The 72,089-nt window shown below is 41.4% G+C and overlaps 1 protein-coding gene across 1 annotated transcript; it reads right to left on the bottom strand.

Moving 5' to 3' along the window:
- Positions 1-37,354: 37,354 nt before the first annotated feature.
- LOC150022635 (thymosin beta-4) lies at positions 37,355-37,882 on the bottom strand. The gene has a single exon (XM_090268859.1). It carries the CDS (start codon positions 37,816-37,818, stop codon positions 37,684-37,686), a length of 135 nt encoding a protein of 44 aa, XP_090124985.1. The 5' UTR covers positions 37,819-37,882; the 3' UTR covers positions 37,355-37,683.
- Positions 37,883-72,089: the final 34,207 nt, after the last annotated feature.

Raw genomic sequence — 72,089 nt, 5'->3', positions numbered from 1 at the left:
GCTGAGAGTATGACAAGAGTGGGGCTTCAGCTCTCGAGATAATTTGCCAAACGATTATGGCTTGCCCTGTCTTCATTGCACTGTCTTGGTTCTGGTTCCTGAATACTTAACTCTCCTTAAGAAATCTTATTTTCCCTAATTGTGATACAGGAAATGTTTTTTCCAAGAAAACAGTAGTACAAGTAAAGAAAAAATGATACATTATTGTTTAAAAATGTCCATTTCCTTCATAGGAAACTCCATGGCTCCCCACAACCACAACTCACACCCTAAGACTTGGATCTGAGCACAATAACAATGGTCCACAGTATGTTTGTCAAATGCTGGTTTATCCTCTCTAAACTAACACCAGTCCTGGGCCCAGTTGAAGTATTCCCTTGGCACTTTCTTCTCATGGTCTTTTCTCCTGCATGAAGTGAAGTCAGAAGACATTTCTGTCCCTACTGTAATACTTGGCCTTGAACAAAATATCTACATTTCACACACACACACACACACACACACAATGAACAGAAACTTTTGGATATTGAACATTGGGTAAATAAATATCTGGACAAAGACATTATTTAATGATACATCAGCATCAGCATTGTGACACCTCACTGGCTTAGCAGGTAGAAATTCTGTCATAGGAAGTAGTTGCCCACCTAGTGTCTGAAAAATTAAGGCTTACAAAATGTGGTCTTGCTGAAACAAATGAGGGAAGCCTATCATCAAATTCTGTTTTCCACTCTAAAATACAGATACTGCTTAAAATCCCCCAAATTGTAGCTTTCTAATTTTAAATTTTTTATATACAGACTCCACCAAGCCCTCTTAATTCATAATTTGCCCAAGGAGACCTCAAAATTGACTATAATACAAGATAGGCAGAGTACAGATACAGCACTTTAAACAGTTAGGGAAAGCCAGCCAACATACAGCTTTAGGGTTAGAAAGATTCGGAATTACTGTATTCTTGGAGTTGAGTTGAAGGCATTTAGAATGCCTTTCATCTTCCTTTTTACACAAGCAGAGGGAATTCCATCAGCATAGGTATGCATTGGTTTCTAGCCAGAGGAAGTGGGAATAAAGGTATGGAATTATAATTTTGTCCATTCAAAAGTGAGAGCAAAATCCAGCAGTGCTCATTCATTGGTGATTATAGTTGTTCACATTCACATGCATCTGGATGTCTATAGGCACATATATTTGCACTCTGGTTTCTACTGAAGTACAGGCTAGGACAATCTATTTACCCCATCTGAGGAGCAGAAGAGAAAGGCTAGGCATGGGAAAGGATATGGAATTGTGACAGAAGCCCATGGTCCCATAATCTCAGCATGCCCAAATGGTATACAAGGAAAACCATGAAGCAGCATTGGTATAACTGTCACACAGCTTCTCAGGTAGTCAATCAGCATTAGGCTTTGGACTCCAACCTTGGTGAGATGGGTCCAAGCCATCAGAAATACCAAAAGGCTATCAAGCTAGAACAGTTACAATGACTTCAAAAAATTGGGGAATTGAAGAGCTGTAAGACTTATTACAGAGGATTTGGAAGACTTACAGGTTTTACAAAGTCACTTGTTTCTCCTCCTTTCACTTTCTCCCCCACAGTTTCTTTTGGGTGAGATCATGAGCCATCATTAGGGTATATTGCATTATAAACCCCAGTATGCCAGGGGGAAGGACAGAAAGATCTTGGTGGTTCCCCAGAGTGGGGTTGATAGTAAAATACATTCAGCCCTATTCTCTCTAACTAGTAATGTACCACACTTTTTACCCAGGTACGATGAAACTGTATAGAGTCAAACAAGGAATAAAATGAGATTTTCATGAAGTCTAAACAGTGAATTATCAAAGAGCAGAGGAAACAGCAGGGTGTAAAAGGGAAGGAAAAAGAAAATGTTGTCACATGATAGCTTATTCATCATCTGGAACCCAGAGCAATGAGAAGATGCTGGCAGGCTGACATGAGGCTTTCTTATGTGCTATGGTGATATCAAAGATGGCATCATAGTTATAGCATCAGTAGTAACTTCTCAACAAACTATGCTAAGAGAGTTGGTCAACATGGAGGTGGAGAGATTTGCTTCTCTGCTGACCCAGTCTTCATAGCACAGATGCTTCCTGGACCATGTAGCCAATTAGTCCCATTTAGTCCCACTGAGTGTATGATGGAGAGGTAGGAACCTACTTGGAAATTGAAGGATTAATGCCTTAGGCCTTCCCATTACTGCTGGATGGCTGACCATGGAGTTGAGAAATTACAGCTCCTAAACTTTCGATTGGTTAAGCCATAAGCATTCAGAAAGGATCATATAAAGACCATCTTCAGTTGATGCCAAGAGGTTAAGTTCAAAGATAAGTCCATCCAACTCTAGGATACTGTCAAGACAGAACACATCTCAAATAGGTACAGTATTAATGAGGAAAGATAGAGGCCAAGGAAAATACTCAGACATATACACCACTCATATGCGTGGGTGAAGCCAGATAATTCTTACTGTTTAAAAAGCAGGCATTATGAAAAAGAATTGGGTTAGGAAAAAATAGAAGAAATGGAGGAAGAAGGGTCTGTTGTACTGGGACCTATAATGTCTTGCTTAATGTCTATCAGGATAAAGGGATAGAAAACTGAATTCTGGTGCAGGAGAAAACAGTTAATTTGCCATAATCAACTCTCAACTCTTATAGCTGACAGCCATTTCTCATTGGCCAGCCCTCATGCATTCCATTGGTGGTGAGGTATTCATCAGCATCCTTGAATGGATAACTTTGGGTAGACTGGAAACCATTCTTACTTTTCCAGTTGGACAATGTCAATTAACTCATACCTTTTTTCATCAGATTTTGAACACTTCATCAATACTGCTTCCAGCGAATACCCACACTCTCAGTAAAGAGAGCTTTTCTTCTAACTCTGAGTGATTAGGAAGAAAGAAAGAAAGAAAGAAAGAAAGAAAGAAAGAAAGAAGAAAGAAAGAAAGAAAGAAAGAAAGAAAGAAAGAAAGAAAGAAAGAAAGAAAGAAAGAAAGAAAGAAAGAAAGAAAGAAAGAAAGAAAGAAAGAAAGAAAGAAAGAAAGAAAGAAAGAAAGAAAGAAAGAAAGAAAGAAAGAAAAGAAAGAAAGAAAAGAAAGAAAAAGAAGAAAGAAAGAGAGAGAGAAAGAGAAAGAGAGAGAGAGAGAGAAAGAGAAAGAAAGGAAGGAAGGAAGGAAGGAAGGAAGGAAGGAAGGAAGGAAGGAAGGAAGGAAGAAAAGAAGAAAGAAAGAGAGAGAGAAAGAGAAAGAGAGAGAGAGAGAGAGAGAGAGAGGAGAGAGAGAGAGAGAGAGAGAGAGAGAGAGAAAGGAAGGAAGGAAGGAAGGAAGGAAGAAAGAAAAAGAAAGAAAGAGAAAGAAAGAAAGAAAAATAAAGAAAGAAAGGAAGAAAGGAAGAAAGAAAGAAGAAAGAAAGAAAGAAAGAGAAAGAAAGAAAGAAAAAATAAAGAAAGAAAGGAAGAAAGGAAGAAAGAAAGAAAGAAAGAAAGAAAGAAAGAAAGAAAGAAAGAAAGAAAGAAAGAAAGAAAAGAAGAAAGAAGAGAGAGAAAGAGAAAGAGAGAGAGAGAGAAAGAGAGAAAGAGAGAAAGAGAAAGAAAGGAAGGAAGGAAGGAAGGAAGGAAGGAAGGAAGGAAGGAAGAAAGAAAAGAAGAAAGAAAGAGAGAGAGAGAGAGAGAAAGAGAGAGAGAGAGAGGAGAGAGAGAGAGAGAGAGGAGAGAGAGAGAGAGAGAGAGAGAGAGAGAAAGGAAGGAAGGAAGGAAGGAAGGAAGAAAGGAAGAAAGAAAAAGAAAGAAAGAGAAAGAAAGAAAGAAAAAGAAAGAAAGAAAGGAAGAAAGGAAGAAAGGAAGAAAGAAGAAGAGAAAGAAAAGAAAGAAAGAAGAAGAAAGAAAGAAAGAAAGAAAGGAAAGAAAGAAAGAAGAAAGAAAAAGAGAAAAGGTTTTGATGGTGGCACATTCCTCTCTGGGAGAAGTGCCACAGCAGGCCTGTGGGTGAATGAGGTTAAGGGGAGAACAGGTGTTAAGGTTGGGAAGAAAGCTCTACAGGATCATCCACCCTCAGCAATGCAGGCAGGTCACGCTATGTTTTATGAACTCTGAAATTATTCCATAAAACCTGTACTGCTGATGGGCCAGTCCCTGCTCAGCAAATTATGAAGAGAAAGGCAAGGGAACATATAAATAACTACTGAGAGATTATCATATGCCTCACAGTGGTCTATGTGCTTCATGTGCAATATCTCACCAATCCCCCCAATGACCCTCTAAGGTAGGGGTGATTAGGACCCATACTTTATGGATGAAGTAGTTGTCTCAAAGGAGTTAACTCACACAAATAGTAAGTGATAGAACTAAAATTTGACCACAGGCAGCCCCTAAATGACTATTAAAAAGTAAGAAATTGGGACATTTAGGGACCTCTCAATTCCATTTGGTGCTCAGTTAGAAATAGCCTCCAGGTCTAGGCATATGGTGGTCCAATAGCAGGAAGTTCCTTTCCTCACCTGACAGTTCTCCCTCTACCACAGAAAGATCTGAGTCACTGGAATCCATGCCTTCAGGAGCTAGGCAAGAAATGTTAGTGAAAGAGGTAGGCAGGAAGGCCATGACCTGGAGAGAGCAGGCCATCTGAAGGTGTTCATGATCAAATAAACAAAGAAACAAACACTGGGGAAAACCAAGATTTCAGCCACTGGTGTCAGCTGTGGGACTCAGATCAGATTCATCCTTTGGAGAAAGCACTCAGCACAGGACCTAGAGCTATGTGATCAAATCCTGAGCAGGCAGAGAACATGGGATGGAGGCTGTTATGATGGCCTGTTATCTGAGGCCAAAGAGGCCTCAGAAAAATAGAAGGAAAAGGGGGAGATTGAAAGAAAAGGAGTAAAGCAGGGCAATAAAGGAGATCATGCTGCATCCCAATTTCTAATCATTCTGGGTTGCAGTTTGGGGCAGGTTTTGGATTTTAATCTTTTTTTTTTTCCCTGTGATTTCTAGTTTATTTTCCCACCATTCAGGTATACAGCAGGTCTTATGTTTGTTGCTTCAAGAGAATTAGTTGGCAGGATCGCCATGCTGTTGTTTCCAGAAGCTAGACCCATTGAAGAGACTAGGGTTTGAGGACAGAAGGAGAAGGCCATCAGGAGATATATATAGAGAGAGAGAGGGAGGAAGGGATTTACTGGCCTGCAGTGGGATTCTTTAGGGCAGGATGGTGGGGTAAGAGTGTGTTCTGGGGCCGCTCCCTGGTAGTGTGCAAAGGGATGGGAGATCTTGGAGAAACAGCCAACAGTTGTATTGGATGACATCTCCTCAGCCTGACATTCAGAGCCTCACCAGAAGTTTCCTCCATGGCTCAGCAGGAAAGTAGTAGAAAGAAGAGGTTGAAAGGAGCATGGGGATCCAAGAGTGGACATCTTTGTCACGAGAAAGTGGCCAGCCCACTGAGTCTAACGGCTTCCTACTCGTCATGAAGATGGTCCTGTATAAGACCCCGTACTCGAGTAGGGGTTGGGAGTAAAAAATAAAACTGAGTTTTTGACACTCCAGAATAGGAATTGAAATTAATTTAATATATGAGAAATAGAGATGCAATATTTTTCCACAGTTGAGTCCATGGACTGAGGTTTGAGCCCACAATAGGGAATAAGGAAACCAGGTTTGAAGTCAATGAAAAACTTTCATTTGCGACCACACTTGATCACCAGGAGCAAAGTATACTTGGTTATTGCAGAAAAGACATGCTATATCATAAGCAGAACACATCAAACACCACAGAAACTACTCATCACCATCATGTGTCTGCCCCTCGCTACCTGCCTACACTGGTCAGGCCACAGGTGGCCCCTCACCTCCAGCTGGCCCTCAGGACCATGGACACTGCCTCACCTTCTCCTGTAGGGTTGAGCACAAGGCTCTTTTTGCAACTAAAGCCATGTTTTGCCATAAGGGAGCAACAAAAGAAACTTCATCTTGCCTCATTTGAAAACTCCTGCAATTAGGGATTGCAATTAGAGAATCTGGAAGGATATTTAGGAGGTGTAAAATATAGATATAAGCCCTATGCCTCTGGCTGGTACATGTTGGACACATTTTATAGATCCTGACTTTCTTTGCTGAGTACCCAAGTCTGGAATGAATTTAAGAAGTCACAGATTCCTCTCCCAACCTCTGCTATGTAGCCTAATGAAGACAAATAGAGTCTGCTGTCCTCCAGGAAGGTGAAGATAGAATTCTGAGTACTCACTCATAGGCAACATCAAATTTTATTAGTTGTAAATTTATTCACTCCCTTGGAATCACATAATTGAACCATTCATTATTTGGAGAAATTAAATATGGAACTTATTTCTATGAAAGAAAGGGTGACAGTAATGAGAGTTCCTCTATAGGAAATCCAAATTTGTCAGAGAATGCAAAGAAGACAGCCTTCATGGCAGGTTTTTTGAGTTTTGACCTATTCTATTTTCATCGGAAACCTCCTTTGGTTGATATTCACAGTAGGTCCCACCATGGGTCTTGCAGAAAATTAAGGAGGATAAAGCAAGTCTGTCTCAGACTCCTTCCATAGAGAGTGGCTAGGAAGTTGATGGGTGATTTCACAGATGGGGTAGCCCCTCAGCTGGCCCCAAGGAACTAAGTTCTAGCATAAATTTGTCATTAGGAAATATATTCTACAGGCAAGAAGTTCATTTTCAAAATCTCAATTTCTCATTGAATCATGTTCTATTGGCACCATTATAGTAAACATTACTGTTTTTATCTTTTTTTTATTTTTATTTTTTATTGTTTTTCTGTTACAATTGTCCCACTTTTTCCCTCATTGCTACCCCTCACCCAACTGGCTGGTTTGGCTCAGTGGATTGAGCGTCGGCCTGCGAGCTAAGTGTCGCTGGTTCGATCTTCCAGTCAGGGCACATCAGAGAAGGAAACTCTGACTCCAAAAAACCTCCGCTGCCTTGCGGCATACCTCTTCAGGGGAAAGGCTAAGGGAGTAAACCCCGACAGAAAATCCGGAGCCGGAGTCCCTAAGGCGGTTTGACGTTGTAGTCAACACCGGCAACTCCTGCGGCGCACCTGAAGCCAAGCTGTATTGACTCCGTCTTTCCCTTGGACCCTTCAGCTGCGAAGAGAGGGGGGGTCTGCTGCATGGGCAACAGCAGACCTTCCATATCACCCTGCCCAGGCTCTGTAGCTTCAGCTTCACTGGAGAGGACACTCCAGCGTCATCACAAGATGTCGATTCAACACGGGAGGAGACAGATACCGTGTCACTCCCGAGTCGGACTGCACAGCCATTCTCGGCGATGCAGATAGACTCTTAAGAAGCTACACCATCGTCTCTCGAGACGGACGGCTGCCGACCGACCCCTCACCCAGCCCACTTCTTCTCCCATGGTCCATCCCAACCCTGTTGTCCATGTTCATGGGTTATTTATATTAGTTCCTTTGCTAAACCCTTCCTAAGCCTTTAATGGTCAACACTAATCTGGGTTCACATGAGAGCAAAGTAAGACATCATTCCATGGTATATGGTTGAGTAAAAGGAATGCTGAATTGACCATCCAATGGCCTGGTTTCTGGAGTTCACTCTACCATGAAGCTAACCGCTATATTGCAAAGAGAGAGGCCCTAACTTAGATACTCCCTGTATTTCCATTCACTGCTAATGTTTGTTGATTCCATGATTGCACATAGAACATCAATCTTGATGTGACCAAGGCTGGCCTCTTGTTTTAAGGGGTACCACATCCTCCCTAAGGTCCTGCTCAGACCAAGAGAAACTGGAACCCAACAAAAGAGGCCCACAGCCAGACAGCAGTCCACTCAGAACAACACAGGACATGGCTGATTACATTTGCAGAATACATTTTTCTAGGCCCATGTTTTCTGTGAGAAGGGTTAAATTTTCCTAGTGGGGTGAAAGATTCTTAATTTTCATAGCACACCCTTAATGAAACATGATCTGTATCCAGCACCAAACCATCATAAGGCCCAAACCAGAAGAGGCCTAGCAGTGAAAATGGAAGAAAATTATATGAACAAAAATATGTATGTCTTACTACTACTTATGTCTGTCATATGGATTCAGTAGATTGTCAAAACTTATAATATGTGCTCAAAAGAACAAATACCACAAGATCCAAAATCCATGATTTTTCTCAACCACTGAGCGCCAGCTGTAAACCAAGACACCCTGGGTCAGTATTACGACTCTTCATAGTGGTCAGTTACTCCCAGGTTGTATTGGGGGTTGGACCAAAAGTCTGAGTATGGTAAGTGGGTAGCTGGTTGGTTTGTTTGGCTTGCATTCAGATTTAATGCCATGGACTCCTCCCCCTAAAATATGCATGTTATTGTGATCAGACTTAGCAAGTCTAATTTTCAATTTCTTGTTGTAGTGAGAAAGATTCTGATTTAGACCATGAGCTTTATGAGGTCAGGAGTTGTGTGTTAGATATTCTTTTACATCCAAGTAGTATAGTTGTTACCACATAAGTTCTCAGTAACTTATTTTTTTTTCATCTTCTCATAATTTATTTTATGGCTTTTCCATAGGCAGGGCCCTGTATTTCTTCTAATTTATAACTGCACTTTGTAAATAAAATGGAATCACAAAATATTGATTAAAATATTCTAAATTATACAAATATATTTTGATCATTTTCAGTATATCGAAGTAATAACTATGAAAGTTAATTTTTTTGTGAACTGAAAAAGTTAATAAAGCATCCAAATTTGAGAAGTTGAGGCAGCAGAAGTGGAAGACAATGTTGCATTATTCAAAAATTAGAATAGTCCTGGCCCAATGGCTCAGTTGGTTAGACCATCATCCCACACACCAAAAGGTTATGTGTTCAATTCCCAGTCATGGCATATACCTAGGTTGAGGGTTCAATCCCTAGTTGGGGCTCTGGGGGAGGCAACTGATCAATATTTTTCTCTTACATTGATGTTTCTTCTCTCTCCCCCCCTCTCAAAACAATAAACATATCCTCAGTGAGGATTAAAAAATTATTAGGACAAAGATAATAAAATAAAATAAAATAAAAATAATAATACAGATAACCAAATAATGATATACAGAAAGAAAGGGAACAGATATGTTTTATCTTCCAAATTGGTACTCAATAGATATTTGTAAGTGAAATTAAATATGATAACAGATTTTCACTTGCTGATTCTTTGCATGCAATAAGTGACAGGGACTATTAGACAAGTGCTCAATAACTTATTAAGTGAATTCATGAATATTGTTGTCATATATGCTATCCTCTCCTTGCCCTTACACACACTCTGCTCTATCTAGCTTGAGCCTGGGTCTGATATGTATTCAGAACAAAGGATAGATATGGCAACCTCACCCATGTTCACACAATGAGGCTGCTGTGGTACAATGTCTTGTCCACCCCAGGAATGGAGCTTTATCATTCATGAAGGGAGAAAAGACTTTGTAAAACTCATCTCATTTTTCTCTTTAGCAAGACTTAGGCTCAGGAAATCTTCTCAATGGGAGACAATCTCAGCCCTGAAAGGTTAAGTCGGGGCCTAGAGAAAAGAGTACGGGACCTATGGCAGACCCTGTTCCATGGAGAAGGGTCAAAGAGAAGTGAGAGGTTTCAAGTTCTCTGACATAGTTTAGATACTGGTCACAGTGGGAGAGAATTTTGCTGGACAGTCCCCAGGGTGGCCTCTGTGAGAAACCCAACATGATGGGAGGCAACTGAACAAAGGACTAGGTGCCAGATAGCTGAGAAATAACTTATATTACAGCAAGGGGGTTCCAGCACTCTGAAGAAGATCATTGCTGCGAAACATACCCAAACCTCATCATCCAAAGGGCCTACACAACAGTGGACAGACTTTCAAAATAAGTTAGCCATAGGTCCCAGCTTGCCGAAGAGAGTTCCAATTTATGCTCACTGTCTTCCTTTCTTATCCTATTTAGCATTTGGTTGGGATTTCTCATCTTCTGACAAAGTATCAACATGAATAAGCACTTTAAAATGAGCTATAAGGGGCTTGCTTGGTTAGATTTCATTTTGGACTTGCAGCTTCCCTTCATGGTCTTGTATAGTAGTGTATGGAACACATTTTAATTAATACATGATTACATTTGAAAAACCAGCCACAATTCATTTTTATTTTCCAATCTTTCTATCTATAATGTAATGGGTACTTGAAGAAAAAAAAAAGAGAGAGCATTTGAGGTGCTTCATGGCAAAATAAAATGCTTGAAAATGAGCACCATGGGATAGGTAACTTCTTCAGTTTCCAGGTATAGTGGGAGAAGAATTCAATGGTGGCATTTATGCCAGTTGCTTGGTGTATGTGGTTTGTATCATGTACTATAGGCTGCTGACAGGTCAGTGGGTGGTGGGGGTCAGTAAGACATGTGGGAAATTATGGGTTATGCAAACCTGAGACATTGGGAGGAAACAGAGTCTGAGCTGTCCTGCTGGGACCTAGAGAGAGTACTGAATGTTCTTGCTACAATAGTTTGTTTCATCTCTTATATAACATATACACAACATTTTTTTTTTTATTATTTCATAATGCTTTTGATTTCACAAGAAATCCTCTGGTAGCAGTAAAGTAAAAGTAAGAATAAATTTAATGAAAAAATTAGGTATTGGATTTCCATTTCTCAAAAAAGTTGACAGTGAACATGAAACTTAGACAAAGTGTCTGTCAACATTGACCATACATCATGAGGGCTGTAGTGATATTGCTACTCACATGAAAACTAGAAAACACAAATTGGCTAAAGAATCACTTCTCAAAAGTTAGTGGTTATTTTTAGGAAAAATTTGCCTCAAGATGGCAATTTAACATGTACTTTTCATTTAGATGACATGACTGTTCTAAATTCTTTTTGCTTATTTTTGATTCCAGTTTTTCTTGTGTATGTAGGAAAAAAAATGGTAAGCTGGTGCACGTTGGCTTCATTAGCAGAGGATAGACTTGGCAAATGGTTAAATGAGAAGAATTTTATATAAATCTTATGGATACTTACAACAGAAAATCAGTTAATTCTAGTTATTGTTCTTTTTTGTTTTTGCCTCCAATTGATGGAATCAAATGAAAGCTTTTTAAAGTGCATTCTGTTGAAAATGAAATGCCTGACATGACTGTAAATGCCATTGTAAATTCAGTTAAAAAGTGCAATATTAAAGATAATATTGATTTGTGTAATTATGATATGAATACAAGTTATATGTGGAGAGTGTCATGCTAAAAACTATGTTATTACTAAATTAAGGAATTAGTGGAGTATAAATATATTTGAAATTTGTTGTGATACACAGATAATTTATAATTTTTTTCAAGCCAACTTCAATTTTTAACATTTAAAATAACAGCTGTCATCAGGAATAGCTTCTGGTGTCAGAAATTAAGAAAATGCTAGAAAACCTAATGATGCAGGTATGTGAACGGAACCAACAGAGTGAGCCCCCAATGTCCAGAAGTGGAACGGTTTGAATAACAATGTAAATAACATCATATTGAGTTATACCTCAAAGTGAAAAATAGTCGTGAATCCATACTGATATAAATAAATGATTGGATAAATACATAAGTGGGACAGAGGAGTCAAGTATTTCTTACAGAATTCCAAATAACTTATTTATTTACTCTTTGCTATAAGAGGAGGTTCATGTCCCTGTTCCTGCCCTTGAGTATAAGCGGCACTTAGTAACTGTCTTCCAAAGAATTGACTATAAAAGGGGAGGGTGGGCAATAAAGGTAACTTGACAGTAGAGAACCCTGACAAACACTAAATTAATCAAGTGATCGGGTTAACATCACCACTGATAAGTCATGTTGATAGCATATGCCCCTGATACGATGTGTTGAGAAGGATACTTGACCTCTGTGTTCTTCCCCTCCCAAAACCCACAAACAGGCTAACCACGAGAAGTACCCCAGACACACTCCAACTGAGAGACATTCTACAAAACACCTTGCCAGCACTCCCCCAAACTCTCCAGGTCATGAAGAGCAAGGAAAGACTGAGAGATTATAGACCAGAGGAGATGAAGGAGGAGTGACAAAGAAATGTAATGTGGAATTCTGAACAGGGTCCTGGACTAGAAAGAGAACACTCATAGAAAAACTAGCAAAATCTGAATAACACGTGGAGTTCTAATGAACAAACTGAACCAACAAGCAAAAGAAAGACAGACTCAAAACTAGAGAGCAGGATGACGGCTTTGGGGAGGAGGGAGGTGAGGTGGTGAAGGGATTGAGCAAAAAGGAAAAAGGACTCCTGGACATAGGACAACAGAGTGATGATTGTGGCAGGGGGAGGGGATAAGGGGGCTAAATGGTAATGGAAAAAATACAATTTAAAAGTGTTTTTAAAAAGAAAAGCAAGTAAAATCTGAACAAAATGTAAAGTTCAGTTAATAGTGTTGAGTTTTCAAGTGACTAATGTACCATGCTAACGTAAGATATTACCAACGAGGTAAACTGAGTGAGGGGTGTGCAGGAACTCGGTACTCTCTTGGCATCTTTCCACAAATCTAAAATTATCCTAAAATTAAAAGGTTATTAAACAAAGTAGCTGTGGTGGAAAATTTTTAGAAATGTTTTAATACAGAAAAATTCCACTAAAAATTTATGTGACAAAGCTGATAAGTAAACCAAAATAATAATTTAGCATGGCAGAACACACTGCTCCTCCTGAGACAAATTTTAGAATTATTTGATCTGTTAACAAATTACTTAGTAAATCAACCTTAGGGTCATTAGGATAAGGGTATTTAACTTTTTCATTAGCAAGCTCTTTAGATTTTGTTTGTATTTGACTCAAAGTTCCTTGAATATTAGCATTTCAAGTTTTCACTGAATTTTGGTTGTTGACAGCAAAGACTACAAACAGGAAGATGTTGAAATGTATTTGTTCGAGAGAGAGAGAGAGAGAAGAGAAAAAGGAGTCAGAGGAAGAGGAGAAGAGATTTTGTATGTGATGAAATAGTTGGGACATACTTATACTAAAAATATGTGCCTTGTTGATGTAAAATTTAAATTTAGATGGGATTCCTGCACTTTTATCTGCCTAATCTGACAACTCCAATAGTGGAGAGAAGACTAGCTTCCAGCCCAGCCTCATTTAATCAACAAACTTCCGTTGGCCTGGTTCTGTGTTAGGTGCTGGGAAATAAAAACATTAAAAGACACGAACTTATTGCTGAGAGACTCCACTCCCTAATAACTTACTGTGTGGTTTTGGAGAAGTCACTTAACTCCTCTGAAATCCACATCTTCATCTGGAACACGAAATAATTGCAGTCCTGGGCTAACTTGTACATAAATAGAGCTTTGAGTGTAAAGGAATTTTGGAAAAGTCTGAGTTGTTAGACAATCTTGTTATAATTACTTCACTATGCATCCTTGCAACACTAAAACTAGGACAGATTTGTGGGCCAAGACTTCTACATGTGTCTTAATGGATCCAACATTTTTGCCACATTGCCCTGTTCTAAGGAACCAAATTCCTCCCCCATCTCCTCCCCATCTTGTCAAAACTACTTCCCCAGTCCAAGCCCCTTCCCTGGAAAGAGGCAGGAAGGGAGTCAAAGCCAGCAGCAGCAGTAGTAGAGTAAACAGACCCAGAAAGAGCAGCGAACTTCTCCTTTGAGTCATCATGGGTTCTCTGATGGGGAGAACTATGGGAAACAAGCAGAATAACATGACCAAACAGGTGACCCTCTCTAAGAACCCATTCAGGGACCCCGAAGTATTTACTCTGCCACACTCAGCCTGCTAACTTGAATGAATGTGCCAAGGCTGAAATGCCCGCTCAAAGTAATTGTCTCTAGGCTTCAGACGGGACTGTGACTAAGCACTGCAAAGAATACAGAGTGACTCTTGTTCCCCAATGTCCCTAGGAAAGAAGAGATCCATGCATCCTCCACATCCTCTACCTCCACCACAAAGCTGATGAAGTCCTAGTTCCACTACTCAGAAGTTAGAAGCTGGTAACATTCTACTAGCAAAGATATCACAGTTTAATTGTGAAGGTGGAACCCAGGTGATGCTACCATATATATATATTAGTTTATTTTTATGTATTAGTGGCAAGAAGTGAGACAACTTTTATGTGTCTTAGGGATCTAAGTGATAGTTATGAAAGAAAAATCTTTTTATTCCCATAAAACAAGGTGCTGTAAAGATTAATGGATGCTACATACCTTGGTTTTTCTTGTTTTAAATAGAAAATCTTTATCTAATGGATTCCTAGATTGAACAAAGCTGGGAGGTTGCACTACTCAAACATTATTAAAGTTGACAGAAGCATTCACTAAGTATGCATTAAAGCATGAAATAAAAACCACTGAAAATTATTCAGCACAATATACAGTTATGACTTGCAGTCACTGGGGATCTGGTAGCCATTCTCCAGTAACTCCTTCCTCAGGACCTGGTGAAAACCCTTGATCAGGGTGGCCAAAGAAGTCACTGCCAAGACCAGGAGGCATTTCTCTACTTCTGGATCCTGCTACAGTGGAGCATTCTCTGACATGATAATCGCAGCCTGCCTGTCCCCTCCTGTGGGCTGTAGGACTGGGTTTTCTTCCCTGGAGGCCCACAGCTACGCAGTCTTTAATGATGTACTTGCTCGACACTCATTAGAGTGCCAAGATTTTTTAAATTGACTTTTAGATAGGGTTTTCTATTCAGATATACTTTCTGAAATGCTCCATTAATTTGGGAACGGCTTTTGTGCAATGCTTGTGTGTCCCATGCTCTCAAGACCAGGTCTCTATTGTCTATCAGTGCTCTCCAGTGAGAAGCAGGAAGGGCTGGTGGGTTATCCAGTGTCCCCTTTCTGCCTTCCATCTAGATAAATGAAATTAAGTCTCTCTTTTTCTTTCTCTATTATCATGTCAAAAAAAAAAAAAAACCAGAATGATTTTCACCAAATTTGGGGTGCACATTTGGCAGAGTCTGGTAAAATGCAAGGTACGGCATTGAATGTGAAATTTGCTTTGGGAGGCCCTGAGGGAACTGGGAGATATTTAGCAGTTATCCTCAGAGCACGTTCCAAGGGTTGTGAATCAACAGAGGGATTAAGAAGATATGAACAGAGAAAGCAGTGTTTTCAAATATGAGTCCCCAAATAAAATGTCATAGCACAGATGCTGCTTTACCCATTAGAATGACTGCTCACAGCCCTGGGAGGGATGTGTGTGTGTGTGTGTGTGTGTGTGTGTGTGTGTGTGTGTGTGTGTGTGCATGTGTGTATATGTGTAAAATTTACTGTGCACTGTGTGCTAGGTATTATATAAAGTGTGTTAAATGAATTATATTTGACAAATACCTAAGATGGTTATTGTTATCAGGTGTATTTTACAGATGGGACAAAAGGTCCAGAGAAGGTGTTAGCTGTGTGACATCTGAGCTATTTACTTAAGTGGAAAGCTAAAATTTGAAATTCTGTCAGCTTTAGATCACTTTCTGAAGACTGTACTTATAAAATTAACAAGATTACCACATTCTGCAACTCTCCCAAAAGCCCACTGGCCACTGCCCAGTGCTAACCAGTCCCTGCACACCTGCTGCAGTCTCTGGCAGCATCTCACCACACTTACTCCCTCTTATCTGGACTGTCTGCTCAACCAGGAAGCCTATCCTATCAGCTGTCATCTGACCTGTAGGGAGAAACATTCCAAATACAAGGCAGAAGCAATTTTAGCAGGCTGTAAAGAGGAATTTTCCTCTCTGGAGGTCTGAGTGACATCAGAATGGATAAGCAAGGGAATCAAATCATCTACTTTCCAGAGGAACTTTAAAAATAGCAGCAGCCTCTGTCTGTTGGAATGGTGGTAACAGTATATCTGGGCCATGTCTGTAGGTGATGCCAAATCAGCTAATGCAACGCATCAATTCAGAAAATAAGTGCAGTTTATGTCAATACTTCACAAAGTCAAAACAATTTGACAATTGTCAGCTTGACTGGTAAATCTTGACAGCAGGTAACTTGCGCCCTAATATAAATCATAAGGCTCTAATTATTCAGTTTAGTTGTCTAGAGTGATCAAACCCACTGTAATACTGCTGAGTGGCTATTCCATGTTGCCCTAGGCAGTGGAAAGAACTTGGTGCCAGTGTACTCATACATTCATTCATTAAGCACCCACTACTTTCCAGACATGACGCTGGGCACTGGAGTCACAGGATAAATAAGCCGTGGTTCCTGTCCTTGAGAAGCTCACAGCCTGGTGGTCTGGGCTGCAGTCCCAGTTGTAATATTAATAACAAGCGCCATAAAATGACTTGACCATTTTCTGGGTCTGACTCCTAATCTGTAACGTGGGGAGGATAGTCTGAGATCCCTTGCCCAGATGGGCACCAGTTTCCATGGCTAGGCACTATTGATGTCATCTCTTCAACTACTGTTTGCTAGGATCATCTATGGACCACACATGGTGTGTTGCAGAGATAGCATGACAATAATGCCATCCCTTCCCTTGAGAAGTCCTGAGGGTGAAAAACATTGAGGCTGGAGAATAAAATACCATGAGATGTAATGTTGCATTCAGGATAATGAGGAATAAGGGGAGTCAGGGAACAGTTTTCCTGGAGGAAAGTTAGGTGGGTTCCTAGAGATTAAGGAGAAGTTATTAACAGATTAAGGGAATGGAAGAAATTCCAGGCAAAGGGAAGATCATGAACAAAAATCAGGAGGAAAGAGAGAATGTTAGTTTTAGAGAATTTATTCAGTCTAATGTGAGTAGAGGTTAAGAGGGTAGAGGAACAGAAAGAGAATGGAAAGAGGGGAAGGAGAAAAGAGGGAAAGGGAGGGGAGGGGAAGTGAGGGGAACAAGAATATGGGAATGTGGAAGGGGTTGAAAGGCAAAACAGGACAAAGTGGGAACGAGATTATGAAAAATTTTACCCCCCATGCTTAGAAGTTTGGACTTGAACTTGGGACAGTCAAAAAGTCACAGAAGGTCTTAAGCAGCAGAATTCTGACATTGAATGGGAGATTTAGCATCCAATATGTGAAACATATATTGGAGGGGAGTCAGAAAGAGCAGTCAAGAAGTTGCTGGATGATTTGAAGCTGAATAGGAAGGATTCTTCTTCCTCCCTCCTTTTCTCCATCCCTTCTTTTCTCTCTTCTCCCCGCTTCATCCTCCCTTCCCCACCTCTCTCTTCCTCATTGCCCTCCTCTTCTCTTTTCCTTGGGGTGTTGGGGAAGCCATGGAAGCTTCGCAGGCAGGAAGGAATGCAGTGTGGGTACTCTGTGGCTCCGGACCCAACAGAAGTGGTTTTGTGACTGTATAAGGAGTTGGTGACATCCATTTCTGTTTGAAATTCCTCACTGTCAAGACCAGGCTCCAGCCCATAAGAAGGCAGGGACTGCCTGGAAGTGAGTCATCATGGGTGGCACAGATGACACCAGATTCTAAGAATCTAAACTATGTGCCTTGACTGAGCACCCTTGACTATTTCTCTTCTTTCTGTGTGTGGTTTTGGCCCAGAAGAAGGTGCCGGGTTTGATCATATCCATCCTCAAACCCTGTGAAATACTTGTACAGGGCCCTCTGAAGCCCCAGCGGCTCTGGAACTCTAAGCATAAGGACATTTGCTAAGTGCACAATCAAGGTATTTTCAACATAAGACAAGTAGAACCAAGGGAGAGCTAAACACCAGAGACGCTACTTGTAAAGAAGGAAAAGGGTCTCATTATATAACCTTCCCATATGAGTAAGAAAATTTAGTGCCTAAATAATTAAACAGCAAGTACATTTCAGGTCGGTGAATTTCAGCAGGACTGAGTTTTGGCATGAAGTGATGCTGAAAAATGAACAACACTAAAGCCAGACTGCCTGGGCTGGAATTCTGAGTCCCCCACTGAGGAGCTAGGCAGCCAGCACAAATCATGTTACCTCTCCATGACTCAGTTTCCTCATCTGTAAGACGGGGATGATGATAGATCCAATGTCAATGAGTTGTTGTGAGAATTAAATGTGTTTTTATTTGTGAAATACTTCAAAATAGCTCCTGGCACATAACAAGGGATATAATAGGGTCTAACAGACAACCTAAAAATAAACAAAATCACCTTTTCCTTAACAAATAAGTTGTGCAGGGATTCCTGGAGGGGAGGTTGAGGGCTTCAATGACACCTTTTAGGTTTTGGAAGAAGGAGACCTGAAAATAGAGACAAACTCTGTGTCCAAGGGTACATATTAATGGTGGTCTAGCAGATGGAGTTTGAGGAGGTCTCTCTGTTATGTCTCCGTAACAGAGACTCTGAATAAAAAAATCAAAAGGAACTTTTATTTTTAAACTCTTAGGTTTAAATTTTTGTTTTAAACTCTTAGATTTCAGGCTGAAATTAAATCTATTTAGGTTAGTAGATAGGGAATAAAATTTTTAAAAGTTGTTTGAGGAAAACAATTAGAGAACTAGGATTATATAGTTAAGAGAAGAAAAATGGAATAAAAATAATATTTCACTCCCCACATAACCCTACACAGGCAAACAACTTCACCCAGAGAGAGGCTCAGGCTGCCCATGCATCCACCGTTCAGAAAATCCAGCCCAAACATTATCTCTCTGGCTTAGGTCCTCCACGCTGGTCACAAGGAGATGGATAAGTGTGCATTGCCCTTCTGCCTTTACCCTGTTCTTACTATGCAAGGCTGGATTCCCTGGATGAGTTCCCTGAGGTCTGATCCCTAGGCCTGGACTAGCAGAAAACACCAATTCTTGGTTCAGGTTTGCTGGTTCCTGGAATAGTATGTCCTACTCAGGCTGTGTCCCCTTTCTCTTCCTCTGAGCATCTTCTCCTTGCTTCAGGATTCTTGGCTCCCCTTTGTATCATTGGTCGCTGGGACACACAGTCTTGGGTTTTTCTGGAGAAACCAGAGAGACAGTTGCAAACTTGTAGTCATCATTCCTCCTTAAACATTATCTATGTTATTGAACAGCCTGTTTCAGGGGGTCCTTGACATCACTACCCAAAAGCCATTTGCATGATTAACAGAGGTAGATGGTCATAGAGGAGAGAAAAAATCAGAAGCCGTAAATCTAACCACCTACCCACTTATATACACCTGATGCTTATATTACATGCACAGAGACACACACAAACAGACACATACATTCTTTCCTCAGTTCTGGGTGTGTAACCTTAGACAAATACATGCCACTATCATTACCTTTGATTTACTTGTAAAATAGAGAAAAATGGTTTCTGATTTAAACAGTTTTTAAATAAATGGAATGATAAATTAATGACTAATTAGTACTCATACTTTGTCTTTCATGACTGCTGTTCATGTCCAGCAACAGTAAATTAAGCAGCCAATCACAAAGAGGGTGGTGGAAGATGAATAGTTTAGTGAAGGACTGTGTGAAGATAGGAAGTTTTAGGGCTTGACATGCCAAGTTTTCTATCCATAGGAAAAGGATCCCCTGGCTTTCTTGCCCCACTATTTAGTTCATGGTTGATGCACAACAAATAATAATGGAAAATAAATAGCAAGAATCTGACCCTAGCCCTGATTAACAATACTGGCTTAAAGAGACAATAAGCAGATATTTTATGTAGCTTTGTTTTGATTTATCTCTGAACTACACACACATACACACAGACGTACTATTTCCCATTTTGAACAATACTCTGGGGTATTCAGAGAGAGCTATATATGCTATAAAAGGAGGGTTCCTGGATAAATAAATAACCTATTTTTAAACCTCAATTGGAAAAAAACAAAATTCCAGATGAAATTTCAGATAAAATTCCAAACTAAGTCCCATGATTTGCAGGCTGTCCATCAGATAAAAGAATTCTTGATTGTAGAGATCATTACCAAAAGGAGTCACTGAAAGAGGCTGAGGAGTCTTCATTAAGAACCTTTTTAATGATTTTTAAATAGAATTTGTTTTTTTCTTTTTTCACAGTTCTATAAAGAGTAAGACCCCATCCTGCCTGGAGGCTGGGGGATGGATGACAACAATTCACAACTTCTCTTAAACCTGAATTCAATTTTTCTGTATTTCTGTGAGCATTCAAACTGAAAGCTGCAGAATAACTGTTATAGATGGGACTAAAAGTGGAGTAAAGACTCCATCATTTTTCATGAGGAATAAATGAGGGTAAAGTATGTAAAATGCTTAGTATAATATCTGTTACATAGATGCACTAAGTGTTAGTCTATAATGATCATAATGATGGTACTAAAACTATGCTTTTATATTCCGTATGCAGGGAATATTTTTGTGCAGAGCAGGTGTCAAGAGTCAAGATGTGTTTAAAATGAGTTCCTGAGAGCCTTTGCCATAGTCACTTTCGCTTCCTCAACCTTGACTAAAAGCCTTGAGAAAAACCAAGAGCCCCAAATTTCCCTACAGAGTTAGTCATCATCAGCCTGTAAAAATTAAATGGACTTTATTGGCATGAAACTTTGATAGCTCAGATGTCATCAAAGATTTATGGTCAGCCAGTGAGTCAATTTATTTTTTCCCATCCTAGGATGTGATTTTGGTCATTCAATACAAGAACTCACAACTGAAAACAAAACTTGAGTGGGAGAGGAGGAGAGAAACCTAACTTGAAATCCTCACCCAAGACAAAAGAAAAAAAAAAAAAACAGACATAATTGTTCTTAAAAACTGGCTGGTGGCAGGGGTAGAGATGTGAGAAGGGAGAAAGGAATTAAAGATTTAGATGTAAAAAATATTGGTATAGAAGATTAGGTGGGACACACTGGATGGCATAACCCTACTAGTCCAGAGCTTACCAACAAACCAGTGGAAGGGACCTGGGGCGCTATAACAGAAGTGGCAAACTGGTGGCCCATAGACTGAGTTTGAATCTGTTGTTATGGTTAGTTCCCAATAAAATAAAATTAACTTGAGTATGTGTATAACAATAACTGGAAAATTTATATCAAATTCTGGATGTCTGGATTCTTTTGAAAAGTCAGAAAATGAGGCAGGGCAGGGCTGCCTTCCCCAAGAGCAAATGTCACTATCATCCCTGACTTTCTGTACGAGCTCTCCAGTTTGCCATGACCCTATTTCTACTTATTTTTGAATTACACATAGCCAGCTTTGTCGCCTTGGTCTACCTATCCCATGTAGGCACTTAAGCTTTCAGCCTTCAATTAAAAGGAGTTAATAGAATAGGACAAGACACCAAGGGTTCTCTGTTGAAACAAGGTAAAGAAAAGTGACTCCTAAGTGAGGGGTCAGTCAACAGTACTTCAAAAGCACTGGTATAGGTGTGCTGTGAGAACTCGAGAACAGAATGGCAAGAAAGAGTCATTAGTACAGTGCCTGGCACCTAGTACTAGCCCACACACAGTGATTTCCAGTGGTTATAATAGAACACTGGTGTTTCTTTTGAGTATCCATCATTAAAGTACCAGAGGAATCTGTCATAGTGAAGGCAACAACTATATTCTTTTTCTGATTATAAAAGTAATATAGTGCATTCTACACAAAGTGTGGTACCCAGACAGGCAATGCTAACATCACCTGACTTAAATGCAGATCCTCAGGCTCTACTCCGAATCAAAATCTCTGAACATGGAGTTTAGGAATAAGTGTTTTAATATGCTCTCCACCTGACTCTGATACACACTAAAGTTTGAGTAACATTGGTAGACTAGAGTCCAATCTCATGAAAATGCATGCACACACACACACATACACACACACACACACTTAGCGTACACAAACTCAACTCTAAGTGCTAGAAAACAAAAAATAAAATATCCCTTTTCCTCTTCAAATTAGACTGCAACTTCCAATTCCCTGAAGAAAGGGGAGGCAGAATGGCTCCCTAAATATAAAGAAAAACAAAAGAACTTAGTTTTTGGCTTTTGAGCATCCATGAGCCCAGGTTTTAGTGATGTAAAAATAATTTAAGGAGCCCATCAACTGATAAGTGGATATAAAAATGTGGTACCATGGAATGTTACTCGGCTGTAAAAAGTGAAGTTCTGATGAATACCAACCACAACATGGATAACCTTAAAGACATTATACTAAGTGAAAGAAATTATTCACAAAGACCACATATTGTATGATTCCACTTATAGGACATGTCCAAAATAGGTCAATCTATAGGGACAGAGAGTAGATTAGTGGTAATCTAGGGATGAGATGAAGTTGGGGAAGTTAGAGGGGTGACTCTTAATGGGTACAGGGTTTCTTTTGAGGATTAGAGTTTTGGGGGGATTAAGGTTCTAAAGACAATTGTTCAACTCAACCTATGGACCACCAGTTTGCCACTTTCATTAGAGCTCCCCTGATCCCTCCAAGGGGTTTCTTAGCAAGCTCTGAACTAGTGGGTTTGTGCCTTTCCAGTGTCTCTCATCTAATCTTCTATACATGCAATATATTCTAAAAATGATTGTGATGACTATCTCATGACTTTGTGAATGTACTAAAAACCATTGAACTGTCCACTTTAAATGGGTGAATCATGTGATATCTGAATTCTATCTCAATAAAGCTGTTACAAAAATTAAAAATAAAGCAACTAAAGGAAATCTCAAGCATAATTCTAACTAAAATCAGTTTTTGCCTTAAGAATTATCTTTAGAACCTAATCCCCCAGTAACACTTGACTCTACCATGTAAGCTCATTATGAAAGACCTAAATATGGATGCTACCTTAAAAACTCTCTATTACTACAACAACTATAGCATTTTAAATATTGGATCATTAATTATTAGGGCTGAAAGGGGCTTCAATGATGATCTAAACTAGTGTTTTCAAACTTTTTTTCTTAATGGGGAATTCTTGCTCAATGAAAATCTTACAGAAGCCCAAATGAAAAAAAAAAAAAAATTGGCACTGTTTGCAGATGACATAATAGTGACATAGAAAACCCTATAGACTCCACTAAAAAACTACTCGACATAATAAGTGAATTTGGCAAAATAGCAGGGTACAAAGTCAATATTCAGAAACTGAAGGCATATCTGTACACCAACAATAAAATATCAGAGATAGAAACTAGAAGGGAAAAAAAAACCATTTACTATAGCAACAAGAAAAATAAAGTATCTAGGAATAAACTTAAAGAGATAAAAGACCTTTACTCAGAAAACTACGTAACACTGAAGAAAGAAATTAAAGAAGAAACAAATAAATGGAAGCAAATACCATGTTCACAGATGGGAAGAATCAACATCATTAAAATGTCCATACTACCCAGAGCAATTTACAGATTCAATGCAATCCCTATTAAAATACCAATGACATATTTCACAAACCTAGAACAAATACTTTAAAAATGTATATGGGACCAAAAAAGACCCCAAATAACCAAAGCAATCTTGAGACAGAAGAACACAGCAGGAGGAATCACAATACCAGACATCAAACTATACTACAAAGCCACTGTGTTCAAAACAGTCTGGTATTGGCATAAGAACAGACATATAGATCAATGGAACAGAATAGAGAGTCCAGAAATAAACCCAGGTCTATATGGTCAACTAATATTTGACAAAAGGGTAAGGCGCATAAAATGGAGTAAGAAGAACCTCTTCAACAAATGGTGCTGGAAGAACTGGACAGGGAGGTACAAAAAAATGAAACTAGACCACCAACTTATATTTTCACTGATACATCTCCTAAGGCAAGGGAAATAAAAAAATAAATAAACCAATGGGACTACATCAAACTAAAGAGTTTCTGCTCAGCCAAGGAAAACATCAACAGGATGAAAAGGAAACTAACCATATGGGAAAATATATTTGCCAATGATACCTCAGACAAGGGATTGATTTCCAAAATATATAAAGAACTTATACATCTCAACACCAAGAAGACAGACAGCCCAATTAAAAAATGGGCAAAGGACCTGAACAAATGCTTCTCCAAGGAGGTTACACAGAGGGCCCATAGACACATGAAAGAATGCTCAACATCACTAGCCATCAGAGAGATGCAAATAAAAATCACAGTGAGATACCACTTTACACCAGTCAGAATGACCATCATCAACAAATCAACAAACAACAAGTGCTGGCGAGGATGTGGAGAAATAGGAACCTTAGTCCACTGTTGGTGGGAATGCAGACTGGTGTGGCCACTATGGAAAACAGTATGGAATTACCTCAAAAAACTAAGAATGGAACTGCCTTTGAACCAGCAATTCCACTGCTAGGGTTATACCCGAAGAATCCTGAAACACCAATTCAAAAGAACCTATGCACCCCTATGATTATAGCAGCACTGTTTACAATAGCCAAGTTCTGGAAACAACCTAAGTGCCCATCTGTAGATGAGTGGATTAAAAACTGTGGTACATTTACACAATGGAATACTATGCAGCAGAAAGAAAGAAAGAACTCCTGCCATTTGCAACAACATGGATGGAACTAGAGAGAATTATGCTTAGTGACATAAGCCAGGCAATGAAAGAAAAATACCATATGATATCACCTGATACAGGAGACTAATGAACAACACAAACAAATGAACAAAATTGAACAAGGAACAAAATAACAGTTATCGGGGGGAAGAGGGAGGGAGAGAAGGAGGTTAAGTAGGGGAAGGGTCTAGTCAAAGAACATGTATAAATGACACATGAACATGGACAATGGGGTGGGGAATGACTGTGGGAGAAGGGGTGGGCTGGGTGAGAGGGAACAATGGGGGGGGGAAATGGGACAACTGTAATAGAAAAACAATAAAAAAAAGTTTTGTTTTTTTTTTTAATGGCACTATTCTGATAGAACAGGAGGGGTAGTTAGGTCACTTCACTCCTGTGGCAACCTCTAAGAAAAGATCAACAGAGTTAAAAAGCTATAGATTTAAGTCATGTTCCTTCTGTGTCCAGATACAAACTGAAGGGTCTGGAGTAGGGTGTTCATGACCCAAGGGAACACAGGGAGAGTTTCTTGGTTCTGATTCACTGTTAATCTTCCATCCCACATATATGGCTGTTGTTTTCACCACCTGGGGCAGCTTTAGAATCATGTACTATGTGCGTATGCACAGATAGTCTCAGGTAGCTCTTGTATTTATTTTGAAAACAGGATAGTTGGTTCAGTCAATTCCACTGAACCACTGGTGAATTCAGTAGAGGAATATGAGGGTGGTTCTGATTTTGATTTTGACTTTGGGTAGACTAACTGATCTATTTTCCAGCTGAATAATCTCTTCTGTGCAAAAGCCCTTAAATTTGCTTTTGGTGAGGTAGAAAATGAGCTCAACTTCCAGGGGTATATTGTATCTATTGTATCAAATAAAAGAGTGCTTGTAAGAGGGTATTTTATACATATACAATTGTATATTTTTCAGAGGGAAAATTTGTGGCAATGAGTTGAGGAAAATTGGGTCAAGGTAGAGGCAAAAATTAAATCCTAACCTTCTTATTCCTAGTCCAGATGTTTGTCCTTCCACACCACCTGTAAAAGCAAACCAGGGTCAACCAACCATAATTGCTTTCCAAGTTATGGAACATTGTAGGGAAGGGACAGTTCATGCGTTCCTCTCCCCTCACCTTCACTCCTATCAATCACCAAGGACTTCCCTTCTCTTGACAAAATGCAAAGACTCTGGCTTGAGTTGTCTTACTCTAATTACAGAGACCCTATAACAGCTTTCTATAAACTGGGGTTCAGTAATCCCTAATGTGATTTTTCAAACTCCTTTTACGTGTTTCAAATGTGGGAGATAGGGGTCAATATATTATTGACAACGGGTGGATGGAGGAAATCAAGGAAAAGAAAAACTAAATAATAAAATGTTGATTCAAAAATTAGATCAGGTAGTTTCTTCTCCATTAGTGATTAGTTTCTTCTCCATTAGTGATTATAAATCAGGTGGAAATATGATGAAGAGATGCTCTTAGAATCTTGTCTTAAAGATGGTTCTTTGAAAATGTATCTTTCTAGAATAACACTGTCCAATAATATTTCTACAATGATGGAAATATTCTATATCTGTGTTGTACTCACTAGTCAAACATGACTATTTAACACTTGAAATGTGGATAGGGTGACTGAAAGATTAAATTCTAAATTTTCATTTAATTTTAACTAATTTATATTTAGATGGCCACATATAGCTACTGGCTATTGTATTGAACACTACAGTTCTAAATAAGATACTAGAATATCAAAGCTTGGAACTATTGAACTTCATTATTTACTTATTCCATATTGTTAAGGGGAAAAACAATAATAAAAATTAAGTTACCAAAAAATGTTTGATCCAATTTTTATGTTAGTTTAAAATATGTTTATGGATAGAAAGGATATAGTCCAAATATTAGTAATATGTATATTACTAAATATACATAATATATTAGTAATATGTATCTGTAGGAATATAATTATAGTTGTTTTTGTTTTTCTGTAGTTTCTATTTTCTATAAAATAAACAATTTGCCATAAAATTTTTAAAGTGATTTTTTCTATAGCTGGCTCCAAACTTTACCACCTTTTCTAAGCACCCTGTTTGCAGAAAGTAACTATTTACTCTATTCAAATGAAACATTATCATGTCATTGAGTTGTTCCCCCATGGTCAAAAATGCACACAAACATGCATACAGTAGGAAGATACAGAGACACAAAGGGATCCGGATATGTGATATGCCAGCATGAAGAAAGTGAAGGCAGGAAGCCCACACCTCTTCGTGCCCTGGTGGGTGACCTGGAAAGACACCAGGACTCCAAGGGCCTGTGTAGTCAACCACAGGCTATGATTTCAGGAAGACCTCTTTACTCAGAGGTGAATCATGGTTCTGGTAGAGTGCGTCCTGAACCAGGGACTAAGCCAGTGGGAAGGTCAGTCTCAGCAGACCCAAGTGAAGGCCAAAACAAACTCATTGCACCATCTTGAGATATTATCCTCTATCAAAGCCTCTATCTCTTAGGAGTAAAAATTGGGTGGGGGTGGAGAAAGGAGGAGGAGAGAAGAAGCAGGCTGTTAATATGTTTGGCTGTAGACAGAGCATTCTTTTGGGATCATAAAGTCGTTGAAACCAATGCTGAAAGGGACTGACGGAGGTTATGACATTCATTGTTCAGCTTCCATTGCTGGAACCCACATCATCTTAGATAGTTGCAAAGCTATTTTGTATTTCAAGCCCTACAGAGACAGTGGTAGGGACAGGAAAGAACTTCTTGTATTTAATCTAAGTATTCCCAGGCGATAGTCTATGATACTTGCCTATTGCTTTGCTAGAGATTTATCATTCCATTTTGTATACATAGAAGTCTATCCTCATTCATTGCTCCTCAACAGTGAATACATACTCACTTTATATATGTATTACTAAGATGCCACTCTAGAATTATTTCTTTCATCTTTTTCAGCTAAAATAAACTGAGATAAGGGGAGAAAGAGAGAAATTCAGACTATCAGTGATATAAATTATTTTGATGATGAAGTTAAAAAAAAGAACTTAACTGTCTTTATTCCTAGATTAACTTTGCAAGTGTATGACCAAAGTCCTACATGACTAAGAAAGAAGACTGGAATAACTCTTCCTATGCTTCAATATTTCTCTTCTTTTTACCTGACCTACTAGGTATTTCCTCACTGAGAGCTGAGAAAAATTTTCATGTACTTATAGTTTTCTCCTACATTTGTTCTTTGTCTCTCCTGATCAAACAAACAAAAAAATCTTCAAAGGAAAAAAACACAACCTTTCCAGTTTAACATCTCCCATTTGAAAGCCAGTGGATTTTTCTCATACTAATCTGACTTAAACTCAATGTCTAGAATATCATTAATGCAGATATGAGGAGAGACAAGGTGAAGTTGAATATAAATGAACTGATAAGTCTCCAGGAATAAAGTACGGAGGCTTACACTCTTCCTCTTAGAACCCCACTTGCTACATTATAAAATCCCTTAGTTGACCAGGGAAACGCCCTTTTCTATCTGTACTGTTATACTCCACAGATAACTCCTGGTAGACAAAGAGGGTGGAGGTTCTGGGACTGCGGCTAAGATAGATAAAATTGATTTTGGTTGGAAAAAGGGAAGAGACAGGGTATACCTCAGTAGTAAGATAGGGTGGAAAGAGAGAGAAAGAAGAGCAAATATGAGCTGTCTCTTGATCTTGAGGTCACAGTTGAGGTCAGAGACATACTAACCATGCTGAAGTCAATGTTCTATGCTGAATTATAGTGTCAGAAGAGGAAAGAGTGGAATATTAGTCTGAGAAATCTCTACTCAATGTAACAACCAATCATTGGAAACCCAAAAGAAGGGAAAGTATAGCAAAAGTTGCATTTGAGAATTATTAATGTGTCAGGAGTATGAATGCTACATTTTTAGGAGAGAAGAAAGACTGCAGACAGAGGCTGCAGTGGGGGTATATTGCAAGAATCCTGGATTGGGGTGGTGAGAGCTTGGAGAGGAGGCTGGCAAGGGGATAATAATAAAAGTAATATAGTTCACCTTCACTGAGTGCTTACTACCTGCCAAACATTGTGCTAAGGGTTTTACTTACAATAATACTATAAAGTAGGTACTATTATTATTGTTTTCAAGTATGGAAACTGAGGCCTATTGCTGCTAAGTAAAAACACAACTAAAAGATGCATCTCAGAGGGGAATCTCAAGGATTTGGTGAGCTGGGAGAGTGAAGGAAGGAGTCTGAATAACTGGGATGAATATCTATCAGTGTCAGGAATAGGAAAAGGGAAGCTTTAGAAGGGGAGTAAGTAGGTTTTGTTAGAAAGAAAAGCAATGAGTCTTTTTGCTCTATATGAACGCCCCATTTTCTTAGAATTTTCAAACACTTTTAAGTTCTTAGAACATTTTCTAAGTAGGATATCCTTTCCCTTAATATTTCTATAGTTTGGGAAACAGACCCTGTTGAGTCACCTCATGGATAAAATGGGGGTCCAGCAACATCAAACCAACACCAGACAGTGAAGAGAAGCTAGGTCACTGGTGACCTTCTGGTCAACCACAAGACTGGCCAAAGACACTGCTCTTCCTTACCTCTTTGTTCCATCCCAAAACTCTCAACTAGCCCAGGTTCCTGTACCTGGAGGGACAAAGCTAACTTCAATTCTGGGCATCAAATCACTCCTCACACTTGGATTCCCTCAAATCTGGGAGAGTGGTATTTCTTGGGAAGACAAGAGCAGTAAAAAAAAAAAAAAATTCTCTGTGAAGAATGAAACTTCTGAAGGGGTTTGGGAACAGACATCTGCCAAAGGCCACTGGGAGGAGGGGCGAGCAGTTTTGACGTCAAAGAGCCTCCAAGGTCCTGACACAGAATGAGATAATGGCTTTTTTTCCTGAGGAAGCAAAGCTCGCCCTGTCCCTAAGGTCTTGTAAAATTCAAGCCGCTAGGAGGTTAACCATAGATGAAAGTTCTATCCTAACACTGAGAATCTTCTCCCTGTTAGGCTTGTCTTAGAACACATGAGTGTATGTCATGCACATATGTTCATACATCCTTTCTCTGGGTAGAATTTAAAGGTAATTACTCTGTACATTTATTCTTTCTCTCTTCCTTCTATACTTCTCCTCAACAATCACCCTCTTCTCCTTTTTTTGACTTCTTCTTCCCCTTTCTCTCTTCACTCCAGCAAGTTAGAGAAACTTTAGATGGCATGACTTTCACGACTTCCATAAGGGCAGGTAACATTTCTGTTTTCTTTCCCACTAAATTCACCAACTTGAAGTCAGTCACCCCATAATCAAGTCAAATAAGCTACCTTAGAGGGGTGGCACAAGACCTTTTCTAATGGTCTGACATGTGGGTGGGGATTCAAGATCAGTGAATGAAATTCCAAAAATGCTCATCCTCAATTATGGTGTCCTTACTAAGCTTTGCGGGTGCTCTGCAAGACTTCACACCACCTCCAGGTCTCCAGGTAGGAATTCCCCAAACCTCTATTTTACTAGGGGATCTTGAAGGAAAAAGTCAAATCTGTAGCTTTTCAGACTTGGGTATTTTCAGATAAGCCAGAGTTCTCTTTTCTTTCTATATCAATGAACAGAATCCCCTCTTGCTTTTAAGTGTCCACCTAATTGCCTGACCATGTAATTTCACTCTGCCCACAACATCTATGTCTTTTAGAAAACAGGTAGCTTTTTTCCATTAGTTCATGAGTAGACCATCAGTGTCTAATATCTGGCCATTTTAACTCTCACTGAAATTCTTTGTATATAATATGGCAAGAAACCAACCAATCAATAAGTTAATATTCTCCCTGACCAGAAAGAAGTCTCCGGAAGGTCAAAGACTTCATATATTATGTCCTCCGCACCAACCAGTAAGAATGTGTGAGCACATTACTAATAGTTTACAGTCATTTAACTGTACCCTTCATTAGAACCTCTTGGCATGTTGGTTTCGAAAGACTAAACACCCAGCCTGAAATGTGATGCATGGAATAATTCATCTTTTCTCATTTCACCAGCTAAGCAGACCAGTGCTGCTGTGCTTACTCTTCCATCCAAGAGTCACTGGACTTCCAACCACATTCTTGGGTGAGAAAAGGAGTTTCTTCATAAGTCCTGCCTACCCAGAGGTCCGATAGCTAAAGCACACAAGGATGACGTACACGGTCTCATTTAGCCTGGAGAGTTTGTGAATCTAAAGGTTAATTTTTGATTATTTTCAATCCTATTCCTCATGTTCTTCCTTTACACCAAGGAGATGTCAGGCTCTGTGAGCTCCCAGGGGAGCTTCCTTCTATTCTCAGTAGCTGTTGTTACTGTTGTCGTCAGGCATTCATCAGATCAGAGTGCAGATTACACGGAACTGGGAGAATAGAGAGAGTGCACACCTGTGTGTGATCGCCCACACAACTACAGTGCATCATAATAAGTGACATCAGCAGCCCCAATCTGAGATTTCCATGCCCACGGAGGAGGCCACAGCTGTATATTTCCTCCTTCCCACTCTCTCTTTACTCCATATGATCTTCCTTCTCCCCATCACTGCCTCTATCTGGGCCCTCACCACATCACAGCTGGACCATAGTGAGGGTCTCCTCCAGGTCCTCCTGGAATGCCCTGAATTGACCTGTCTTAGGGCAATACTTTTCTCCTTTCTCTTTCCCTCCACTTCTTTTAGTCCTCAGGTCCTTTAGAATGTCCTGTTTCTTTTGCAACTTTCCCACCAACCCCACCACCATTCAACAACAACAAAAAGCACTGTAGAAAGGGCTAAGTAGGCAACATATTTACCCCATAATTAGTATCCCCAAATCTCAAGTAGCTAATGACCCACTCCCTGCCCCCCAATTTCCTGTTGGGTCTCTGCTCCATGCCTTTGCCTTTCCTTGAAAGTAAGTCCAAACATCCAAATCTCCGTACTTCAGTATGTGCCTGGCTATACCCTGGCCCAGTTGTTTACTCTCTTAAGCAGAAATATTTTAATTACCTGAAGTGAAAACAGACACTGAAGGCATTTCTACAACTCCTCCTTTAGGTTAACTTGAATTAACAAGGTGTGAGCAAACAGACCTCACCCAGAACCTCAGGGTAGAGCAGGCAAGAGAATAACTAATGTGAGCCTCAACTCTAAACCTTTGATTAGTGAATAGCCCTGTGGATCTTCAGTTCTCTTGCACTTTGATGTGAAGCCTTCAGCTGTGACTGGAAAAAGGGGGGGGGGGGCGTGCCCAGAAAGAGGGAGAGATACCAAGCAAATCTGCCACCAACATGGTGCCACCAAGTTACACAAACTCAGCTTCCCAGCACCTTGCAGTCTGAGAAATTCAATTATCACTCTAAGACACACAGCCCAGAGGGACTCACAGGTCTCGGATAAGGTGCCAACAATAAGGCGGAAAAAAGGAAAAAAAAGAGAAATTGAAAAATTCCTGACCCAGAGTAGAGCATTTGCTTGATAGAAGCAAACTGAAAATCTGACATGTTTCTATGGATTGGGCAGAAAAGAAAAGAGTATCCCCTCAAAAAAAAAAAAAAAAAAAAAAAAGGGAAAACAAATAAGCAACAACAACAAAAACTTCAAATGGATTTACTTTGCTTTTGTAGGGTAAAGTGGAAGCATAAAGCATGGAATAGGGGGTTAGGCAGAAAGAAGTCAGATTCTATTAACTAGAGAATTGATTTGGGGTCTTCTAATCTTGCTGAGCCTTTGTTTCATCACCGATACGTAACCCTAATCAACAGAGACCTGTGTAATGTTGTTTCAGAGAAGTGTCAGATTTAAGAAGCAATGTCCAAAAATTAAAAGTAATAAAAATAGAATTCATTTCTCATTCATGCCTCTCTGAAGACATTAAAGGGATGGAAATCCATGGTTCTCAGAAACACTTATTCAAATTCTCTTTTTTCTCCAACCTACTTTTCTTATTTTAGTTACTCTATCTCTGGTCTCCAGGGGGGAATAAAAAGCTTTCTCTTTCACTCCTTTCTCATGTAATTTTTCATTTTCATTCTCCCTCCTCACCCTCAAAGTACTGTAATATCTACATCAACTTAGCTTTTCTTCCAGCAAAAATAACTTCCCTTTTGCAAGAGCATAGAAGGTGAAAATTGGACTTACAGGATTCTTCTTGGTGAAGCTGGATAAGGAGTAGGTTTGCAAATAATTCTATATGATTGATTTTCATCCCTGTGTTATTAATTTTTGTTTCATAAAAATAAATATGATACCTCTGATCTCTCCTTGCTTACCTCACAAGTTAACTTGTTGTGTAGATCAAATAAGATTGCTCATTCCTTTGGGAAACAATAAACCACTATAATCAGGAATACAGTATTTTTATGTGAATCTATGGTAAAAGAATTGGCACAGTTTTCCTGTCCTGAATGAGGAGGCAAAAATACAGGGAGAAGAAAAGGAGAGTTTCTCTTTAAAATAACTCTGCAAATGATACACCTCTGAAGCTGTCAAACATATCCCTGCATTGTTTAATGTCTTTATCATACTTTTCCAATTTCAGCTCTCCTAAGTACAGGTTTTGTTTTTGTCATATTACGCTTCTGTAAATGGGGCCTTCCATTCATTAATCAATTAACTAATTCATTCGATTAATAAATATTTGTCAATGAATTAGTCATTTCCTCCCATACTGTTCTTTATAAACATCTTCCAGGAGTCAGGTGCTGGTCAATCAAATAAATCATAGCCCCTTCCCTGAAGGAGTTTACAGTCTAATGAGCAAGGTGAGAATGTAAGCAGGCATGTGAAAGTCATTGATCCCTGGTACAGCGATGGCAAGGGAAGGGACAGCAATTGAGAGGCCAGTGCACTGATGAAGCAGTTGTCAGATTCCAGTTCCCTTGTGGGTGAGCCCAGAGAGGGCCCAGCAGCTGTAGTTGACAATGTTTTCTGGCCATGCTTCGGCTATGTACCTCCTCTCTTCCTTTGCCTACCTCCTATAAAAGAAACTGGAAAAGGTAGGTCACACTTTCCCAGGTGCCCTTGCACTTAGAGCTGCCCATGGAACCCAATTCTAGCCAGTGCGGAAGTCTGTTGAAGAGTTTTGAGAAACTTTTTCTTTCTTGATATTAGAAAAGAGAAGCAGAAGAAGGAAAAAATAAAAAGCTTTTGCACAGCAATGCAAATAATTAACAAAATGACAAGCCAACCTATGGAATGGAAGAAAATGTTTGCAAACCCTATATCTGATGCAACATTAATATCCAAATTATATTTTAAAAACCTCTGAAAATCCAATAAAAAAACTTCACAAAGAACCAGTTTTTAAAAATGGGCAAAAGACCTGAATAGACATTTCTCACACACACACACACACACACACACACACAAATGCCCAAAAAGTATATAAAAAAGTGCTCAACATAACTAATATTGGAGAAATGCAAATCAAAACCACAAAATATAATACCTGTTAGGATGGCTATTAAAGAAACAAAAGATTATGTGGAGAGATTGGAACCCTTGTACACAATTTGTGAGAATGCATTGGTGCAGTTACTATGAAAAGCAATATGGAAGGTCTTCAAAATTAGGGAATTTTTGGCTTCAACCATGTAGCATTTAAATGTCTCTGAACGTTTTGACTCCTGGCTTGCCACCTAATTCCAGGATAGGAAAAGATTTAGGGTCCCACTTCTTTTTTCTTTTTTCTTTTACATTTATTTATTTTTAATTTATTTTTATTGCTTTCCTATTACAGTTGTCCCAACCCTGGCTGGTTTGGCTCAGTGGATTGAGCGTCGGCCTGCGAGCTAAGTGTCGCTGGTTCGATCTTCCAGTCAGGGCACATCAGAGAAGGAAAACTCTGACTCCAAAAAACCTCCGCTGCCTTGCGGCATACCTCTTCAGGGGAAAGGCTAAGGGAGTAAACCCCGACAGAAAATCTGGAGCCGGAGTCCCTAAGGCGGTTTGACGTTGTAGTCAACACCGGCAACTCCTGCGGCGCACCTGAAGCCAAGCTGTATTGACTCCGTCTTTCCCTTGGATCCTTCAGCTGCGAAGAGAGGGGGGGTCTGCTGCATGGGTAACAGCAGACCCTCCATGTCACCCTGCCCAGGCTCTGTAGCTTCAGCTCCACTGGAGAGGACACTCCAGCATCATCGCAAGATGTCGATTCAACACGGGAGGAGACAGATACCGTGTCACTCCCGAGTCGGACTGCACAGCCATTCTCGGCGGTGCAGATAGACTCTTAAGAAGCTACACCATCGTCTCTCGAGACGGACGGCTGCCAACGACGACGATTACAGTTGTCCCACATTTTTCCCCATTGCTCCCCAGCACCCAGCCCACCCTTCTCCCACAGTCAATCCCCACCCTGTTGTCCATGTCCATGGGTTCCTTTACAAATGGGTCCCACTTCTAATACACACTTTCCCTCAGCTGAATTGCAATTTCACTACAATCTTCTATTCAACATTTACTGAATACCTACTAGGCGCAAGACAAAAGCAATCCTTTCTTCAATACCCAAATTAGAGTTGAGTAAGTTTTGTGATTTTTTTTTAACCCCCGAGTGCCTATCACATAAAGCGGGTGTTTAAGGAAAACTTATTATGTCTTGACTAGTTTGGTTCCTGGCATCTGGTCTACCCAGAAAGTACAAACTGCATCTTTACTGCTGCTGCTTGGCAATTTCAGTCAGTTTCCTGATCCAAATCGGAAAGAGTGGAGGTGGATGAGTAACCATTCACACACAACGAGGTTCTGTCAAAGAGCTCACATCTTCCTCCCCTCTGCATCGTTAACCCCTGTGAAACCGGAAAGGCCTGCTGTTCTTCCATGCATTTTACTGTCCTCCCTCTGAGACAATGACTCTGTACAACCACAAAGGGGCCAGGCTTCTTCCTTCCTGATTCTTGCTTCTGAGCCTGTTCTCTAAGCCCGTGGTGGTGCTGGGCTGCATGGGACCCCATAGGTAAGTGGATAAGGAGGGGCTTAGTCACTTACACCAGCACTGAACGAGTTTGTGTAATGGGAGATTCGCTGGCCAGAAGAATTCTGAAAATATGATGGCCAAGCCCTTTACTGTGGGCTGAATGTTTGTCTCCTCCACTAAAATACATGTTGAAGCCCTAACTCACAATGTGATGGTATTTGGAGGTGGACTTTTGGGACGTGTTTAGATTTTGATTAGGACATAAAGATAGGACCTTCATGATGGGATTAGTGCCCTTATTAGAAGAGGAAGAGAAAGAGAGATCTTGCTCTCTCAGGGCCCGTGCACCAAGGAAGGCAATGTGGAGACACAACAGGAAGATGGCTGTCTGCAAGGCCGTGTGCAGGCCCTCACCAGACATTGAAGTTGGCACTGCCTTAATCTTAGACTTTCCAGATTCCAGAACTCTGAGAAATAAATGTCTGTTGTTTAAGTCACTCAGTCTATGGTATTTTATTACAGCAGCCCAAGTTGACAAACACACTCTTTTACTGGTCCTTTTCCTTCATGGGTGATATGCATCCTGGGCTTCCCACTGCTCTGCATCACAGCACATTCAAACAGTCTTATTTTCAGCACATGCAGGTAACTCATTATTGGTGAAATGGAACATATGGCAGAGAGTTCTGACGGTAGAACCACACACCTTCCTAAATTCCTCACTTTCATTCAGCTTGACTGTTCCCTCTCCCTAGGGTCAGAAATCTTCAAAAACTTGGTGTTGGATCCCTCTCAGTCTCAAATCAAGGATCCACGGAACAACCTCAGTGCTGTCTTTGCCTAACTTCTGGTGTAGGCTTTCAGCCTTGTTCCCCACCCTCAGCAGGAGAGATGGAGCAAGGAAAATTTGAAAAGGAAGAGGCCAGGTCAGTTGATGAGTTCCCATGTCTAGACGGGCTAATGAGTAAAAAGCATTCCTCCTGGAGGTTCTGAACCAGGAAAATAACTCCAAAGGCTGATTCTTTTTTTCCCCCTGATCAGCCCATGCCACCTTCCTGAGGTCCCTGTCCCAGATTAAGTGGGGGAAAATGTCACCTCTTGGCACTCGGAAACTTGCTCTGACACAGGCCCTGTCTGCCAAGCCAGTTCAGGCTTCCCTTCCCTCCCTCAGTAAGGCTCATTCAGCACTAAGGGCTCCACCTGCTTGGGGATCCCCTCTCCAAAGCTGGCCATTCAAAGAAGTTCAGTATGTGGTCCCCAGTAGGACAAGATCAGAGGAGGGACAGGATACTCTATTCCTCAAGATTTCTTATTGTTTTTTAATGTTTCCTCCTATTTCCTAAAATTCACTGACTCCCTTCATCTCCAAGTTGTCAGGGACTTCAATACCTGTTCTGTCTGCAGGATTGCACCTGCAGAAAGTCATTCAGCCTCTGCTTAGAAACTTCTAGATATGGGAACTCACAATTTCTCATTCCCTCTTTGGTCAACTGTGCCAGAATGATCTTTTTAATTGATACAAAAAAACTGAACTTTTTAATAATTAATTTTACTGGAACTTTAGAATCATGAATACATAGAAGATCTAGAATGGAACTCAGAGGGAATCTAACTTACTCCCCGCCCCATTTTCCAGGGAGCCTTTTTGAAGCAGTGAGTTCTTGAGTGACAACACAGGGAGCTTTGAAAACTCAGCTCTTGTTCACGAGTCAGTGGGTGAGGATGGAGAAAAGAGGTCAAAGGCACATCTATCAGTTATCTCTCTAGTACTCCTTAAACTTGTTCTTCTCTCCACTTCTCTCCTCTTTCAGAATCGCTTGCCTCTACTTTGCCTTGGCTTTCTGTCTTAACTTGTCTTACTACCACCAGTCTCTCTTTTCTTCTCCATTCAAATCATCATTGTCAAAGTGATCATTCTAAAGTCAGCTCCAGGCATGGCACTGCACTGCTATAAAATCTTCAGTGGTGCCCATTGCCTATCATCTGAACTCTTTTTTTTTTTTTTTTTCAGGTTTTAAAACTTTATTTGCATATTAAAAAAATTGTGCATTCCAATAATTAAAATCATTTTAACAAAAAAAAAAAATGGCACTGATTAAACTGCATTTTACAGCCTGCAGGACACCTTGGACCAGCTTGGTTTTTACTCTAGATTTCACTGTCGACCCGCCCAGCTCCTTCCTTCACCAACATGCAAGTTCTTTCCCTTCCCCGCCAGCCGGACAGGCAGATGGGAGAGGCAGGTGCGGCCTTCGTTGTCAGTAGTTCTGATGTGAAAAGGGGCAGCAGTCATTTAAACTGATCCAACCTCTTTGCATCTTACAAAGTTAAACAGCTAAAAGAAGTAAAATAAGAAGGCAATGCTTGTGGAATGTACAGTGCATATTGGCGGTGCGGGCCTCATTACGATTCGCCTGCTTGCTTCTCCTGTTCAATGGTTTCTTTGGAAGGCAGTGGATTTTTCTCTTGCGTTTCTGTCTTCTTCAATTTCGACTTATCGAATTTCTCAATCTCGGCCATATCGGGTTTGTCAGACATGGTTGCGAGGAAGCGGAGCGGAGGTGCGCGAGGAAGAGAAGTCCGACGTGCTCAGTGACTGCCGCCGAGTCTCATCTGAACTCTTAATAAATCCTTAATATGAATTTCCCTCCACGAGGCCCTTTATAATATAACCACAGTTCAACTTTCCAAAAGTGAGTCAAACTGACCGTTGCTTTCCCCAGAGGGGTGCAGTGGCCATCGAGGGGATCCCCAGGCTTTGCAGGTCAGTTAGTGCAGAAAGTGACCCCATGTTCCTGCCTCACTTTATCTAACTACCTGACCTTCCTCTCCTGCACCTCAACTTTTCCATTCATTCATTCATTCATTCATTCAAGACACAAGGCCGGATAAACTCTAGGGCTCCTCTGGCTCTGAAATTCTGAAGGATTAAAAGGAACATGAACATAGACCTAGGCTCTAAGGAGACAGGAAAATTGATAATGAGGTAATGGACTTACAGAGAATTTCAGAGAATGAGGAATTAGCTTCAGGGAATGGGGGAAGAGGGAAAGATTTTGGGTCACTTCAAAGTTGGAGGTCCTGCCTCAATACTTTAGTGACACATTGGAATTAGCTGGGGACTTTGTAAAACACGGAATGAAGCCTGGGTCCTACTCCAGAGATTTTGATTTAATTAGCCTGGAGTGCAACCTAGACATTAAGATTTTTAATAGCTCCCTGTATCATTCCAATGTGTTGCAGAGTTTGAGAACACAGCCCCGCCCCAGCAAAGTCCAGGCATGGAGGGCAAATGACATCATCTTTATCAAAGGGAGATAAGAGACAGTGGGCAGAGGAGGCCACCTATACAGCAAAAACACCATGGAACGTGCAACTCCCCCAGCATATGTTTTCCTCACCTCCTAGGGCCAGCTGCATCAGGTTCAGTTGGGGAATCCTCCATGTGAGAGGACCCACTCCACCATTACCGCTAGCTCATGAACATTCATTCCTTCCACTGTGCCCAAGCCTGAGTGGAGCTGTGGGTTCCACCTGAGATATGAAAACTAATATTATCAGCCCTGATGTGGGCGCAGGTCTCTGTAGGCCGTGTCTTCCCAGTGCATCTGAAAGCCTATTTATGTTTAGCTGTGCTGGCATCCCATGTGGGTGAAAAGACTGAGATTTCTATCAGGCTAGGCAGCGTTTGCCTCCTACGCTGTCCTTAGTAAACTGTTGAGCAGCACTGGAGAAGCCAAATGACTGGTCTTAGGAATGTTCTAGGGAAAACTGTTGATCAGGGCCTTTCCTTCCAAACATACTGAGCTGGACCCTTTCTCAGCCAAGGGTTAAGGACTTCTAGCTCCTGTCTAGAACTGTAAGTAAGTGTGGTGCCAGCCAGCTGCTAATGGTCAGAGGGTGGGGGCCAGACCAGAGAGTGAGGGTCAACTTAGAGAACGGGGTCAATACAGAATGGAGCCAAATCTATGCATTTTTGCTTCACTGTGCAAGTTTCATATTAAAATCTTAAGGGGGAAAAATTTAGCACACTATTGCAGTTCAACATTTAAAAAAATAAAGTGAATATAATCACAATCTAGGACAAACTCTTGTTCTTTACTCCTTTTTGTGCTTTGTGGGTATGCTCTCTGCAATTTACACTTTTGGAGTGATGAAATACATGTGCCATTTTCCTCCGTGTACGCTACCCATTTCTCTCTACCCTGCCTTATACATCCTCAACTGTATGGGCTGCATCCATTGTCTCATGCTTGATGGCTTCTGGTTGGATTTAGTTAATGGTGAGCACCAATAGGAGATCAGAACAGAGTGATACTGGGGTGTTTAATGTTATAGACTACTCTTTCTCCAATAAAGACCATACTCCTAAAATTTATTGTTCCTTTTTTCAGTAATCATTACTTTCCTCTCTGTTCCTTCCTGGTTCCCTAATATGAATGTTCTGAAGCATACTGCACCACTCCTCATGACTGTTCTCAAGTTATGCCTAGGTCTCTGTAAATAGCACCTTTTTATAACTTCTACTTGGACTACAAATGATACAAGGAGTGTGTGTGTGTGTGTGTGTGAGTGTGTGTGTGTGTGTGTGTGTGTGTGTGTGTGTGTGTGTGATTATGATGGTGATGGTTGGAGAACAAAAGCTTGGTAAGTAGAAGTAGAAATGAGCTCTTTAAGAAAATTCTCTGAGTGAGAAAAAGCAGTAGGTCCCTACACTGTCCTGTGTCCCTCCTACCCAAGAGGCTCCTCAATGATTTGCATGATTGCTATCATACTCCTCTCCAGTACTTCATTTTTTAAAAAACTCTGCCCCAAATCAGAACAAAAGCTCCTTTTCTCATTCCTCCTTACCTTAGGTGAGTCAAAATGGTATTATCTGTCATTGCTAAGCATTAACTCATAGAAAGCAAAAATTTCTTTATAGTATACTACTTTTTTGGTCTGGCTCTTCTAAGCAGATGCCAAGTTGGAATTAAATATGGAAAGATCTTATGAGGAGAAAAGCTTCTGTGAAAGGAAATCAGGAAGGGCTTGGATAAGGCTGGGAGAGCCTTCAGACCATAAAGCAAATCTTATCCTGAGTGAAGGAGAGAGGGAAGAGGGAGTAAGTATTGGGTTGAAGTGTTCTAGAGTGCCCTGAAGTCTAATGAAGGTCTGGGAATCACTAAACCAAAGTGAACTGACAAAGCAAGCCCATGGCTCCTAGAAATGATGCAGTCATTCATTAATGGAAAGAAACCTGTGGGAAGTGTGACCTTGGAGCAAACACAGTGATGACTTTTAGAGTGTAGTATCTGAGACCCTCAGTCAATTAAGTTCCCTGCAGTAGGAGACATAACCAGAACTGCATTTGGTTATCATGAAGAGAGCTATGTCACATTGTTACAGATCTGCCATTTTATTGGCCAAACATGCCATATAATCTTAAGAGATTCAGTACACAGTGTTGGAATCAGTTTTCCTGCCACCCTGATTTCACCTTGCAACACGGGCAACAAAGGCAGAATTTATGACAACCCTAGTTCTTACGCTAACGCTAAATAATAGATAGTATCACCTCCATTAACAAAACTGAAGTTCTGAACATTGAAGCATTATTTACTTCTTGCTTCCTTCCTTTACTAAAAAGCACAAATTGTCTATTTTATCCTTAACACTGTGTCAGTTACTGTGGCCATTACAATAAATAAGAAACTGTTTTTGTCTTCAAAGATCTTGCTACCTAGGAGAAATGTGGAAAAACAGATTTATAGGTTTGCAGTAAAGTGTTACAGGACTGTAATGTCTCTATAGGCTGTGAGGGCCTGGAGCACAAAAATGGAATGGTCAAGTCTACCAGTAGAGAGTAGGTAAATCCTCAGAGAGAAGCCAAACTTTATGCCAAGTATTTGAAGGTCTACTAGATGGACATGGGGACAGAGCCACCAGGTAAAATGAGTGATAGAAACAAGTACTGAGCTGAGAAGTTGTTTGACCAGTTCAGGGAATTGTAACAGTTTGGAATGATATTAATGTGATAAACATATGGAAAGAATAGAACACAAGAGAGATTAAGGAGGGGTGAACTTAGAGGGAAGGTGGGGGCTTGACCAGGAAGGACATGCAAGTAAGAAATATGAAATTTGTCTCTTGGCCCATGGGTCATAAATTGAGAAATGAGATGATCAGATTTCCACTTAAGAAGGATTCCACTAGCTGCAGGATGAAAAAGGGATCAAGGGCACAGGACTGAAGACAAAGAAATTAGGCTGTTGGCAGCTATGACAGGCCAGCAAGGGTTAAGGCCCTAACTGAACCAAAGTGGAAATGGTAGTACTAAAGAAGGGATGTGGTCAAGAAATGGTGGAGACATGGCATCAGTCATACTCTGTGAGTGATGGGTTGTGAGGAAGAGAGGTGAGGGCGAGGAAAAAAATGAGAGTGTAGAAGTGATGCCCTGTAGGGTCTACATTAAAGAAAGAAAGAAGATACTGTTCAGCTGTGGCAAGGAGAATTCTAAGATGGTCTCCAATCTTCTTGTTCCCCGGTACAAAACACACATTCTGCATAATCCCCTCCACTTGAGTGTGTGTCGGACCTGAGAATATGATGGGTGTCATTCTTGTGATTAGGTTACAGTATATGGCAAAGGTAAATGGATTTTCACAGATGTAATTCAGCAATTGGCTTTGAGTTAATTAAGATGGAGAGCCCAGATGGGCCTGACCTAATTAGATAAACTCTTTTAAAAAGGGTCTAAAAGTTAGAGATGCTTTCTCTGGCTGGCCTTGAAGAACCAAACTATTGTGAGTTCTATAGCTTCTAGGAAGTGAATTCTGCCAACTCCCATGTGATCTTGGAAGAAGACTCCGAGCCTCATCTGAGACCACAGCCCTTCCTGAAATCTTGATTGCTGCTTTGTGAAATCCTGAACAGAGGACCTGGTTAAATTGAGCCATGAAAACCATATATAATAAATAATGGATATTTATTTAAGCTGCTCAAATTGAGGTAATCTTTTACACAACATTAGAAAGCTAATATACTAATACTTATCATTATCAAAATAATTTTCAGCATTTTAAGATATTTTCCAGATGGATTTTATGAGCAGAAAACATTATCCAGAGATCAATTTAAAATCAATTTTAAATAAATATTCTGTTATTTAAGGTTCCACATTCAAAAACTTAGTTCTCCTGTAATCCATTACTTTTAACCAATAAATCTTATAATTCTTATTATGGACCTAATGAATTTAATTATCTCTTAGGAACCTTTGATTAATGTTTGGTCCCAGTTTCAAGCTTATTACAGAAAACATTCTGCACTTCACTGATAAATTTAATCTATTTGATTCCACTTAAAAGAACTGAGATAAATTTTCTCCATTACTTAAATAAATCTTATAAATCTAATGAATTAACCTTTTGAAAATAGTTATTTCTTTCTTAATTATATGAACGTAATAAAAGCTAAGATTTCATTCTATACTCATATCTAAATTAATTGTTCCATTAGTTACTATAAATTGGAATTTCAAGGTTAATCTGTAATTCTAATAGACCAAATTATCTTAAACATAAAAAGTCAAAATACACAGGTTTCTAACTATAAAAATATTAATTACATAAGTTTATTACCTAAACTTTCTACACTTAATTCTAAATTTTTGGGGGTTCAAAGATACATGAAAGGAAAAATACATCATCACAAACAATTTTTGAGGGTTGAGTCTGCATTGTGGCAAATGACACTGACCAGAATGGGAGATATGGAGATGCTGAGGTCCAGAGAGGTTTCCCCTGACTCTTTCTGCCAAGGGGAGTCCCTTTATCATCTCAAATCTTGGGTTTTATACATGAGGGAAGGGGGTTTTCACACCATCCATATCCTACTTTTGAGTCATGTCATTACTTAATTTTTTCGTCTACACAAGGAAAGAAGTCTGCAATCCCAGCCCTGGAGTCAACTTAGAGCAGAGAATGGAACTTAGACCAGGGATGTGACCCTCGGGTTGCTCTTTTTCCTATTTATCCTTGGCAAGAAGTTCACTTTCCACCAGTACCAACACCTGAGGTCCTGGCTGAAAGAAAGGAGTCAAAAAGGTACAAAGGAGAACTGTTGAACCAGAAAAAACTTAGTCTGGAAAAGTACATAGATAGCTGGATTGCTCTGTTTTTCCTTCAGAAGCTAGAAATGCAGAAGAAGCTATCTGTACTAGCTGCCGAGTTGCTAAGAGGCCAGGTCTCGTGGTTGAATTCCTAGCCAACCACTCTGAGAAATATTTCCCTTTCCCCACCCCCACTCCTTTTCCTTTTTTCCATGTGATCCTGTCCAAGCTGGTACAGGCACCTTGGGTGGCAAATCCATTTGCTCTGTGACACACACCCCTCCGCCTTTACTGCTGGCAACTACTTCAGGTTTGCCAAGAGCCGACTGAGCTTTGGGTAACCCTAGAGATGTGACTCTTTGGAAAATAATCTGTGGTCTTAAAGTATGTGGGCCTTCAACCTCGCTGTTACTTCTTCTTCTTCTTTTTTTTTTTTTTTTGGTCTGTCTCTTTTCCCTTTTCCCCTTATTTTCCTTTTTGTCTTCTTTTTATCTGCTCTCCCTTTATTTCATTCTCTTTTACATTTCTTTCTCTATCCTCCTTTCTTACTTTTTTCTTCTCTTTTTTTTCTGTTCTTCTGCACTGATATATATATATATACACACACACACACATATATATATGTATGTATAGATATATACATACATATATATATCACACACACACATATATGATATATTTTCTTAAAAGGGAATAATGAATAGTGGAAAGATGGGGTGAATATGTAATAGTGCCAATAAAAATAGCTAAACTTGTGAGCTGTAACTACATGTCAGGCAGTGATAATCATCTGACATGTGCTACCATTTGATCTTCAAAACAATCATGAATGATTGATATATATGGTTTCCATTCTTCATATGCAAAATCTGCAGCTTAGAGAGGGTAATTTCCCTACCGTTAGTAAGTGCAGTTTAATCACATGTCCCAGGAGGATGATTCTAGGATCACACTCTGAATCACTCTTCCTTGCCAACCCGAGGCCCATTACCCAATCCATTTGATTAGAGGACTTAAATCTTATTTCTCTGATATCCTTGTCCCTCGAAGCCAGACTTAGCCAGGTACCATATCTCTGAACCTCACCCTGAACTTCTGGACAGATTACACTTATAACAGAAAATCTAGAAATGATTTTATTTTGAGAAGAGTGTTTATTAAATCCACACTAAAAGTTCAGAGCTCATCTTTCTTGTGCTTGCTGACATGCGTTAGGAAATAAATAACCTACTCTAGTCTAGAGTAGAGACAAGTCATCTGAAGTGTAAACAGGCAGGGTGGAACGGAAGGGGAGCATTGGTGTATGGATTGAGATCCAAAGAGTCTTAATCACAGGGGTATATTCTAGGGCTGGCATATTGTCCCCAATGAATTATGCCTCCCTGTGCAGTCCCTCTCACGCTGACTCTGAGCTCAGCCATGCCACTTTCTTTGACCAAGAGATATCATCAAATGTGGCACAAACAGAGGCATGGTAAATCTTTGCACATCGAAGCTTTCCCTTCTGAACCCAGCCAACAGGTAAAGAAGCCCAGGATACACTGCTAAAGAAAGAGGTCAACAGCCAGAACCAAGGCCCAGCCATGTAAATGGAGCCACCTAGGACCTTCCAGCCCCACGTGGGCTACCCCAGGGGATGCCATGTAGAGTGGAGACCAGCCATCCTATTGAACCCAAATTCCTGACCTACAGAACAATGCTTAGGAAAATAGTTGTTTTAAGTCACAAAGTTTTGGAGCGGTTATTTTTCTGTGTGGTAATAGATAACTGATACACAATCCTCAAAAGATACGAGCTGAACGGTTGATCATTGCGTGTCTTCCTACCATTTTATCAACTTCTCCAAGGACATTTCTGAATTGGGACACCGTCGCGTGGCACTGTCTCCTGGGGAAGGAGGGTTCATGAAATAAAAAGTATAATGAAATGAGGCTTCCCCAGAAACTCATGGCAGCCTGGATCTTCCAAGCAAGTCACAATAACAGCGCACACATTATAAACCAAGGAGACCAAATCTTTTTTGGAAGAATAAGAAGCTCCTTTTTACTTGCAGAGGCCCTGAGCTGCCTGACGGTGCTGAGACCAGCCTGGGGCTGTCCTGGGTGGTGAAAATGTCTTCAGTCTTTGCAAAGAGGAGAAAGAGGCACCTTCTCTAGCTACGCTATTTCCTCTGGAGGTCCCTACAAACTGCAAGCAGAAGTGCAAAGAGGGGAAGGTAACATCCTGGGGGTAATAAAATTGTGGTTTACGGGTGCCTCCAATAACACTTCGAGATCTATGCATAAATTATCTGGGAACTAGACCTCCCGGGGATGGTAGGTTGCTTTTGGAGGAAAATGGAATTCAATCAAAAGGAAATTATGAGAGAGACCTGATTCATCAGCACCCAGCACCCAATCAACCTGCATCTCTTAATTATGAACAGTTAAGGCAGGAACTCTATCTTAAATCATCTTTGATATCCATGACCCAGCACAGGCATTTCACCTCTTGTCTCTGCTTCCCCAGCTGTGGAATGAGGAGGCTGAAAAAGCTGCTCCCCAAAGTTCCTTCCGATGCCAACTCTCTGGTCTTACACAAAAAACAGGTGCAGCCCTGCGTTTTATTTATTTATTTTTTTCTACTGCCAGATGCCTGGCTTCTCTCCCAGCATACTAAAGCGTTAAACTGGTAAGTTGCTCCTTCCTCTCTGATAGCTTCCCCAGGATGGATGTCCAGGGGAGTGAAGGGAGGAGAGCGGGGTCTGCAGCCTCAGCTTGCTTAACTTTGGCTGGGACTTGTCACCAGCAGATTAAAATGAGGGCTCTCATCAGCATGGGAGAGGAAAGGAGGCAGGTGGAGTCCGTGCTGTGCTGGGACACGGAAGTCACACAAATATCCCAAGCAGCTGAGATAACAAGACCCATTGAGGAGAAAAGGCACGTCATAGGAAATGGGACAAGCCAGCCCATAAACCAAAAAGTTGGAAAGGGTAGCAGAGTCCAGGTTCAGAGGCAGGTGGTGGAGGGAAAAAATGAGAAGGCCATGTGGTAAAGCTCAGGGCCCCCAAATCAAATGAAAATTTTTGCAAGAACATAACAAAGAATGTGGGAAGGAATAATAATGTCACCCACTGGTGGCAGGTCATGAACCTGTGTCAGCAATGGCAGAGAGAACAGAAGGAAGCCGTGCAGGTGGGCAGGTGCAAGAGCTGAAGAGAAACAGAGCAAGAGAACTGGTGTCTCAGATTTCTCCCACAGAGAGGTCCTGCAAGATGAAGTCATAAAATTCTAGACATAATTTAAAATCACAACTGTGATTTATACTCTGTCTAGTGCTTTATGCTTTGCAGCCTATTTCATTTTATCTTTACAGTTGCTTTGGGAAATCAGAAAGGCAGGTGTCATCAACCTCATTTTCTGTGAGGGAATGAGGCCCAAAAATGATTAGGGGACTCACCAAGGTCACTGAGCAGCTGAAGGACCCTGGGGAGTCAAAAGTATGACTGGCCCTCAGAAGATCCCCAGGAGCCACTCTTAGGTAGATCCATCAATTTACTGCTATTAAAAAATTACCCCACTTCTGATAGACTGAAGTAAATCAATTCAGTTGACTTACCTTTCCTCTACTATAATTTCTTATATAATCAAAATGTCTTGACAGCAGGAACCAGGTGGCAGTGACCATGCAAAGATGACCCACGCCCAGAGTCATATGTCATTTCCCACTGAAAGGCACAGACAAGAAGGAACAAAGGCATTTAGAAGAGTCTGTGCTTTAAAGGGATCTGGGAAGTGTGCACACTTCCCAGGAGTGACTTGGACATGTTCCCTGAACATGGTGGGAAAAAGCAGAAAGGAAGTCCCAGGTTAGAGATGGGGAGGCAGGGAGGCTGGGTGTGTGCAGGAAACACTGGTGCTGGCAGAGGTAAGTGCTGGGAGCAGGGACACACACTGAGGAAGGGCATATGGAGTGTGTTGTGGGAAGTTCAGGGAGGGGAACGACCCTCAAGACCAGCATGGAAACAGGAAAAGTAAGCATTCATCCAACTCTGCCACCACTGGCCTTGTGCTTGTGGTCAAGTCATGTTCTCTCCCTCTCTTCTCTCTCTCTCTCCTTCTTCTCTCTCTCCCTCAGTTCTATTATCTGTATAACCAGGAGGTTGAGGAGATCATCACAATAACTAATATGTCTTAAGTTCTCTCTGAAAGCCAGACCTTGCTCCACAGTCCTTGTTGCTGAGATTGTACCCATTTTATAGATGAGCAAACTGAGGCACAGAGAACAAAGTAACATCTCTGTAGATGCACATCTAACCAAGTAGAGGAGCTAGAATATACTATCCTACATACTGACTCCAGAGCTTGTGTTCTTACCCACTGCTCTACCAAGTCCTCCCAAGTCAGCATTAAACTGAAGCATAAAGTTTAAATAAGCTGCCATCTCCCCTGAGAAGAAATTGGACACATGACCCTTCTTCCTAAAATATCATGCCTCTCTCCTCCTGCAGCCTGGGCTACCCCTAGACTCCTGCCCTACCCAGGAGGAAAAGTCACCTGCCAGAGCTCTGAAGTCCCACCTGCCTGGGGACTGGGAGTTAGGGGGAGGGGAATAAGGGCATTGACTGGCTGTCGCTCCAGTGCCTGTAGAATTTCTGTTTCAACAATAACTGCTTATACCATGCCTGGCTGCTGTCCTTGTCCAAAACTGTGTGCTCCCCTCAGTCAGTCAGATGGATCTGAGGAGCAATAATAAAAAGTGATTATTAATATGAACAAAGGCGATAGTAATAAAAATAATGATTGAAGAGCCTTCCAGAGAAGACAGGGGTCACAGAACACAGAGTGATTAAATACTGTGGTCCGAGGTTACTTAGGGAGCACCCCTGCAAACCCCCTTCTGTTTCTGATGAAAGGGAGCTCAAAGAAGCAAGGTCCCTGCCTGCCTGAGGTCACACAGCTCCTAGAACAAGCACTCTCCCTAGGTCCCACATTTTCTGAGTCTATTTATTCAAAGATTATGTGAGGAAAGATAGGCGTTTCCTTTTCCAGTTCTGTAGGGGTGACACCTGCATTCTCAGGTATTGGCTCTGTGAGCAGAGAAGGAACCTCCCACGTCCACCCGGGCTATACTTCAGTCTACAGGGAGCTAGAAGTCAAAAGCTCCCAACCTTGACATTTGACCTCTGTGTGGCCCTGTCCTGAGTCCTGAACACTTTTCCAGTTTTGACTTTCATTCTGGGGAAAGAGGGGGTACAGCCTTCACAAAGTCTGGAGAACTTTCTCAGCTCCTGACCTATCAGGGACCTCAAACTTCCAAAGGACAGTTTTCAGTGGATTTCTCAACATGGAAGATTCCCTGTCCACCATTAGGCCCTGAGGATACCTTTGTCACAAATGGAAAGGCTGCATTTGCCCTGGGCGCAAGCAGCCATGTGATTTAGGCATATCGGTTCAAGTCTCCAGGCCCAATTTCAGCAACTGTCCAATAAATGGACTGAAATAACTGCTACCTCCTCCGGCTCCTGGACCTTGCTTGCCCTGGCTGTGCAGTCCCATATGGAGGTGCACTGGTCAACTAGGTGGTACCAGGCCTGCATGAAGACCCCTGAAAAGCATACAGCATATGCTGAAACATAAGTCACCTTTCTCTAGGTTCTCCACACATCTCAGTTTATATTTGGGGACCCTTGGCAAGTACGTACTCTGTTTATCGGTTTACTCATATCGCTCCTGGTGCATTCATTTAAGCTAAGGAGAACACAAAAATAGAAGAGCACCTAAAGGCCAGATCATCTGGTAGCAGCTATGTCGTTGGTTATAAATGCCTCAGTGAGGGAAGCAGGGGAGGCAGCTGGCCTGGGACGTAGGTGCCCTACTTCAGACCTGCTTCAGCACTAAGCTGTTTCCACTAGCACTCATCGACATTCTTGTTCTATGCTGTTCCCCAGCCCCCTTATATTTTTAATCCCAGGCTCATTTTAGAACAGGTTGAAGTCTTCCATTTCACCCCCTGAGAAGCTGCCCCAAAGATATCTCTTAGTTTATTTCATTAGTCCTGAAAGTCACCCCAACAGGGACCCCTCAGACATCGTCACCTACCCAGTGTCCCCTCCTCCTTCCCTCAGTGTCCTTCTTCCACCCACATAGCAGCAGCTTTCATACCAAACACAGTACCATCCTACCCTGAATGAGTTGGCGGCCAGGTCAGCCCCTATTTCTTCCCTAGATTAATTAAGTTATATTTTTTTCAGTTCATGTGTACCGCGCACTGGCATTGACACACAGCCTGCATTGTGTGAGAGAGAGCGTTCTCTGCAAAGGTGCCTGCCTCCCTGCTGCTCAGCGCCACCTCTGACAGTATCCTGGTCACGGCCGCCTTCGCTGCCCTGTGCTCAACCTCTGGTTGTCCCTTACCCCACACAGCACATTGACTGCACCTGTCAGGAAAAAAAAAGATCTTTCAAGTAATCTTCTTAGCTGGGCACAAGGAGAAGACTGTGTATGAAGCTAGGTTATTAGCAGTGCACTTTTTAAAGAAATCAGTGTAAATTCTTGTCTGCATGGGTCTCTATTTCTCATAGAATAAGAGCCCTGGGACTGAAAGGATGTGGGAGGGAGGAGTCTCCCCTCAGGGCAAGGCTTCACAGGGATCCTGCCTGAAGGAAGGAGGTCTTGATAGTTCCTTGTGCCTCATCACAGGGTTCCCCAATTCTGGCTTCAGGAAGCACTATCTTAACACCTAACTTTTATTCCTGGAACATCAACCTAGCCTACTAGGCCTCTGCCCTGCCCTTGGTAGTCACAACTTTCCATCAGTCTTTCATTCTAAGGGGACACCCCGTCAGCTTCATCTGCAGCCCAAGGGTCTCAGATTCCCAGGAGAGAAGCTGAGACAGGAGGGAGGGTGGAAGTGAAGCAAACCAAAGGTCTGTACTGAGCTGAAGGGGGTCCTTAACTCAGGGCTGCAAGTGGGAATGGGGGCCCAGGGAAGCTTCAGCTTTGGGGCTTTAAGAAAGAAACCAGAAGTCTAGATTGTTGTGTAAAACCTCCGCACAAAATGTGATGGGCTGAAAGCAACCTAGGAATCTCCTGCCTCTTACTTACATCTTCTCCAGACAACGAGTTTCATGATGACGTGGCTTTCATGATGGTATGTTGTGTTCCACAGGGCACCTGACTATATTTTTTTAACTGCAGTGTATTTGACATACAATTCTATGTAAGTTTAAGGTGTGCAACATGATGATTTGATACATTTACGTGTTGCAATATGATTGCCATTGCAGCACCTGGCGTTTCATTCTTCCCAGAGGACTTTCAAGTGAATCAATGAGCAATTGAGTCTCTGGTTCCTGACAGATACAGGAGTGGCCTCCTAAAGCCCCTGTTCTTTCAGCTGACTTTCTCCTCGGGGGCATGCCTGAGGATCCTTCAAAGGTCACAAGCTGAGTCCCCAAACTCAGAACTCACAAAGTTATGATCAGGGTCATTAAACTATAAACAGCACAGCAATCCTGGGCATTTGCATATGGGACATTTTTTTGACTTCTGCCTTTTCCAAGACACCATGAAGTGCAGGAATTGTGTTACTTGATCATTCTAGCAAAAGGGTCTGTTCTAAAATACATAGTTAATCAGCCTTAAAGGATTGGCCTCTAAGTGAATTTGGCCTATAACCCAGGATCGAAAGGGGAGGAGAATTCCTGATTCTGTCCTTACAGTTCTATTCTGAGGGGAAAGTACATGTAGTTGATGTATAAATGAAGTTTTTTGGGGGGAGACAAAACAACAACAACAACAGGGAGGGGGAAGGGACAAATGGGGACCTAGCTTGGAGAGAGTCTGGACAGAACCTGAGGTTGGCCAGCATGCCTGCTCATGGTGGTGAAGTTGTAATCCTTATGCCTCCGTGAATGTCCTGGAAAATTGCACCCCATGCCCACCCCTGCTGATGCCCTAAAGCATGTTTCCTATCAGGGGGAGCCTCCAATGCAGTGGCCTTATACTCGGCCAAACAATTGTGTGTATACAGGCAACGATTCAGAGCTAAGAAATGTCAGGAGTTCATTGTTATTAAGTAAACAGCACACTTTCTGACTCCTCTGGAGGAGATTAAGTGATTCTGGTTCCAGGGAACAACAGATCAAAGTGAAATTCTGACACCCTACCCAGGGGTGAGGGCCTTCAGGAAAGGAGGGAGGGCTGGGATCCAGGAGGGGCTCTGCTGACATGAAGGACCCCGAAAACGAACCTCGGTTTGAGACTGAAAGCAGAAAGATGAGCACTCCTGGGTGGGAGGGCACTGAGCACACTGGGCTGGGAAGAGCTTCCAGATGAAGGCACAGCCCCTCAAGGGCCCCTGCCCCCCAAAGTGTCTTCAGTGAATTCTGGCCCCAGAGTTGTCTGCCCTGGGGGTCAGTCCTCGCATCTTCCCTGGGCTGGGTGGCAGCCGGCTCTTGGTTGCATTCATGAGGCCTGAGATTAAGGGAGCTTTTGGCATTCTCAAGGTTGGGACGATAGGAATGGAATTATCAGAAAAAAAAGCACTGAATTGGGAGTCAGAAGAAGTACATTTTGCTCTGAAATTTGCCCCTAAGTAGCTTTAGACTTATGGACTTAACTCTACACATCTGCAAAAAAAAGTGGGGGGAGTCCATTTGGATAATATTTAATGCTCAATTTAAAAAAAATCTGTAGGTTTGTTCTGTAACCTCCATACTCATGATTAGCGCCCCTCTTCCAAAACACTCACATCACACCACACACACACACACACACCCCACATACACCACATACTCATACACCACACTCATACACACGCCACATATAGCACACACTCATGCACACTCATACACACGCATCCATACCACCACCGCCACCAGCAGTCACAGGCGCTGCGGGCTGGGAGTACAGGAAGGATGCAGGTTCCACAGAGACAGCAGAGAAAGGTGAGGATGGTGAAGAGGAAGATGCGCGCCCCAGCTACAGGCTTTCACATCTTGAGGCTTGAAAAGCACACCGGAGCCAAACAAAGCACAACTGAGAGTGGGAGGCGAGAGGCTACTTTGCAGGGAAGCCCTTGACCCCTTATTCTCCAGCTCCAGAAATATACCCATTGCAGGGAAAACTTTCCCCTTCTCCTAACTTGTGGTAGAATGAGAGGAATAGCAATGACGCAGGAATTGTTAGACCTCTGAGTGGTCTGGGTAATCACAGCTGGGTGCTGCATGCCTGTTCGTTCCTGTCACCCTCTCATAGTTCCCGTCACCCTCTCAGCAACCTGTGAGATGGGCACAGTGTTCTGCAATTGTGAAAACTGAGGCACAGAGTGGTTGAGGAATCTCCCCAGCTAGAATTTGAGGATTCACCCGACATCACACCAGCCCAGGTTTATGGTGGGAATACAGACACCCACCCTATTTCTTATGTAGGTCCCACCATTATTTACAGTTGAGTATCATGGAGGCATCTAAAATATATGTGTATGTGTGTATATCATATGTACATATGTGTGTAGTGATCATTTATACACCTAACCTATAATTTCATAGGTATTTTTAAAAACAAAAATAAATATAGTGAAGTAGGTTTATTTAACAAAAACACTAGGTAAATATTAAAGTGTTAAGTAACCAAGAGCACAGCTGGTGCAGAAATGTGGCAAAAACCAAGAAACTGGAATGAGAATGACTGGCGATAGAAAACTCTGACTGGCCTCCAGGACAGCTCTGCCAATGAGAGCCTCCTTACAATGAGCTGAATTTGACCACAATAGCACCCACCCCTAAAACTGGGTGTGTCTTCTTAGGAGGAGGGGAGCCTGGTGGGGTCTTCAAACACTCAAAGCCAGAAAGGGGCCATGAAGACCTTTCTCCTGTCCACTCTCAACCCTTCCAGCTCCTCTGGTAGTCTGCAGGAAGCCAGAGACCCAGACGCCTGTTCAGCCCACCTGCCCTCCCGTCTCCATGGTTCATGCCTGTATTTGACCAGAACCCTCTCTGTCTCACTTTAAGTGACATAGTTCAAACTGTGGGAATGGAGGCAGTTTCCTCCACCTTAGCATCTGGGCCACAGCAAAGGTTAAGGAACTCATGGGCAAGATCAATCACACTTACAAAACTGCCAACAGAAGCACAGGCTTGTGGAAAGTAGTATAAAATAATTTTAAGGAGAAAGGCTGGGCTCAGAATTACACAGAAGGCCTAGAGGCTGGAAAGTATCATCAGGAACTGTGTCCTGGATGTAGGAAGCCATAAACAGCGGTTGAAAACAAAAGAAGAATGTGTTAGGGTGGGCCCAAGGAACATGTCAGGCCAAAGCGGTATGTAAGGGACCTGGCGGAGCCAGCCACGCAGGAACAGAAACCAGCGCCAGTGAAGAAAGACAGGTAGACAAAATGTATAGAACAGCAAGTCATTGTGACCAAGGTCAATGGTTCTACTTGATCAAGAATCACTTACAGGGCTTTCACAGGTGCTACTCAGACCAACTGATTCAGAAGGTCTAAACAGGCATCCGTACATTTTTGTTTATTTGTTAACTCCTTTGGTAATTTAATGGGGAGCCAGAGCTGAGACTATTGAGTTACTGAGTCTAAGATGCTGGAGCTATAACTAAAGCTGGGTGAATGAAGCAGATGTGATCCCTGCCCTCATAGTGCCTTAGAGCCTGGAAGAAGAGATAAACATTAAACACAAAATAAACACTCAATTACACATTGTGGTTTGGGCTACACAGGAAAAGAACAGGGTGGAGAATGTGGGTGTCACAGCAAGTTGTGCGTCTCTCCAGTTTCTGGGAGAAGGTACTTAATAAACACCATAGAAGTCAGTTCCATGAAACCAGCTACATAAATTGTGATGAAGGTTTCCATTTGTTGAGCAACAATATAAACATTGCAAAATTCAATCAAGATTTAAATTTTTTTAGAAATAGCATTGGGCAGAGACCATGAAGAAGATGAAAGGGTTGTCCAATGAGAGTCTCTGAGGAAGAGGAAGGAATTGGTGGATTCAGCCTGGAGAAGAGGAGACAGGGAGATAAGAGGAATGATACATCCACTTCCAAAGTTTTCTCACTGCTAAGTGAGAAACCTGAGTTTCAGCTTCTTTGAGAACAGGCTACGCACCAGATGGAAAAAGACGATTCTAAGTTGCCCTAAGTTGGAGCGGTAATTTAAGTCATGTAACGTTGGAGATTTGGAAAACAGTGTTTGGGGGTAGAAGTCAGGGGGACAGAACAGGATGGGAACCAATGCACGGAAGTCTCAACCAGACATTTTATGTAGTGTTACTACAGAAAGAATTTACTTATTTTTTAAAAAAGACTTTTAAAAAGTACCTGTCAAAGGCACAAAAACCTCTGTGAGCCTCAGTTTCCTCACACATGACAGAGAGACATTTGGGGTAGCTCCCTGGTGGGAATTATGTGAAGCTGCATTGAGTTCCTGTTGGGTCCAAGGGGTGGGCTGGCACTTCCTTGTGCCTTATTAAAACAGGAGTTCTCATGAGTCAAGTATTGACAGTGGGCCGGGCACCATGTTTCCAGGTAATAAATGTGTTCTGTTTGAGTCCTCCCAACGAACTCAATACCTTTAGCTAGTGTGATTTTCAATTTCAGGTAATGAAAACCGAAGCGCAGGGAACTCTTCCAAGACTAAGAGCTAAAAAAGTGGTGGTGCTGAAATTTAAATCCAGTTGGTGAGACCCCTCCAGACCATGGCCCCTCCAAAAGATAATGTGGTAATGTGATTAGAATGCCAGGGAGAAGCATGAGAGGGACAGAGAAGGAAGAAGAAAGTGAAATAGAAAGAGAAGGAGAAAGAGAGAGAAAGAGGATGAGAAATGAGAAAAATAATAAGGGAGAGGAAGTTGAGGGAGAAAGAGAGTGGGGGGGAGGGGTAGAGGGAGAGGGAGCTGCCGCTGAAGAAGGGAGAGAGAGTCAGACAGTAGGTGATGGGCAAAGTCCGGTGTTTTTCCAGTCTCACTGAGGCTTTAGTGGAATGACCCCCTCTGTCTGCTGACGCATGCATCTGCTTTTACAGTTCAGGGTGTTCTGCTTAGTTTCCTGAAGTCAAGGTCCCTCCCCTGTGTCTCCCTCCTTGTTCTTCTTTCCCAGGCTCTCCCAGGTCTCAAAGTTTGAGCAATGTCTATGCTCCGGATGCCTCTGGTTTGCTCAGACAATTGCTTAATTGCCATTTAAAAGAACTGATGCAACTGACCTTAAACACCCATTGGTTACACTAACATCCAAACAGAGAAAATAGACATCCTTTCATGAATGGGACATTCTTCTCACAGCAATTACTCCAAGAAGGAAGCATAGGCAGGTGGACCTCAGCCACAGTCCTAACCGACCAAGGAATGGGACTGGTTCTTTGGACTGTCTTTCTCTAGGGACTGGTCAGAGTTTTGGGGCCATTCTCGAGGGGCCTCTGGGCTCAATGGCCTTGAATGAAACTTCCCTTCTAGAATAAAAAGGGGCCAGATATATCTAAATGATTTGTTCTTTTAAAAGTTTTATAGCAGTCCCTGGGTGCCAGCTCCTACTCCCCGGTTTGCGCCTGGAGGCAGGTGGCACCTTTTCCACTCTTCCATGGGGATAAGAGGAGTATTTTACCATTGACAGTGTTAGAATTAATTATTGATTTTCAGTTCTCTACAGACCATGCTTTCCTATTGCCCACACCCATGGAAGACCCTTCTCTACTCTCCTACCCTAGTGTGCCATTGCCCAAATAAATCAGCCACGATGGGTCAAGTCACCCAACAAGAGGGTCAGGCTACACTGCTGTTTCATTTCCAAGAAAATTCTCTGTGTGCCATATCACATGTCCAGTAACTCTGATGACTCAAATGTCAGGTCAAATGTCACCTCTCCAGAAGGTCCCTCCCAACAATCTTCCCTAAGGTGACCCATTCCCTTTCCCAGACTCTCTCTGTGGCACGCTGCCCAGCTTTATTTTCTTCATAGCCCTTTTCCTGACTTGAAGTTCTTATTTCTTCTACCCAGATCACCATATTGATGAAATTCCCCCACCATCACTCTGTGTCTACCATAGCCCTGTTGCCTAGAACAGAGTCAGGTTCAGAGTAAACTTGACATAATGTTCGTTCAATACATGAAGGAATAAGATAGAAGTCAGGGTCCCCCAAAACCCTCCTCCTGTCTTCCACAACCCTCTCCCTGCCTTAGTCCTATCCCCAAAGGCCTTCTTCCTTCTCCTCTTTTTCTTCTTTGTCAGAGTGGAAAACACTAGGTCCTTAAAGCCAACCCTCTGGGTATAGTTCCTTCTCTGGCACTTTCTGGCTGTGAGCTCTTCTGTAAATTATCCAACTGCAACTATAAACTTGGTGACAATAGGCTTATTTGGAGGATTAAATAAAGTAACTATATGCCTGGGCCTGGTGTATGTTAAGCACTCGATTTATATTAAATTGCCTTGCGTTCTTCTTTCTCTCCCCTCTTCTTCATTTCTTATAACTTAATTCCCTGCCTTTCTCTCAACCTTTACTCTTTACTCAGAAAGATTCTGCCAGAGTTATCAGCAGGATTTATATACTTGGATTGGACTGAGTTAGGTAGGCATGAATGCCAGACAAGTTCTCTCTTCCAAGGGGAGGAAAAGTTTCAGGCAGAGTGTTCTGAGAAATGTCAACAGCAAGATCCAGGAGGAAGCCAGAGAAAGGAGCTAGAGGGGTAGGTAGTCAGCCTGCCCAGCTGTGATGCTCAGAGACATATTCAGACCAGCAGTCCCTGGGAGCCTACCCTACTTCTTCTGGGGACTTCGCTTTACTTAGCCCAGCTGGGCAGGTAAATTTGAAAATATTCATTGCATCAGATGTGAAGTAGAAGATAGAATCCTGGATTGAGACTGAATTGACTTGTTTCCACCGTCCACCCCTACTTCTCCCAGCTCTTCCCCGGGGCCTAGGAAAAGTCCACTCATCTTTCTGGACCTCAGCTTGCCCTCTGACAATTAAAGTGAGACTAACAGGTCTTGAAGGTGTCTTCTAGCTCTGATATGCCACAGCTAAATCAGACCAAAATGTTTTCTTCAGTTGTTTTAGAAAAGGGAGTGAGAGCAGAGAACAACAGAAGTTTAGAGAAGCACCATTTGCAGGGGGTTTTGATGTTCATTTCATCTTTTGCTTTGCTCCCAATAATCTCACTTATCTGCATCACGGATTCTGTTAGGTTGGAACTTGCATTTTTGTTGCCCTGGGCTAGTGGACTTGTACTAATGCATATGACTGTCTGAATTTTCTCCATCCAACTTTACCAGGCTCTCGCCCTCTCTCTGGGGGAGGCTCTTCTCAGGCACATAAGAGAGAAGCCACGGCAACCCTCTCTGGGCCAAAACTGCTCACTAATTAATACATTTCACAGGGTAAATGGAGTGCTGGCACCATCGCCAGCTTGGGGCAGCTCCCAAAGCCACGGGCCTTGCCCAGTGCCCAGAAAGTGCCCTGCCTGGAGACAGTCCATGCCAGCTTTCCTCCATGCCAACATCTCACTCTTCACAGTCGAACCTGGAAACACATCCTCTGCCAGAGTCCCCCAAAGCCCCCAGCTGCGTCATTCTCTCCTTCACCTGTTCTTTTTTTTTTCCAAGAAGCACAGGACACTGTCTTGTGGCACCTGATCTATTTTTTTATCCTCTCTTCTCTGGATAGAATGATGGATGAATCAACTCTGGAAAACCCATTAGAGAAGGGCTGAGCCGTCCTCCATTTCCATCAGACCCGTCCAGGTGACTGAGTCAAGCCACTGAGAGCCATTTGGCTGTATCTGTGGGGCACCATGTTTATTTGGGCCACTGACCCAGGTCTTAGAGAAAAAGATGAAAAATTAATGACACTCAGTGACCAAGCCCCCTTCCCCATCCATCTCCAGAAGGGATTTTGAGGGGGAGCTTCTTTAATTGACAGTCTGTTGAGAAGCACCCAGTGCCCCTGATTGAAAAGCCCACTGGCGTTCTCAGTGGGGTCCTTCCTCACCTGTCTGTGCCAGGCCAGCCTACGGGCACAGGTGTTCAAGCTTCTCAGTGAGGTTCCCAAAGTGCTGGGGAGCTGGGGAAGAGGTTGGTAGGACAGAGGGCCAGAATGATGGATCTACTTTTATTTCAGTGTTTTAACCTCATAGTGGTTGATGACTGGGCCTGCAGGCTGATGTGGTTCTTATCTTCAGATAAGGCCCCTCCTGCTATGCAGGCCTGGAAGATGAACTTATCAGCATCCTTAGTAAGGATCAGACCTTGTATTCATCCAGCCAAGTTTTTCATGGCAAAGCAGTTATCTTCTCTACACATGTCACTCTTTTTACATCCTGCAGCTATGCTTATCAATGGTTTACTTATTCTCAAAGACCCAGCCAAAACCTCACTTTCTCCACGAATTATCTCAGCCCCCACAGTTTCCTGCAATGTCTCTTTTATTCTCTATTTTCTTGTATCATTATTCTTCAAGTGATTATGATACCATAATTACCATTTAAGTCATGTGCTTTTAATCTCTTCATCTGCTCTACTGAATGCCCAGCTTTTTTTGCAGGACACTATGCCTTGTATATCTTTGTATCTCCTGTATTGGCTAGAAAAACAACTGGCCACATCATAAAATATTATTAAATATTTCCTGGTCATGCCAAGGCAGAAGTATTGGCTTACTTGGTAGTTCTATTATATTTCTTTAGATAAAATAATAAATTAACTTTCCACATCAATTCGGCAGGATGCTAAATAAAGACCTAAGCACTGCTGGGTGAGTGACCCAGAGCTAGAAAGATGTTCAGATGCCAACTGGGAAAATCTTGACCAAGCCAATCAGGTGCTGTCAGGGCCTTCTTTGGGAGAGCATTACCAGCCCCATGGACTAGGTCTTTCCTCTCAAAGTGATGTTGCATGGCAAAGAAATTAATGGTCCTATCTCAGTTGACTCATTTTCTGGGAGCAATGGGCTCATATGGCAATTCTTAAATTGGCCTTAATCATGCTTACAAAAAATAAAAAAATAAAAATAAATAAAAAAATTATACTACATTTCCAAACTAAAGAGCATTAAGAATTATAACTTTTCATTTTCTTGGCATTATTCATTGACCTACATCTGGTTTTCATTATAACATGCTGTGATGTTAAAAAATGCCAGTGAAGTATGATGCCAGAGAAAAAGAGAGACATTTTAAAATCAAAATATGAATGTGGCTATCTAATATACAACCTTTTCATGAGCTTATTGTCTTCTCTTTTCAGCTTCTGCTAGAAGCAAATTGACTCTTTATCTCTAAAATACTTCATTGCCTGCTCAAAACAACCTATTATTTTCTTATTATAATATGCATGGCACCCCAGAATGTCAGTTTTTTCATCAATGGAATATGAAGTTGGACTAGAAATTATGTACGGTTATCTTCAATTCTACCATGTGTTTATTAAAGGTTCCCTTTTACACTTGCTAATCTCTCTTTTACATGGTTTGGAAAAGGAAAGGCTGTATAAGAATTTTCTTAGCATGGACATGGACAACGGGGAGGGATATAATTGTGGGAGAAGGGATGGGCTGGGAGGGGGGAGCAAAAGGGGAAAAATGGGACAACTGTAATTGAATAACCAAAAAATAAAATTAAAAAAAAAAAAAGAATTTTCTTAGGTAGATGGTCCATGTTAACAAAGGAAAAACAAAAATAAAAGAGCGATCATCAAATTAATTCTGCAGGCACTAGCAAAAGTGGGGGAGATAGAGATGGGAGAGTGGAAATTAGTTTGAAAATTATGTTTTGTGCTTAACAGAATTGTAAAATTGGCAAAATTGGCCTAGAGCCCTGCCCACACAACTTTGCTGGCCATACCGCCAAGATTCATTTTCTTCTACGCGGGAGCAGACCAATGCCTGGAAGTGAGGACAAAGCAAAGGAAGGGTGAATGGTAGAGAGAACTGGGAAGTGGCTCCCAAACTTGGTCTTAGAATCATGGACCTGCAAGCATCGAGACAGTGCATGTTGCAGGAAAAGTTTCAGGGTGATCATTGTCAACCAAGAGTCAACAACTGGAAAGAATCTTTTTGGATTCATTTTACATCTCTGACTCTTCTCTGGAAGTAGATGTCATGACACAGGGGGCAGCGTAGTCTAATAAAATGTCTTACCTGAGTTGCACCTCAATTGTAAGTTAAGATCTGCCATAAATTCAAATTTTGGCAAGGTCACTTTTCCTCTCTGGACCTCAGAGTCATATCGGTAAAGTGAGAAAATGGACTTAATTTTCAAGATCTCCCAAGTCTTATATTTTGCGTTGCCAGGAACAATATTGTCTGTTCCACCACAATACAAGGGTGGAGCAGAAGCAGAGACAATGCTGACTGATATCACTTCGCCCCCAATTCCTGTCCCTCTGCTTAGTCAAACTACCCATCAGACCTATTTCCTGGAAAGCTTTTTCTCTTATTTTATAACTTACAGTGGAAAAGTCAGGGACAACATGAGCCCTTTCATGGGTGATGTCATTCACAGAGACCCCATGTGACTTCTGACCACCTTTTCCCAGAAAGTCTCAGCAAGTAAGGGACCCTTAAAGAAGTGGCTGTTGTCCATTCAGAACACCGTGGAGTCAGGTGGATCTCCTGGGAAAATTAACTACAGGAAGTGTGCACCAGTTGGCACACACAGCAGCTACTGTAAAAGTTCTCTCCCTGAAGATTTGGGTTTTCTGGAAGAGAAATTGTTGCTCTCTCAATTCCTGGTCATGAAGTACTTAAGAAACCTAAAGAACAGTGTTAGGAACGTCAGCAAATATGTGGAACAAGTTGATCCCTTTCACTGCATGTGTGAATGTAAACCTTGGCTTGTAAACCAGAGCACATTGTGATTCCAGCCTTGAGCATTTTTAGAAACAGCATAAGAAATGTTCCTCCACCGTATGAGAGATCAGAGGAAAAAGATATGACCCAAATCAATTACAAAACATGGTTATGATCTTCTGCTAAATAGGGTTATATGACTTAGATGCTAGACTCCAGTGACCAAGAAAATATTTCCCAGGAGAAGGGTCAATACCTATTTTAATAAGTTTAGAGGTATGTTGTTCTTATTGAGGTCAGACATTGGAGTAAGATGACTTCTTTCCCACTGTTACCTAAAGGAAAGAATTTCTCATGAGAAATGTTTTGTTGAGCCCTGCAACCTCATCAAAATTTTCTTCAGGAATAGAAGAATGGGAGAAAAGCCCACTTCTAGTTAATATAATTTCAAGTATTTAATCTACAACATGAAGACAGTGATAATGATTTCTTTAATACCACTAATATGAGTTCAAGAGAGAACAGGCATGTAGATCACCTTACATGTAAAGAAGAACCATCTTAAACTACACTTATCAAAGCTACCCACATGGAAAGAACTAGTTAGTTGTTTTCCCAGCCTATGCCATGGTTCCCACCTCTTTCAGGAGGCCTTCCTTCTATAATGTTACTTCCGCTGATGGCCAAAATGGAAGTAACTATGTAAAAATAGCAGATAGGTACATTTTCTTCAGAGTGAGTTTAAAAGCTGAGGACACCTGGATTTAGGCTGCAATATCCAGAAGTCTTCCTGCATTACTGATAACAGAACTGTCCTGCTTATGCAGATAAACAGAAAGAAAGAAGAAGGAAGAAAAGGAAAAAGGGTGAGGTTTTCTAAGTGATGACATGGATAAAGAGCAGCTGGTGGACTTTTACTGGGGAGCTCTCCTGGGAAAAGATGATGTGCCTGGCTATGCCTCGAGTTTCTTATAACCCCTCTTTCCCAAAAGAGGCCAAAACTGTGACAACACTGTGGGGATAAGTGTGGTTCTGGGTGAAGCTTGCAGGTCCTGAAATTGCAAGAGGCTTTAGAGATCTCTTCATATATACATATGAAGATTTAAAGATTGGGAAAGTTGTCTGATTTTCCTAGAATCACAGAGGCATGTAATAAACAAAGACCTTGACTCGGGTGTCTTGATTTCTAGCCCAGACCACAGATACTTGATTATTCCGTTTTGTCTCTGTGCCCTCTCTTCTGGGGAATCTCTACTCTTTGTCTCTATTCCCTAAGTGCCTATGTCTTATGACCACTGACCACATCCCTAATAAGTGACTGGATCAGAATGCATCCTGAACCAAGGGCAATTCATCCATGAGCTAGAGAAAGATGTATGGCCTAACTCTCAATATTAGGTGGACCAAGGAGAACCTAAATCAGGCAGTCCTGTAACATGGGCAGGGAACCTCCGGTCACATGAGTTAGAAGAGGAAGCTTGTCAGGTGACAACAGAAAATGAAGTAACTGACCAGGACAACCAGGGGGAGAAGTAATTTTTTACCCCCTGTTCTACTTGAGACATGGTAGTATTTCTGACATCAAAACAATATTTTGACTTTTCCTCTTTTTCACATCTCTGGCTTCTTCTCTAAACCTAGAGTAGGTCCTCTTCCATCTGATTAGTTTTGTATGGCCCAGATGTTCACACTTGCTTTCCCAGGCTGCCTAGCTTCTAGGGTGCTGGCACTTTCAGCTTCTAGAGTAAGAGGTAGGCTTTGCCTTATAAGATGGTGTTCTTACCAAAAATCAAAAGAAGGGCATAAAAAATGACATATGTATACCATTGTGTTTCCAAGTACATTGGTCATTTCTGGTGCACTGTTCCAAAATCCTCTACTTGGCTTTACCTCTTTCTCCAGCTACTATTGTGCTAATTAGCAACATGGAGGCTTTAAATGGCTTTGTATAGGTACAATTCCTCAGTCCTGTGCTTCATACCTCTCACATCTTGCCCTGACACTATTGGGTAGAACATGGGTAAAAACTGCATTGCCCTGAACCTTATGCAAACTGGAAGTGTGGGCAAGTTAATGTATGAAGAGCCACCTTTGATCAAAGCAGAGTAAGAAGTGATTCTTCATTGTGTCCCTTAGACAGATGCTTCTGAGACACATTGTAGAAGATTCTATCAGTACCAAGTACTAGTCACCTGTAGTGGTGGCCAACTCTTTAACGTATCTTGAATTGCTTTCCATCCTTCTACATTTCACTCCTTCTATCCTGTTCTCCAGCTTCCTGGGATCACACACCCAAAGCACTTATCTGACCTCAAGTCTTTGTCTCAGACTCTCTTCCCAGGGATTCCAGGATAAAGTACTTCAATACTTCAAAAAGTTGTATGTTTGACCCTTGCAGCCAACACATTCTTAATTAATATAATCATGTGTTCTTGAGGGTGATCACCCAGAGTCAACATGAATCTCATCTTGAATGTAACTGTTGTTCTGATGACTAATTTTATGTGTCAACTTGACTGGGCCACCAGTGGGTACCCAGACATTTAGCCAAAGATTATTTTGGGTGTGTCTGTGAGGATGTTTCTGGATGGCATCAGCAGTCAAATTAGTAGACTGGGTCAAGCAAGTTATCTTCTCTAATGTGGGTGGACCCCATACAGTAAGTTGAAGACCTGAACAAAACAAAGGGCTGAGCGAGAGGGAGACCCTCCTGCCTGATGAGTTGGGACACTGGTCTTTTCCAGACTTTTGACTGCCACTGAAATACTGGGTCTTGAGCTTGCCAGTTTTCAGACTGAAATTTATGCCATCATTCTCCTGGTTTTCAGGCCATCGACATGAACTAGAACAAAACCATTAGCTCTCCCAAGTCTCCAGCTTGCCTACTGCTGACCTGGAGACTTCTTAGCTTTCATAATTACATAAGCCACTTCTTTCAAATAGCTCTCTATCCCCCTCCCTCCTTCCTGCCCTCCATATATAATGCATTAGCTAGAGTTCTTCAGAAAAACAGAACCAATAGGAGATACAATCTGGAGAACCTTGACGGATACATTTGAACATCACTTCAAATGCAAGTCACTTTTTCTTGAATTAACCAGTTTAACTGAATTTTAAGAGTTCTAATATACCAATAGCCTATAACTTTTTCATGGGGTAGATAATCCCAAAATGCTCTATGCATCCTCTCCCATCTGTTTAATGTATAGCAAAACTGGGGAACAAATAAATAAATTCAGCTAGAAGGAAGTTAAATGCCATCTGTTTTTTTATTGTCCATTTCCTCTTCACTAGATTTTTATGGAAATCAATGATTGGTTGCTGCACTGGTTTCTTAGGGCTGCCATAGCACATTACCACAAACTAGGTACCTGAAAACAACATAAATTTATTCTGTCATAGTTCTGGAAGCTAGAAGTCAAAAATTAAAGTTTCAGCAGGGCCATATTCTCTCTGAAGGTTGTAAGGGAGGATCATTTCTTGTTTCTTCTTAGCTTCTATTATTTGTTGGCAATGCTTGGTGTTCCTTGGCTGTGGCAGAATAACTCCAGTCTCTTCCTCTGTCTTCACATGTCCTTCCTCCTTCCGTATTCTTCTGGATCCAAATCTCCCTCTTCTTATAAGAAAATCAGCCATTGATTTAGGGTCCAACCTAATCCAGTATGACCTCATCTTAACTTGATTATATCTGCAAAGGCCCTTTTTCTAACTAAGGTCACATTCACAGGTTCTAAATGACATGAGTTTGGAGGACACACTATTGAACCCAGCAAGATTGTTGAGTACACTTGGGGAACAATTGGCTACTCTCTGCACCTGGTGAGGCAAGGACAGCGTTGTGGGGAAAAGGATGAGAGAGCTTCAGGAAAAATACAAATGATGCCAGGACCCACTTGACAATGACGGTGGTAATAATTCTAGGCCCAGAAGAGTTCTGAGGCTGCCTGGAAGGACAGCTTCATGTTTGGCTGCAGGGAGTCAGTCTTAACAGATTTTAAGGAAACATTTCATGTCCACCCAGGAAATACAGCTTCTGGAATCCTGACTGACATATTCTGATTTCTCCCCTGGAGAATACTCCCTGTGTGAGCTTCCTAGGGGGCAAAATTAACAATGACTTTCTATTTAGAGACGTTAGAAGTAAATATTCTCAAATAAATGAGAAAATAGGTAAACAGGGAAAACAGTTAGCTTTTAAGAGTGAGTCTTGGCTAAAGCCTAATGGAGACTCTGAGGGATGTTGGAAAACCTTTCTAGGGAGGAAGAAGCTTGCCTGAGAGCCAACAATGATATTACGAGAGAAGAACTTCTGAGAGCATCAGAAGACTTTCTCTTGACTGTGAGGCTTAAACAAGTCCTTTTGCTCTGGAGATCAGTTTGTCTGGAGCAGAAAAGAAGTGAGCCACCCGATGTTGTTCATGGTTCTGTGATTTGAAAATGTAACGTTTTGAAGGAAAGAACCACACTTCTCTTATTAAATGACACTTAGAAAAATACCTAGTAATTTTTATTGAATGCACGTTGGGGATTAACTGGTTTGATTACAGAGAAGCTATTCATTTTCAAAACACAAATTGGAACCCAAGAACTATGTTTTGCATGGGGGGTTGGGGGTTGAAAGGATATAAATGGTGAAACACTGCATGTCCATTAAACAGATATTTATTAAGCATCTATTAAGTGGAATAAACTGTAAACAACGTTCAGAGAAAGAATGATGTGCAACTTTGTGGACTCTGCTTCAATTTGTTAACATCTAATGGCAAAAATAAGCTGAACCGTCTCAGTACAATTACTGAGACAAATATTTTTAAAAATAAGTTTTTTAAAAATATGTAACATTGTTACCGCATGTAAAAGCAAAAAGATTACTCTTGATTAGGGTAGTCAGAGAAGGTTTTGTTGAGAAAAAAATGCATTATCTCTATAACCTAATAAACATTTATAATATTAGACCTTAGAATATCTTGGAATTAATTATCATGTAGAAACATCTAGATTTAGGCATAACTTTTGAAGTATAGTAACTCCTTAAGGAAATGTCCTCCTGAAAAGGTGCATTCTGCAGATTAATTTGTACAACACTGTAATCTTGAAATGGGCAGCATATCCAAAAATCATGGCCAAGGCCACCCATTCCACTCAGCTCATTTTGTGATGTCAACATAGCCTCTGAAAGATGATAGTGAAAATTGTTTCAGCATGAATTGCTTCCCTCCGATGTCTTCAGTAGCATTCGGAGAAAACTGTTGGCCCTCCCTAATTCAGCTGCCTGCTTGGCTGTACATTCTGAAACTGACATTGAAAGGGAATTTTCACAGAGGCCTTACAAAGATCACCCACCCTTTCTTAAACCCAATGGAGATTGTTTAAGATCTGGAACTCTCCCTCAGGAGCCACAATTAAATTAGGGCGTGAAAGGACCTGAATTGCACTTCCTAGACCACAGCCAGAATAAAGTCAGTGAAATCAAGGAATTATAGCCCAACCATTAGCCACCATGCCTTCTATTTCATGTTCATTGGCTCTTTTATGCATCTTATAGGTATGGCACAGTTACTACCTGCTCAGTGCTATGTGAGAAAAGGAGAACCAGATTGGAAGAAAGAAGAGACGACACCAGTGACTGGTATATAATATGAACACATATTAGTCTTTCAATTACAAGAGACAGAAACTCAATTCAAACTGACTTAAATGAATTAGGACATTCACTGAGTCATGTAATAGAAAAGTTCAGGCATAGCTCAACCCAAGTATTCAAACAGTATTACCAGGAATCTTTTTGCCACTATCATCGAAACTCCAAAGCTAAATTTGCAATGGACAAGTTTGGGTCCTTTATCTATCTCTGAGCCAGTTAGTATAGCCAGTATGGGAAAACTGATTGGTTACATATGAATCATGTGACCTCACCTGGATTTCATGTACCCTGGGAATGGAAGAGTGATATGTTCTTAAAGGGAAATAAGGCTGATGTTTCAGTAAAAGTAGAAAGATCACTTCTGGGAGGTAAGAACAACACATGTCTACTGTGGAATATAACAGAACATTTTAGTCATGGCAGGTCCTAGAACTCTTAATAGGGACTTTGAGGTTTTCATCATTTTTATGGATGAAGCTCCCACTGAATCACCCACTTTCACTCTCTCTGCATCATGCTGCCTAAAGCCATTGTGACTGGAAATATATCAACCCTCAACTTCAATTTCACAATAAGGAGGGTTGAAACTCAGGCTCATCGATGAAATCAGTTTCCTAAAGTCCTAGCTTGCTTCTGGGGTGACAAGTCAGGATGAGTTTCAGGAGCAGCTACTACCACCTCAAGGGTCCAGAGTCAAAAAAGAAGATCCCAGCCAGTCCAGACTTTTGGGACTTTACACTAAAAGCCTTTCTTTGGCCTGGCCTCACGGCCCTACTTTTCCAACTAACACACTGGGCTACTTACTTTCTCATATCCCTTGCATCAAAGTAGTCTGTCTGCTCTAACTCTCTTATTCCAGTGTCTTTCTCCAAATGTGAGCCGTTTTTTCCTTATCCCTCTTGGTACAATTGCATGTTTCCACCCAGAGGAGTGAAGTGGTTTGTTGTTGCTACTCTTGCTTTTCCCCATGCAGTTACTTCAACTGCAATTTGATGTCTTCAAGCATTGGGGAGGGAAAAGACATATATAATTAGAAAAGTAAATAATGATACAAAAGCCCTATTACTGAGGTTTTCTGGATGACTACTCAAGTCAGAAAAACAATAGTGCTCAGGGGACGGAAATGAGGCCACACATTGGAGAACGGACACAAGGAACTGAAATCATGGAGCAGAACAAAGCCAGCTCAAACAGCAGGACTTTCTGTCTTGCTCGAATGAAAGAGTAGGGCACACAGGTGGAATAGAAGCCAAGGATGGCATTTCTGGTGACTCTTAGGGGCCTCTGCTTCCCCAATACACTTAATCTGTTCAAGCTACAAAGCTGTCCCGTGAGCTTTATGCTAGAGCCAAATGCATTCAAGAGAGCGAGACCTCCGGGACCTCACCCCCTACACTGTTGTCAGATCAGCAGAGCTCACCCTTTGTGGATCTCAGGAAATACCTGAAGACTGGTGTGATAGTGTTTTTCAGGCATCCCTAGCCCTGTGTGGGATATTTTCCTGGCTGTTTCAGCATTCTTCAGTCATTTCAGTTCACCATAGAAAATAATCAATTTGCAAAAGGTATATTTCAAAAGGGCTCATTGCATAATTCAACTTTTTAGACAACCAAAGTCAGACTGTCCTCCAAATCTTTCCTCACCATGAAAAGAACAGAAGAGATTGCATAATGTAAGCAGTGGTCTGCCCACAGACTAGCAACAAACCCTGACTACATAGATAGATTTTTTTTTAAGTCATTATGTTTTAAAGGTTGTTTCTACATGACCCCAACATAGAGAGTTATATAGTGGAAAATTTAGCTAAATCTCCCAATTGTTTCATCATAAAGTTCAGTTCTAAAGACAGGCACAAGGCACCCACTTAAGGAAAATTCCATTTCACTCAGCAGGGACTTCTTTGACAATTATGAGGTGCCCATACTGTGCTAGTTTCTATGAGCAGTAGAGAAGATGTTTGTGTTCTGACCCCTGCGCTCACACTGCTCCTAATGTGGTTGCTGTGATAAAGCGCAAATGTTGCAGGCGTGGGTAGGGACTGTGAACGCCACAAATCTGCAGGAACTCCTGTGCCCAGAGATTTAATGCAAATCAAGCAGATTGAAAAGACTCAGGGAGGCACTTTAATTTTTATTTTTTTTTTCCTTTTCAACTAGGGAGCTCATTAAACTATTTTAGTGAAGAAGTCACTGTGGGCTGAGCCTAGCTTAGAAACTGGGGGTTTGCTTATGAAGGAAAAACCATGATCCCATCCAAGGGGAGGATTCCATCCCATGGTTGTGAGGGATGAAGTAGGAAAATACAGGCAGGTTGGGAAAATATGAAAGGAAATACATTAGTTTGCATACGAGAGATATCATGAGTAAAAGGATGTTGGGGTGGGTGCTGTGACCCGTGTGAAGGAGGTTGGGAGGGATGAGAAAAAGGGAAGATTTGGTAAGATTCCTGGAAAAGCAAAAGTAGAGTTAAATGTTGAAGTTCTGTGGAGAGTGTGGCTTGGCAGAAAAGGAGGAAGAATATTCCGAGGCTGGAGGGTAGCTTGTGAAGAGGTAGGGAAGGCCGTGTGTATCCTGCCCACATTTCACGCCCTTACTCCTTCACCCCCCTAGGAAGCCTGGGAGTAGAGGGTTGCTCTGTCCTGTCGTGTCCTTTTTCTCACCCTGCCCCTCACAAGAGGGAAAGAGGACAGAAGTGGATGGAAGCTTGCAAGCCAAGCCTCCAATTTCATGCTGATGTCCAGCTGGGGAAGGAAATCATGAAACGTAATTGCCTCTCAGAACAACATTGCTCTGACTTTCCCATGAGGTATCGGAGGGTATTGAGTGCAAGTGGTCTCAGGGTCGCCAGAGTTTAATGTCCGTCTTGGAGCTGAGTTCCTGAATGAATCTACCCCTGGCAAGTGAGACTGCTTGATTTCAACCAGTAGTCTCAGTTCCATGCCAAACTCTGAGACCACTCTTGGTTTTTGGCAGTGGTCAACTTTTTGTCTACTCTTGCTGTCTTGCTACTGGTTCAACTCATCTGTGAATCTCTTGTTCCTCAATAATCAGGTTCTTGCCTATTTCTTGATCAAGCTTCTCTCTTAAGCCTTAGTTTTTTTGTAAGTTGCTTTCCTGTCTTGTGTCTCCATCTGCAGTGATTGAGATTCAGGCTTGTTTCCCAGTCTCCCCCCGGGAAGCTACCTTGGAACCCAGTCTCATTAGCAGCTGTGATGCCCAGCCTATGACCTCTAATTCAGTCCCTGCCAGATTGTCCCTGAAGACAGCTTTCTACCTATTCTTATTGAATGCCTATCCCTTGAACTTACAGTGATCAAGGTATCATTCCTGCCTGAAAAGTCTCTCTGGATCTTAGTATCTACATCCACCTCTGTCAGTGGTGCTCTTACTTACTTGCTTTTTGGAATAACCTAGACTTATAAATTCATATCTCTTCGACACTTGATTTCTGGCTTTACTTCCTATTCAGATCTAAGGAGTGTCTCTCCAACAAAGAATCTGTCTAGGGTTCCGATCCCAGCTTACTTTGGTCTGCCCATTCTATTGGCCAATGCCTGAGATATAACAGAGAACCCACTGTAACAATATTATGTCTTTCACTTCTCAGATGCTCAGTCACTATAGAACCAAGCTCATCTGATCTTGACACCAGGCAGAATAGCTTTTTGGTTTGATTAACTTAGAATCAACATAATTATTGACAGGTCTCCTCAGGAAGAAAATTTTGGCTGCAAATAATTTAAATTATTTCCTTCCACCCTAAATCCCCCAGTTCCCTATTTAGCTAGACTTAGAGGAAAGCCACATTTATTTCATAAACATATATATAGTGTGTGACCCATTTGTGCTCAGGACTGTGAAACATGCTATGGAGGATTCAGAAGTTGAGGCCCTCAGGGAATTGAAGGAACAATCATAAGTCACAAGAAATAAAAAGGAACCTCAGCAAAATTATTGTATCACTAGTTTTCCTACCCCTGAAAACTCATAAAAATCCCTCTTAAATTCCAAGAAAAACAATATAAAAGAAAGGCAGAAAAGAACTGCTATTACAGGGTGAACTGTTAGGAGGCAGCCTGAATTCCATTAGAACAGGGTCCAAAAATTGGCAGGAAGGACCCTGTTTGCAGGTATGCTTTGTTTTGTCAACTGTATTAATTTTTTAAATTAGTCACCAATATATCAAATCAGGACATTTCACATAAATACCAACTGCCTGACTTGTCTTGAAATATCAGAAGATCTGGTCAAGCTGGGGCTACACTCTATACTGGAATCATTGCTTTGCACAAAGTAGGTCCTTTTCCCCCTCTAGTTCAGACATGTGCTATTTATTTTGCCACAAGTCTCTACCCAGGCCTACTGGCTGGCATTTCAGCTCACAAACTATGCTTTAAGCCTTTTCTCTGATTCTTTTTGAACTCCAGAATTCTTCACATCGTTGGTGGTCACTGTAGCCCCAGAAAACAATAGTTCTGATTCTCTGCCTCTGCAAAAATCCCTTGGATGAAACCTAGGAGTTAGTCCATAGTAGGTATTCAATATTTGTTCCTTTAGTTTCCCATTCTCTAGACAGACACATTTTTTTTTCACCCTTTGTGAACCTTCTGCAAATAACAAATGAAATACACTTGCTCCTTCTATTGTTGGAAACCTAGATGACTCCAGACCTCCTGCCCATGTCTCAAGCACTGGTTTAAATTAGAGATATTATAGTAAACAAAAGAAATCAAGGTCACCTTTTATAGGGCATATAGCCCCCTGATAAACTCATGATGAAGACTGTTTGCATAAATGTTGTGACCTCCCTGAGATGACCTTGCCAGCCCCTCTGGATATAGGAGTCTATAATGCACCTCCCCTTACACTATCCACCCTCTTTTATCTTTCTTCTCCCTCTTATCCCTAGCCCTAACAGGTCAGTCTTCTTAGCCTTTTTAGAAAGCACAACGCCCAGGATTCTGGATATATCCCAGGCATACTAGAGCTTTCGAAGAGCAAAAGGAGATGGAAGAATGGTTTATCTCATCTCTCCTTTTCTGAAGAAGTTCTTCATAATTTACCCCAGAGAAATTTACTACCCAAGCTCTCAGAGGCCACAAAAAAAGGAAGAGGGAAAAGAGACATCTAACTTCTCCAGGAAGAAAGACATTGTCTGGATTAGCAGGGCCCACTGGTCTCCAATGATAATTCATGCTGTCCTCATGCACGTTAGACTCATGATCTGGCTCTGGCATCTGAAGGATGGCTCCCAACCAATGGACTATAGAGGAAGCAGAGGCTGAAGCCTGGGAGGAT

This window comes from Furipterus horrens, unplaced genomic scaffold (genome assembly GCF_987537825.1).
Source record: "Furipterus horrens unplaced genomic scaffold, mFurHor1.1.pri manual_scaffold_1, whole genome shotgun sequence".
Classification (NCBI taxonomy): Eukaryota; Metazoa; Chordata; class Mammalia; order Chiroptera; family Furipteridae; genus Furipterus; species Furipterus horrens.
Note: the sequence above shows the minus strand (reverse complement) of the source record. Positions and strands in the feature narration are given on the sequence as shown.

Coding starts and splice junctions, on each gene's coding strand:
- LOC150022635 (XM_090268859.1), bottom strand. CDS start 37,818: ATGTCTGACAAACCCGATATGGCCGAGATTGAGAAATTCGATAAGTCG.